This window comes from Periplaneta americana, chromosome 9, assembly GCF_040183065.1.
Source record: "Periplaneta americana isolate PAMFEO1 chromosome 9, P.americana_PAMFEO1_priV1, whole genome shotgun sequence".
NCBI lineage: Eukaryota > Metazoa > Arthropoda > Insecta > Blattodea > Blattidae > Periplaneta > Periplaneta americana.
Window position 1 is genome coordinate 2,566,159 of NC_091125.1, and position 72,089 is coordinate 2,638,247.

Here is a 72,089-nt window from a genome sequence, read left to right on the forward strand (position 1 = left end):
AACAACGAGCACCAGCCAAAGAGAATTAAAAAGGAAGCACAGATTTAGTACTGTTATTATTTTATTATTATTATTATTTCTATTATTATTTTTATAATGTATTATTATTATTATTATTACTATTACTATTTTACTTTTTGTTCGTTGAGTGGAAGAGAAGACCTACGGCAGGTATGCTCAAAATTGTAAAAGCGCCGATTACACGGATGATGCTGCACTGCATAACACACACAGCGTACGGACTGGGCTCCGCAACTATATTGCAGCACCGACCGTGGCATAGCTCTCACTGTCTTACAAATTCGGATAAGAAACTGAATTTGAAAAAGGAAAGAGTATACACTGCAATATTCAGTTATTACATTATTTATTATATTTTATACAGTTATGATACTATTATATCATAAATAATGTTATTTTCATATTCCACATTCAACATGTGTATTCTTTTCTGCAAGTAATCGGAAATCTATTTCCAACTAATTTACTGCAATGCACAAAAGATTCTCATCTGTTAATCGGGATCTACGTTTGGATTTTTGGATTTAGCAACCTTCATTCTCGAAAATAATTGTTTGCACACATATTTCGAGTGACAGCGAATAAGCTCATCTTGGGATATTGCGTTTTGTTCATTTTTTAACACTTCTATGCTTGGAAAGTCATATTCTCTGCATTTAGTTCAGAATAATTCTGCGTTACTTTGTAGATCAATTAACTCGTCCTGGAACTGCACTCTCACAGATTGTACTAAATTTACTATGAAATATTAACAAAAAGATTAATATCACTTTCCGTACGTCTAAAATCATTAAATCTATGTTCTGTGAATTCACATTTGTGCTGTTCCAGTACAGAGATGTAATTAACTATATTTTGTTCAGGCACCATACATCTCTTTAGAAGTTCACCATCCGTGAAGGCTTTTTAGTGCCTTAGCTAATTCCCAACATACTACATAACTTGCTCCTAAACAAAGACTCTGAACTGTTCGACTCTCTTCAATGTTTGGCCTATCATGAAGTGCTTTCAATTTTTGAAACTTTATTGCACGTTGGACCCCTGAAAAATTATTTTATCATAACATATATTTCTATTGGAATAAAATCACCACAATAACAATAGTTGTAGTAGTAATAACAATAACAATAATAATAATAATAATAATAATGTTGATATATGAATAGGCCTACATATTACAGAAAACAGCTTCCCTGTCACTTCGGCATGTTCTGGATGGCAGAGCGTATAATGTTTTATGTTGCTCAGTAGTATTCCTGACAATACCTTACAACATAGTAAACACTTTACGTTTTCACAACAAAAATAGTCCTACTCCCACACTGTACGGAATGATCGTTTGCTTACAGAAGGTTTTGTCTTGTCATTGTCCCGCACTGTTCGTGCGTTCACTAAGTACTTGAGCTGCCTTCCGCAGTCATCCGTCGAGCTTCGAACGAGGAACAGCACGCTCTACATTCGAAGGTTGCGATTACAGAACGTAATCGGGAGTCAGAGAATGAGCATACCTGGCCTACGGCATTAACACTGCTAGCTAAAATAAATTATTATTATTATTATTATTATTATTATTATTATTATTATTATTATTATTATTATTATTATTTATTGTTGTTATTGGGCACTATAAATTTGTTTTACGCATAATCGAACGGCTCTTAGTCACATTCTTTGTTTTATTCCACAGATCACGAAAATTAGAAAGTAATATTGAACAATGAAACAATAAAATTTAATTTTTAAATAACACAATTCTTTAAATCAAGTAATACCTTATATTATGTATTATGTTATTCAACATCCATCTTGTCGCACTTGTTACATCAGTAATGAAGATATTTAATGAAGCTTAGTAAATATGTGATTGTTTATAAATAACAGAGATTTTGTGATGCGACTCAAATTTATTCAAAAGCAGACAATCTGTATCAGTCACATCGTTTAATAAAAATAACCCAAATCTACATGATCTCTTCCCTTAACATTTTTACCATAATGTAGGCTATTTAAGAGATGCTTAATAACAGACAATGATTGACGTTAGATATATTTATGGTAAGGTGGAAGTACATTCTATTATTCCACATTCAACGATCTTATCAAGAAATATCGAGGATGGAGAAAGCAAAATACGTGCTGAAATTATTCCAAAATTAAAAGAATCAATGGAAAAATTGTCATTTCTTTATAAAATTAATATCTTTTAATCTTATCTAGAATATACACCTTGGTTTCTTTCATATATTTAAAAAAAAGAGACAATTACTCATTGCACTCATTGTAGAGACTGAAAAAAATTGATATTTTTCAAGTAAGGCATATAGTCCGAAACCGGTATCAACACCCGTGTTCTAAAATGAAAACAATTTTGAAAATTTTTCTTTCAATATACCCATTTGGTATGGGAGCCAGTGGTACTAATATTAAGGAAGAGCCTCTAAGCTTTATAATATACTACTACTTGAATACATATATATAGTTACTTACTTCTTCCAACAGGTTCGTCTCCGCTTTTGTGCGGTGAAGATGAATCTAGAAAAGGAAAAATAAAAACTATTAAAATTAATGTTAAAAACATAGTACTGCGTCGGTAATTGCCAGCAGTACTTATTGATTTATCACTAATGCTAATAAGAACAAACCAAGGAAACAATGTAGGCTACTGCCATGTTCGTCTGACAAACTGTCGAGAAATCCTTAGATGTACGCATATAACATATACATCCAGGATGAATAATAAATGCCTTCTTCGAAGACCAGGTCGTAATAGGCCACATCAAAGCATTCATAAATAAGATAGGAAGCAATACTCTATTTTGCTATTTTCCCCAATTGTCTATAGGATCAAATATTATTTCCGTGTGAAACGCTTTTGTATTGAAGCTTTCAGTTCAGACTGTGACTCCGACTTGTCCATATCAAACATCCCGCACTTCCAAATTACACTTTCTTGCTCCAAGCATGACGCACACAGTTTTACTAGGATTCAGTCCACATCAGAAGCTGATTAAAGTGAGCTATATCTTGAACTTTTCCTATTGTTGGTTTGGAATATATTATTTAATTAAAAAACACATAATGCATAGTATATTGTTTCTACTTTGATAATAGAGACGTAAGTAGTTTAACAAACAGCCATGTCTTCACTCATGTAAAATTGAACAAGCACGTTTAACCATATGTTTGAAAAAGGCATTCCCTGTCAAAACTGGATATGGTATTGAACATTTTTTTAAACAAAAATGAATGATAAAATTGATCTATTATTATTATTTGCGGTTTGTTTAAGAAATAATTCATAAACACACTCTAAATCTGAAAATTTTTAGCAGCACGAAGAGGTTTTTCGGAGCTTGCGTAACTTCCAAAACCTTCTCATGTAAAGACGCAAACTTGCATACATATCAGCTTATGGCTCCCCACCACAGAGAGTGCATGACCTGTTATATCCTCTTCGAGGAGATTCGATTTTGTAAGTTGTAAGTATTATTATTATTATTATTATTATTATTATTATTATTATTATTATTATTATTATTATTAAGAAACTAGTGAAGGGCTTTGTGTGGAGTGTGGTATTGTATGGGGCAGAAACATGGACATTACGATTAAGAAACAAATAGAAGCATTTGTTTGAAATTTGAATATCTACAAGAATGAAGAGTGTGAAGTGTGTAGACAGAATAAGAAATGAAGTTGTGTTGGAAAAAGTGGGTGAAGACAGACTGATACTGATACTGATCAGAAAGAGAAAAAGGAATTGGTTGAATCACTGGATGAAAAAAAAAACTGGCTACTGAAGGAAGGAATGGGGAATGGGAAACGGGAAAAGAGTTCGGGGCAAATGAAGATTTCAGATGATAGACGATATTAAAATATATGGATCATTATGCGAAGGCTAAGAGGAAGGGAGAAAATACGAAAGATTGTGGAATGCTGGGATTGCAGTGAAAGACCTGCCCGGAGTCAGAACATGTATGTATGCATGTATGTATGTATGTATGTATGTATGTATGTATGTATCTATATATATATATGTATATAAGTATGTATGCATGCAGGTATGCATGTATGTATGTACGTATGTATGTATTTATGTATGTAGCCTACGTATATACCATTATCATTGTCAGTTTTATTGTTATTACCGTAAACTGGGGTTACTTTGAACACAGAGAAAACTTTGACCATTTTTTTCAGAAAATCACATTTAGGCTTCTACATGCTGCACTTGTTATAGATGGAGGTAAATTTGGTATGAGAATGATTTTATGATAATTTACCTCCATCTATAACAAATGCAACATGTAGAAACCTAAATATGATTTTCTGAAAAAAAAAATGGTCAGAGTTTCCTCTGTGTTCAAAGTAACCCCAGTTTACGGTACTTACAAATGGCTTTCAAGGAATCCGCAGCTGCATTGCCGCCCTCATATAAGCCAGCCATCTGTCCCTATCCTGTGCAATGTTAATCAAGTCTCCAACATCACAATACATTTTCATATTATCCTCTCATCTGTGACTCGGATTCCCAAAAGGTGTTTTCCCCTCCGGTCTCACAACTAACACTCTATATGCATTTCTGGATTCGCCCATACGTGCTACATGCCATACCCATCTCAAACGTCTGGATTTAATGTTCCTAATTATGTCAGGTGAAGAATTCAATGCGTGCAGTTCTGCGTTGTGTAACTTTCTCCATTCTCCTGTAACTTCACCCCTCTTAGCCCCAAATATTTTCCTAATAACCTTATTCCCAAACACCCTTAATCTCTGTTTCTCTCTCTAAGTGAGAGTTCAAGTCTCACAACCATACAGAACAACCGGTAATATAACTCGTCTATAAATTCTAGCCTTCAGATTTTTTAACCGCAGACTAGATGACAAAAGCTGCTCAACCGAATAATAACAAGCACTTCCAACATTTCTTCTGCGTTTTATTTCCCCTCGAGTGTCATTTATATTTTTTACTGTTCATTCAAGATATTTGAAATTTTCCTCCTCTTCAGAATATAAATTTCCAAGCTTTATTTTCCATTTTGTACAATATTCTGGTCACGAAACATAATCATATCCTTTGTCTTTCATGGATATACTTCCAAACCAATCGCTTTACTTGCTTCAAGTAAACATTTTCTTGTTTTCCCTAATCCCTTGTGGATTTTCTCTTAACATATTCACGTCTTTCCAATAGACAAGAAGCTGATGGTTACCCTTCCACTCCAAATTCAAAAAATGTCTAATGACAAGAAACAATTTTTTTTGGAAAAGTGCTGGTGCCCTCAATTAATGCCATAGTGTTTTCTCGTCAAAACATCTCACGAACAAGAAGATATATGCCTAATAGTAAACAAAAAGAAACGTCAGTCACAGCAACAAAAAGTGTCATGCAATCATAGAAAATTAAATTATCAAATCGTAAGAAATGTCATATTTTGACTCTCATAGACATTAATCAAATACATGAAACATACTGCATAAAGACTTTTATGCCATCCTAGCATTATAAACAGATTGTTACTACGTCGAAAATTGTGCGTAACTGGCTTATTGTGGCACGCGTGCCGATAAAAGCAATGTCGTAGGCTATACGCTATAATGTAATATCGGAATGTTTGGTGTCTTGGTTATGCATTCTACACGGGAAGTAACAAGAAATTAAATGCAGGACAGAAGGTAACGTATCTTTTATGTCCAATCTTTAACAATTTTGTATCACTTTGGAATATCACATAAAACGGATCTGTGGTTCAGGGATTTTTAGTACCTTATTTTACGACGCTTTATCAACATGTGCGGTGCCTCGCACTGAAAGCTAGCTAGTATTTGCTCATATTCGGTTAAAGAAAAAAAAAAACGGAAAAAATATCAACGAGGTAATTTGCCTCTACCGGGAATCGAAACTGGGCCATATGATTTCGCGGTCAGACACGCTAACCCTTACTCCTCGGTTGTGGACGAGAATCTATATTAACAATATAAAGGATCATTTATAACGTAACCTACATTACTTTTTACTCAAAGTCAATGCCAAGCACAAATAATCGATAAGAACATATGAATACAATTTGTCATTTGTGGATTCCGAATTGAACTTCTTTAATAATTTTTTCCCACAATTCATAATGATAGAATGCCTTAAAGTGTTGTATCAAACTCTTAGATAATCTTATTATGAAACTCATGAAAATTGCAGCGCTCTTTATCGTTCGTGCGACAAAAAAATATTCATCATGCCATAAACATCAATATTATCCGATAGTTGCATAAATAACAATTATAATTTATTGTTCAATATAAGAATCTTCAAATTCAGTATTGTAAAAAGTTTGTTATTATTATTATTATTATTATTATTATTATTGTTATTATTATTATTATTATTATTATTATTATTATTATTATTATTATTATTATTATTATTATATTATTATTATTATTAATATTTTTCAATTATAAATTGCTTAAAATTTATAAGTCAGACTATCTCTAAGTACTTCTGTTCAAATAAAATTGAAGAAAAAGGAAATTCATTCCTCTATATACTGTATTGCTGTAACCTGCACAAACTACAAATGATGTTAATGACTCTAAAGACGACAGCAAAGGGATATAGTGCATTGTAAAGAAAAACAGGGGAACAGGACGAAGGCCTTGAAAATTTGGTTGAAAACGAGGCAATAGTGATTTCAGACAAAACAGTGTCATATTTCAAATTTCTGTCTCCAGATAAAATTGAATAACTCATAAATAACGAGCACCAGGCAAATGAGAATTAAAAAGGTGGCACAGTTTATTAATGTTACCACCACCACCACCACCACCGTCTTTTTGCTGGATCAGTAGAAGAGAAGACTTTACGTCCAGCTAAAATAAATGATCATTATTATTATTATTATTATTATTATTATTATTATTATTATTATTATTATTATTATCAGTAGTAGTAGTAGTAGTAGTAGTAGTAGTAGTATTATACTATTTTTATTATTTTATTATTATTATATTATTATTAATATTATTATTATTATTGGTACCTATAAATGTGGTTTGAGGTGTAATCGATCGGCTTTTGATAGGATTCTTTGTTTTATTTCACAGAGCACGAAAATTAGAAAGTAAAATTGAACAATTTAACAAGAAAATTTATTTTTTAAATAACACAATAAGTTTAAATGAAATAATACTTTATGCTATTTATGATGTTATTCAGTATCCATCTTGTCGAACTTATTACATCAGTAATGAAAGTATTTAATGAAGCTTAGTAAATAATATGTGATTGCAATAAAATAACAGAGATTTTGTCATGCGTCTCAAATTTATTCAAAAGCAGAGGCAGGGGCAGAGAAGGCCTGGCGGTCATATATCTACCAGGTTAAATAATTAAACACTAACGGTCTTATTAATAAAGACTCTATATGCAGACGTTTAACTGTCTGATACAATGAGCAGCGCCACCGGCGTGGCTCAGTCGGTTAACGCGCTTGCCTGCCGGTCTGAAGTTGCGTTCGGGCGCGGATTCGATCCCCGCTTGGGCCGATTACCTGGTTGGGTTTTTTCCGATCTTTTCCCCAAACGTAATGTGAATACAAGGTAGTCTATGGCGAATCCTCGGCCTCATCTCGCCAAATATCATCTCGACATCACCAATCTCATCGACGCTAAATAACCTAGTAGTTGATACAGCGTCGTTAAATAACCAACTAAAATAAAAAAAAACAATGAGTAGCTCGTTTATAAGTCGTGTGTAAATTCCTTACTAATATTCACTACATACGTCGTGTATAACAGTATAGCTGTTACACAGCTACGTCATTACTTCATTACGAAAGTAATAGAACATCTGAGGTTCTCTATTGAATCCGGTAGAGCGCTCTAGTGTGCCGTGTTAAGTATCGATAGTACAACTAGCTCTGATCGATTACCACACTATATTTTGGTCAAAGAGTACAAGCTACAGCAATATTATTCCTATTATTCTGTGTTCTTTGGTTTGTTCTTCTGTGGTTACAAGGCAACCATCATCATTAAATGACTGTCGACACGAACAGCTGTTAGAGGGGCGGCCAATTTTTCTCTATATACAACGCTTAATCAAGGGGTTTTCGTGTATATAACTACTGAAAAGGAATTCCCATTGTATACTTACAGCATGTTTATACACCCATCGCTTATGCAAGGGTTATTAGTAACGTTTTCTGTCTCAATTCTGCATACGCCTAGTTTAGAAACTACACACGGTTTATTAGTAAGACCGTAATACTAATACAAAAACACTAATACTAATACAATCTATAACTTATCTGTCACATTATTTAATAAAAATAAACCAAATCTACACGTTCTCTTCCCTTAACATTTTTACCATAATGTAGGCTATATTAAGAGATGCTTAATAACAGACAATGATTCACGTTAGAGATATTTATGGTAAGGTGGATATACATTCTATTATTCCACATTCAACGATCTTATCAAGAAATATCGAGGATGGAGAAAGCAAAACACGTGCTGAAATTATTCCAAAATTAAAAGAATCAATGGAAAAATTGTCATTTCTTTATAAAATTAATATTTTTTAATCTTATCTAGAATTTACACCTTGGTTTCTTTCATATATTTAAAAAATGAGACAATTACTCATTGTATCCATTGTGGAGACTGAAAAAAAAATTGATATTTTTCAAGTAAGGCATATAATCCGAAACCAGTATCAACACCCGTGTTCTAAAATGAAAATAATTTTGAAATTTTTTCTTTCAATAGACCCATTTGGTATGGGAGCCAGTGGTACTAATATTAAGGAAGAGCCTCTAAGCTTTATAATATAATACTGCTTGAATACATATATAGTTACTTACATCTTCGAGTAAGTTTGTTTCTCCTTTTGATCGATGTAATTTAACCTAGAAAAGGAAAAAAAACTATTAAAATTAATGTTAAAAACATAGTACTGCGTCGGTAATTACCAGCAGTACTTATTGATTTATCACTAATGCTAATAAGAACAAACCAAGGAAACAATGTACGCTACTGCCATGTTCGTCTGACAAACTGTCAAGAAATCCTTACATCTACGCATATAACATATACATCCAGGATGAATACTAAATGCCGTCTTCGAAGACTAGGTCGTAATAGGCCACATCAAAGCATTCATAAATAAGATAGGAAGGTCTTTTCCACTCCGATCTCACAACTAACACTCTGTATGCATTTGTGGATTCGCCCATACGTGCTACATGACCTGCCCATCTCACACGACTAGATTTAATGTTGCTATTTAAGTCAGGTGAAAATACAATGCGTGCAGTTCTGCGTTGTAACTTCCTGTATTCTCCTGCAACTTCATCCCTCTTAGCCTCAAATATTTTCCTAAACCCTTATTCCCAAACACCCTTAATCTCTGTTTCTCTCTCTAAGCGAGAGTCCAAGTCTGACAATCATACAGAACAGCTGGTAACATAACTGGTTTATAAATACGATGTAAGAGTAATGGAAAGGAGAAAAATTCTTTCCGGCGCCGGGATTTGAACCCAGGTTTTCAGCTCTACGTGCTGATGCTTTATCCAATAAACCACACCGGATACCACACCGACGTCGGAGAGAATCGTCTCAGATTAAGCTCCAACTCTTGGGTTCCCTCTAGTGGCCGCCCTCTGCACTACGTCATAAAGTCTATGAACGTAGGACCGAAGTCCACACATGTGTTGAGGTGCACTCGTTATGAGTGACTAGTTGGCCGGGATCCGACGGAATAAGCGCCGTCTTAAATCACGAAGTGATTTACGCATATCATATATATTATTTTAATGTACCGAAGTGCATATGATATTTCCATGCAGATATTCTGCGTCATCATTCGATGTAAAAGTAATGGAACGGAGAAAAGTTCACCTCAACACATGTGTGGACTTCGGTCCTACGTTCATAGACTCTATGACGTAGTGCAGAGGACGGCTACTAGAGGAAACCCAAAAGTTGGCGCTTAATCTGACGCGGTGGTATCCGGTGTGGCTTAGTGGATCAAGCATCAGCACGTAGAGCTGAAAACCCGGGTTCAAATCCCGACGCCGGAGAGAATTTTTCTCCTTTCCATTAATCTTACATCGCATGATGACGCAGAATATCTGCATGGAAATATCATATGTACTTCGGTACATTAAAATAATACATATGGTTTATAAATGCTAACTTTCAGATTTTTTAGACTCAGACGAGATGACAAAAGCTGCTGAACCGAATAATAACAAACATTTCCTATAATTTATTCTGTGTTTTATTTCCTCTCGAGTGTCATTTAAATTTGTTATTTTCTCTAAGATATTTGAAATTTTCCACCTTTTTCGGAGAATAAATCTCCAAGTTTTATATTTCCATTTCGTGCAATATTCTGGTCACGATACGTATTCATTCCCCTTGTCTTTTCGGGATTTACTTCCACACCTATCGCTTTACTTGCTTCAAGTAAAATTTCCGTGTTTTTCGTAATATTTTGTGGATTTTCTCTTAACATATTCACGTCATTCGAATGGACAAGAAGCTGATGTTACCCGTTCAATTCCAAATCCTGTATGTTATTCTGAACTTTCCTCTTGGAATATTCTAGAGCGAAGGAATATAACGCTTCTATTGCACTCAGATGAATTCTAATCTGCCTTTTTCGTGGCGCACATCGATTTGTTTAGATAGAACTTAATCATCCTTTATCACAAGCTCCAGTTGATTGCAGTAGCGGGGTTTTGAGCAAGTAATCTCAACTAGTTTTATTGATCACTGATATGACTCTGCTTAAAGCTGTGTATTTGGCCTTTGTGGAGGTAATTTTTCGAAGTATTACGAAATCCACGATTTCGTTATTTATACCGTATGTGAAGTAGTAGTTCGTTACAATTTATGACATCGATAGAAATAACCCCATACAACTAAAAATTATTCATGCAGTTTTTTTATAAGGCAAATATATGTCTTAAAATTGCACCTCTTGTTGTAATGATTACGGCATTAAATGTATCCTTTTTCAAATATATCTCCAAAGAGGTTTGCCCTTGAAATCATTACTCATCATCAATATCATCAACAGTATGGCTTTGGCCTTTGGCTCTTCCGGCTTCAAGTATTGTGCTTACATGAAATATTATAGTAATATGGCCTATTATAATTGTACTGAGTTTTTATAAAATGTTAAAATTTACAGTTCAAAAGACTGAAATATTATTCAATATTAATTAAATTGATCTCTCCATCGTTTACATGGACGTCCTTGGTCTCTTCTGCCCTTCTGCCGCAGGTGAATTCTAAATGATTCTCCCAAACTATACGCATATTCCACGTCAATTCATGTATATATGAAAAATTTACTTACCCCCTGATCACTGGACGTGGACGCTCGCTGGTCAGCGTATTCTGTCGCTTTCTGATGTCGCAAATTGGGGGATTGCTGCAAAACGAAGTGAAGAATATCAGGCATTGTACAAAAACATGAAAAACGTCTTCAGGCCAAACAATTTTCCTGACCGAAATATAAGTACTCATTGTGGTAAAGTGGAATGTAGACTTCAGCGTTCTCAAAAAATATCTAATGACCAGAAAAAAGGTTTTATTGGGAAAGTGCTGGTGCATTCAATTAATGCCATAGTGTTTTCTCGTCAAAACATCTTACGAACAAGATGATATATGCCAATAGTAAACAAAAAGAAACCTCAGTCTCAGCAACGAAACGTGTCATGCAAATTGAAGCAAACACATCACAGAAAATGAAATCATCAAATAGCAAGAAGTCTCACATCATGACTCTCATAGACATTGATCAAATACATAAAACATACTGCATAAAGACTTTCAAGCCATCCTAGCATTATAAACAGATTGTTACTACGTCGAAAGTTGTGCGTAATTGCCTTTATGTGGCACGCGTGCCGATAAAAGCAATGTCGTATTTGTAATGATGTAATACCGGAACGCTTGCTATCTTCGTTTTCCATTCTACGCGCAAAGTAACAGGAAATGAATTGCAGGACAGAAAGTAACGTATCATTTATTTTCAATCTTTAACACTTTTGTATCAATTTTGTAATATCACATAACACAGTTGTGTGGGTTCAACAATTTTTTAATAGCTTATTTTACGATATTTTATCAACATCTCAGGTTATTTAGCGTCTAAATGAAAAGATGATAATGCCGGTAAAATGAGTGCGGAGTCTCGCACCCAAAGTTACCCAGCATTTGCTCATATTCGGTTGAGGGAAAACACCGGAAAATAAACTCAACGAAGTAACTTGCCTCGACCGGAAGTCGAAACCGGGCCACCTGATTTCGCGGCCAGACACGCTAACCGTTACTCCGCGGTTGTGGACGAGAATCTACATTAACAAAATAAAGGAACATTTGTGACGTAACCTTCAAGGTCGTCCATTACTCTTTGCTGCATGTAAAAGCGAGGTGTAACTAATCGATAACAATATATTATTTCAATTTGTCAGCTATGGATCCCGAATAGAATATCTTTCATAAATTTTTCCCACAATTTATAATGCTAAAATGCCATAAAGTGTTGTATCAACTCGTAGATAATCTTATTATGAAATTCATGAATATTGTAGCACTCATTATCGTTCGTGCGACAAACATTCATCATGCCATAAACATCAAGATTACCCACTTGTTGCATAAATAACTATTATATTTTATTGTTCAATATAAGAATCTTCAAATTGAGTAACGTAAAGTGTTTGTTATTGTTATTTATATTTTTCAATTACAATTTGCTTAAAATTTATAACTCAGACTATCTCTAAATATTTCGTTTCAAATAAAATTGAAAAAAAAAGGAAAATCATTCCGCTATAATTATATTGCAGTAACCAATACAAACTACAAATGATATTAATAACCCTAAACACGACAGCAAAGGCATATATTGTATTGTAAAGAAAAACATTGGAACTGGACGAAGGGCTTGAAAATTTGGTTGAAAGCGATGCAAAAGTGATTTCCGACGAAAAAGTATCATATTTCAAATTTCTGTCTCCAAATAAAATTGAATAATTCATAAATAACGAGCACCAGCCAAAGAGAATTAAAAAGGAGGCACAGATTTATTACAGTTATTATTTTATTATTATTATTATTATTATTATTATTTTATAATGTATTATTATTATTACTATTACTATTTTACTTTTTGTTCGTTGAATGGAAGAGAAGGCCTACGGCATTAACAATGCCAGCTAAAATAAATCATTATGATTATTATTATTATTATTATTATTATTATTATTATTACTATTACTATTATTATTATTATTATTATTATTATTATTATTATTATTATTATTATTATTATTATTATTATTATTATTATTTATTGTTGGTATTGGGCACTATAAATGTGTTTAAGCGTAATCGAACGGCTATTAATCAGATTCTTTTTTTTATTTCACAGTGCGCGAAAATTGGAAAGTAATATTGAACAATTAAACAAGAAAATTTAATTTTTAAATAACAGAATTCTTTAAATGAAGTAATACCTTTTGTTATTTATTATGTTATTCAACATCCATCTTGTCGCACTTGTTACATTAGTAATGAAGATATTTAATGAATCTTTGTAAATATGTGATTGTATATAAATAACAGAGATTTTGTGATGTGTGTCAAATTTATTCCAAAGCAGACAATCTATATCAGTCACATCGTTTAATAAAAATAAACCAAATATACATGTTCTCTTCCCTTAAAATTTTTACCATAACGTAGGCCAGTCTTGCGATGGTGACTAATAATTTCGAGCTAGAACTCTTTTATGCCAGCTGCGCGCGCGCGGAGCTCTTTTACCTGTAAACACTGCTAAAGGATGTACAGATCTTAAAATGCAGCGCATCATGACGGAACGGAAGCGCTTAAAGCTTTCAAGGAATATTTATGCTTCGAACATGGTGATGAAGTCCAGTGTTTGTTGTGTAAAAAAAATATCATTTGCAAAAAAAAGCAACATAAAACGGCATTATGAGACGCAACATGAAAAAAATAGCTTTATTCAGGAGAAGAGAGAAATAAATTGATGTCGTAATTGTCATCGAAGATAAATTAATTTACATTAAGATCAATAGTTTGTATCTAGATTCCTTTTATTTCTTTATTTTAAATGTATTGTTGATGTTTTATTTGTTGCTCGTTTCTGGATATTTACTTTTATTGGACTACGTGTATCTTTAATTTAGAAATAATATTTTATCTTTGATTGCACCTTAACTTATACTATTACTAAGCTCAAAAAGCTAATTCACTTTTATTCCAATAACTATTTTCAAGATTTTGAGCAAATATGAACTAAACTTTTTGAAAACTTTGATGCAAGAAACTTTTTTAGTAACGTCAATATAAAATATACTTAAAAATATAATTTCAAAACTATTAGACCTAATTGTATCAAATTTTGTACCGATGATATTATTATAGATCTGTTGATATAGTTTAAATTTCACAAATTTAGGCTGAAATTGTGGAAGTTTTCAAAGTCATACATATCCATACATATCCCCTTAAATTATTGACCCCAAAAATTACGATGTCTCTCAATATCTTAATTTAATCAATTTGTTTTTTCGTGTTACGTGCATCTCACAAATCACTCTAAGAAAACTCATTACGTAATTACGACTGGAGAGTGAGGACTACATTTTCATAATCACACAATCGATATACTCTATTTCAATCAATATTGCCATTAATATTTTTTCAATGAATACTCAAAAATACTTAGAGATCACACACGTCGAGCAGGTAGACCCTATTAGTTTCTCCTAACCAATGAAGTGAAGTATTTGCATAATAAATAAATGCTTTTAACAAGAAAATGGTTTACATACAATTAACTTTTCCTATTTCTCTTTTTGTTCCTAAAAAACCTTTCCCTTTGCGATTGGTTTATATATACACATGTATATTAAATAACTGAATAATATGCCCTATTACATAGTTGAAATTTAGTAGCCCAAGTTATTGTAATAATTGCTGGCTTTATTCGCTGCATGTGCATGTACATGCCGGATGTCTACTTTACGATGTTATATAGTGGCTGCGCTATGCGCTCGTGATCAAGGTCGTGCTCTTCTATGGTCATTGGGAGCTAATATCGTCTCACCCCTGATATAGGCTATATTAAGAGATGCTTAATCACAGACAATGGTTGACGTTAGAGATATTTATGGTAAGGTGGATGTACATTCTATTATTCCAAATTCAGCGATCTTATCATGAAATATCGAGGATGGAGAAAGCAAAATACTTGCTGAAATTATTCCAAAATTAAAAGAATCAATGGAATAATTGTCATTTTTTTATGAAATCAATGTTTTTTATCTTATCTAGAATTTCCACCTTGGTTCCTTTAATAAATTAAAAAAGAGACAATTGCTCGTTTTATCCATTGTGGAGATTAAACAAAATTAATATTTTTAAGTTAAGGCATATAGTTCGAAACCAGTATCAACACCTGTTCTCTAAAATGAAATCAATTCTTGAATTTTTTTTTTTTCAATATACAGTTTGACATGGGAGCCAGTGATACTAATATTAAGGAAGAGCTTTATAATATACTACTACTTGTATACACATATAGTTATTTACATTTTCCAAAAGATTAATGTCACCGAATTCACGATGGATGCGACTCTAGAAAAGGAAAAGAAACTATTAAAAATCATGTTAAAAACATAGTACTGCGTCGGTAATTGTCAGCAGTACCTTCTGATTTATTACTAATGCTAATAAGAACAAACCAAGGAAACAATGTACGCTACTGCCATGTTCGTCAGACAAACTGTGACTAAATCCTTAGATCTACGCATATAACATATACATGCAGTGTAAGTACTAAATGCCGTCTTCGAAGACCAGGTCGTAATAGGCCACATCAATGCATGCATAAATAAGATAGGAACAAATACTCTATTTTGCAATGTTCCCCAATTGTCTACAGGACCAAATATTATTTCTGTGTGAAACGCTTTTGTATTGAAGATTTCAGTTCAGACTGTGACTCCGATTTGTCCATATCAAACATCCCGCACTTCCAAATTACACTCTCTTACTCCAAGCATGACCCACACAGGTTTGATAGAAATTAATCCAACGCCGATTTTTTTGTTTTATTGGGTTATTTTACGACGCTGTATCAACATCTAGGTTATTTAGCGTCTGAATTATATGAAGGTGGTAATGCCGGTGAAATGAGTCATGGGTCCTGCACCGAAAGTTACCCAGCATTTGCTCGTATTGGGTTGAGAGAAAACCCCGGATAAAACCTCAACCAAGTAACTTGCCCCGACCGAGATTCGAACCCGGGCCACACGGTTTCTCACCCAGACGCGCTGACCGTTACTCTACAGGTGTGGACTCCAACGCTGAACAACGGGTGAATCGCGCACCACATTTTGAAAACCGGCGTCTGCAAGACGTATGCAATGTAAACATGACATGCTTACCTTACTTCAAAATGAGAAACAGCTACGTATCGTAATGTCAATTTAAACTGTGACATTGCACAGAGAACTCGCTGTGCAGTACTTGAAAACAAATCAACTACAGTTATTTTCTTCGCAGTTCTTGCGCTTAAACGAAGAATTCCGATTCTTTCAGGGACAGATAGATACATGTCGCACACATCACATTGTTGTCGTATTTTTGACATTTAATTCCAAATACTACGCGCTTTGGGTCAAAAGTAACTAATACTCCATTTGACTTCTCGGTATTGCCTCCAATATCTCCATAACTATTCATCATAACATGACGGTTCTTATCTCGAATTTCATCGCCACCGATCGTTTGGTGTGCCTTAGGAAGTGATCCGTCGTTTGTCGGTACATCAAAGAAAGTTGTTATTCGTTGTGGACGGAATTTGCCACTAGTTTGTAGTTCGTAGCGGAACGCAGCGCTTAGTTTCACCAACAGGATGTCGAAACTGGAGTGGACGGAAGAAGAGTGTTATAAATCTTATTAATGCATATAAGCAGCAGGAAACTTTATGGAATCCCTAGTATCCTCTTACCACACACTAAAGTAAGAAAACATGTTTGGAAAGCTATTGGAAAGATGTTTAGCAGCAAGTTAGACGAGTCAAACACTTGCTCCATTTGAAAATTATTTTTGTTTATTTATTTCCAGTGGATACATATTTGTTGTTTATTGTAAGGAAAAGAAAATTGAGTCCCTAGTCCCTACTGACATCATTCCGGAGGGAAAGACAGAAGTTCATAAAAAAGATCTGGAATGGGGAGTTATGAAGTGTACGAGTCAACTTGGTTCGCGTATAAACATATGTCGTTGCTTTTGGACAAATTCACGCCCAGAAAAAACAAAGTTCCAACCTTGTGCACACAAAATAATTCATTGGAACTGAAAAATGCCTTTTCGTAAGCATGATGTGAATTCGACAAATACAGAGAAATCTTTCTTTTTAATATTTTAAGATAATTATTGTCAGTGAGGTATCCGTATATTGAAACTTTCCCCTGTATTGCAGTCGTAACTTAATAAAATCTTCCAGTTCCTCAATTATAGCTGTATATATTTCTGGAACAATCCTGGTATCAACTGTTTCGACACTTTCAATTAAGACATTAAACTTGTATACGAATCTCCTGTAGCGAGATTTCGAAGTGTTAATGCTAGCCTTTCCTGAATAGATATTGCTTCTCGCCAGCTTGGAAATTGTTGACCCTATTTTGCACAGTAATATTTCGAAGTCAGTTTCTGAAATGCGACAGAAGTTGTGAAACTGTCCCGATTCCATTCGACGTAAATCATGAAGCAAGTCAGTGCCTCTATACTGATTGCGACTTTCGTAGAGTGGCGTCTGACACCATCGCCTTTTGTTTTTTAACTTTCTCTTTGTTAAACTGCCTATAATAATAACGGCTGCACTTGCTATAATTATATTTTCGTCTACCATTATTGCGGATAATCAGCGAACGTGAATGTTTTCTGACCATTTGCGAATGATTTGTACGTTGCTCCAAACAGCGAACGAACAACGAAGTGTCGCTTCATCATTCGTTCGTTGTTCGTTCGCTAAGTGAGTACCCACCTTAACACGCTCCTGTCTTCGAAGACGACGTTTAGTAATCAGCCTGTATACATACAGAGTGTCCCAATTAACGTTTCACCTCCAATAGCAAGATAAATATTTCAAATATGCACAAACCGACAATTACAAGTTAAATAAAGTTACATCGAAGGACACATCTGATACATGAAAAGGGTTTTTGTACCTGATATAATTTTCAAGATATTAGAGTCATCTTTGTTTTTTTAAATGGGACCAACTATGTTTTGTATTACAAATGATGCGTTAGCTCTGTCTAATAACAACTGGCTATTTTATTGGCTTTTTGAATGTCATAGGTAAGAATACACATTACCAATGTCTGACCAAGATTCGAATACGAGGAGGATAATTCTGGTTAGATTTGTGCGTCAATTAAACCACAATCACAATGTAGGTCCTGTATATTTTAATACTAGTATGTGTTGCACATGGTGAAGTGAGACATAATAGTAGTGTACAATAAAAAATAAATAATTATTCACAAAAACAAAACACAAAATCTCCGGTGTGCAATCAGATTTCTCGCCGATGCCTAATCTTTATATTTTCCAGTACAGAACTGAAGAAATAAGGGTTGTATTGGGTAGTATACAGAATTATAGGTGTGTTCGATCTTCAATTAAATCAACATGATAAGGGTGCGACACACGTTATTTATCTTTGCTCTTACCGGTGACATTCAAACAGTCTGTAAATTAATCAGTTGTTATTAGATAGAGCTAATGGAACAACTGCAATACAAAAGTTAATTCGTTTCCTTTTAAAAATGACATTTATTTCTCATACATTGAATATTATTTCTTTTACAAAAAATATATTAAGGGAAGCTGTTGTCCCTCGTTTATTTTCAAACTTATGTGGTGTAATTTTTGTTTTAGCAGTTGATCACTTTAATTTCATCATTCAGCTGTTCTGTGAATGATTTAGTTTTTGTTGAAACAATGTGTTTTTTAATCTAAAACGTAAGTAATTTTCAAACTAATGAATTATTTTAATTCATTCTTTAGTTACATGATTAAAAACTTAGATTTTTATTTTTAAAACCTGGTATTTTCGCTACGTATCCATGTGGTTATTGGTTTATTTTCGGTACCTGAGACTTGAAAACTTGCTGAGATATATTCTACTAATTTCTGATGTACTTAGCGACGGTGTACCTGGGGAGAACTGTTTTCAGAAGGACTCGTTATATTTTAAATAATTTCGTAAATAAGTTACTCTTATGAGTAATCAAGAACAGTATTTAGTAATGGCTTTTGTGGGGTTTCAGCTTCGGAGGATTTGCCACGAAGCAAATGAAAATTCAAGAGGCAAACCCCGGCAAAACTAAATTATGTTCTTTCCAGAAAAATAAAACTCATAATCATAAAAACGAAAGGCACTTGTTCTAATAGATACGCCAGAGAAAACCGAGATAGAAGAAAGAAAAAAGATAGTTGTGTGAAAAGAGAAATATGACGGATAAAGTTCAGAAATGGAAGAAGTTGAAACCAATGCCATTTTAAGTGTAAATGACACTGAGTTGATTGCTCGAGCGAATTTAGAACAATCAAGAGAAGAAAATTTTGTTCTCATTTTTGTGGAAGGAAAGAGAGCCTAATTGTAATTTTTTGTTTGCAGAATTTGTAAAATGATTTGTGAAACAGAATTCGAAGTTCAGTATCTAAAGAAGACGAAATAGAAATATAAAAAATAAAGAAATTAAGCCTTCGAAGAGGTGGATCAATTCAAACATCTTGGAGCAACAGTAACAAATACAAATGATACTCGGGAGGAAATTAAATGCAGAATAACTATGGGCATTGTCTGTTAATGTTCGTTTGAGAAGCTTTTGTCATCAAGTCTGCTGTCAAAAAATCTGAAAGTAAGAATTTATAAAACAGTTCTATTACCGTCGTGTTCTAATGGTTGTGAAACTTAGAATCTCACTTTGACAGAACAGAGATTAAGGGTTTTTGAGAATAAGGTTCCTAGGAAAAACATTTGGGCTAAGATGAAGTTACAGGAGAATGAAAAAGTTACACAACGCAGAACGCACGTAATAATTCACATCACTTAATTAGGAACATTAATTCCAGACGTCTGAGAATGGCAGGACATGTAGCAAGTATGGGCGAATCGAGAAATGTATATACAGTGTTAGTGTGGAGGCCGGAGGACGAAAGACCTTTGGGCAGGCCGAGAGGTAGGTGACAGGATAATATTAAAATGAATTTGAGGTATGTGATGATAGGGACTGGATTAATCTTGCTCAGGATAGGGACCGATGGTGGGCTTACGTATGGAGGCAATGAATCTCCAGATTGCTTAAAAGCCATAAGTAAGTAAGGAAGTAAGTATCAAAAGAAGTTTACTAAATTTGATAATTTATTTTTTTTTTTACATGATGAGCAATCAGATATTTTTGACCTTCCTTCAGAGGATATTGTGATCAAACTTCCCCCTTGATAGATAAACGAAGACATACGAGTATAGCAGACATTCCAACATTCGGGGGGGGGGCAGAATGTAATATCTTACCATTGTTTTTAATTGGAGAATTAAGAGAAAGACTACCAGTAGCTAAGCGAGTAGAGCATCAAGTTAATATTAGTAAATTCATTATTCTGAAATTAAAGGATGAGTTAACTAAGCAAAATTATCAGGTCGAAATTTCGAATAGTTTTGCCACTTTAGGAAGTTCCGACGAAGTTGAGGAAGAGTTTGATTTTAATAGCGTTGGGAAAATATCAGAGATAATATCATAATTACAGCTGAGCAGAGCATAAGTTATTATGAAACGAAGAATAAGAAACCGTGGTTTGTTGAAGATTGTTACATGGTAGTAGAAAGAAGGAAACGGCCAAAATTGAAATTCTTACTGGATCCAGTTGAGGAAAATAGAGTTAATTATTTCAATGAAAGACGGAAAGTAAGTCGTCCAATTGGGAATAAAAAGAGAGGTTACTTGAAGAAAAAACTGAATGAGATAAAAACAAATAGCAAGAATAAAAACATTCGAGAATTATATAAGACTATAAAGAAATTTAAAAACGAATATCAGGCAAGGGTAAACATGATCAAGGATGAGAATGGTGACTTGCTTTTATACTCTCTTTCAATCCTGAAGAGATGGAAAAACTATTTTGGGCAAGTACTAAATGTACATACGCCAAACAGAAATGATTGGAACGAAATTAAAATATAAATTTGAGCCATTTATACCGGAACCCACACATTCTGAGGTCGAAATTGTGATATATATTATAAAAAAGTACAAGTCTCCAGGTATCGATCAAATTCCTGCATCATTAGTACAAGAGGGTGGAAGCGCTTTATCTAGCGAAATTTATAAACTTGTACTTGCTATTTGGGAAACGTAAATTGTACCAAAACAATGGGAGGAGTCCATAATTGTACCTATTTTTAAGAAGGGCACAAGACTAACCGTGGTAACGTTCGAGGAATATAATTTTTATTAACGTCGTGCAATATTTTGTCCAATGTTCTTTTGAGAAGATTAACTCCGTACGTAGATGAAATAATTGGGGATAATCAGTTCGGTTTGAGGCGTAATAGAACATTTTTTTTATTCAACAGATATTGGAGAAAAATGGGAGTATAAGTGTACAGTACATCAGTTATTCACAGATTTCAAAAGGGCGTATGACTCGGTTAAGAGAGACGATTTATACTGTGTGAACAGTATAGAGCAGAACACGTTTGACGGCAGGCCGGCTTTGCGCACAGAGGTGAGGGACTCAAGGTCATGCGAGTTGTAAAACCTGTTCTGCTCTATACTGTCCACCCAGTACAATATTCTTACTTAATTTGATATTCACAAGAAACTAGTTCGATTAATTAAAATATATCTCGCTGAAAATTACAGCCGAGTCCGTATAGGCCAGTTTCTATCTCATGCTTTTCCAATTCACTGCGGGCTAAAGCAAGGAGATGCACTATCACCTTTACTTTTTAATTTCGCTCTAGAATATGCCATTGGAAAAGTTCAGGACAACAGATAGGGTTTGAAATTGAACGGGTTACATCAGTTTCTTTCCTATGCGAATGCCGCGAATATGTTAGGAGAAAATCCACAAACGATTAGCGAAAACACGAAAATTTTACTTGAGCCAAGTAAAGCGATAGGTTTGGAAGTAAATCCCGAAAAGACAGAGTATGTGATTATGTCTCGTGACCAGAATATTGTACGAAATGAGAATATAAATTTTCGACATTTATCCCTCGAAGACGTGGAAAAATTCAAATATCTTGGAGCAACAGTAACAAATATAAATTATACTCGGGAGGAAATTAAACGCGGAATCAATATGGAAAATGCCTATTAATATTCGGTTAAGAAGCTTTTGTTATCCAGTCTGCTGTCAAAAAGTCTGAAAGTTAAAATTTATGAAACAATTATATTACCAGCTGTTCTGTATGGTTGTGAAACTTGGACTCTCACTTTGAGAGAGAAACAGAGATTAAGGGTGTTTGAGAATAAGGTTCGTAGGAAATCATTTGAGGCCAAGAGGGATGGAGTTACAGGAGAATGGATAAAGTTACAAAACGCAAAACTGCACGCTTTGTATTCTTCGCCTGACTTAAGTAGGAACATTAAAGCCAGACGTTTGAAATGGGCAGGCATGTAGCACAAATGGGCGAATCCAGTAATGAATGTAGACTGTTAGTTGGGAGATGGGAGGGATAAAGACCTTCGGGGAAGCGGAAACGTAGATAGGAGGATAATATTAAAATGAATTTGAGGGTGGTGGGATACGATGGTAGAGAGTGGATTAATATTGTACAGGATAGGAACGGTTGGAGGGCTTATGTGAGGGCGGCAATGATCTGCGGGTTCCTTAATAGTAATATTATTATTATTATCATTATCATCATTATTATTATTATTATTTTTATTATTATTATTATTATTATTATTATTATTATTATTATTATTACTAAGGTCTCTGTGTACTTAACTTCGTTGTAGAAAAAAGACTGGACATTATATTTGCCCTGAAACAGTAATATTTTAGATTAATAATCTATACCTAATTATTATAATCTGTAGCAAGCTTTCATGAATATTCCAACATAAATGCAAGGATAAATATGTTCTTTGGGTACCTTCCTTTAAATAATATTAAATCACTACGAAATAATTTAATTCAAACATTCATCCTTTGACAGTTTAGTCTAAAAGCAGAACTCCATTTTTTCTTATTGATTATTTTTTGTACGAGTATCTGATAGTCAATTTGCACATTTGATGGAGTTCAATAATTCATTCGTTAATTCTGTATGGTATTGAATTGATTAAAACTGTTTAAAATAAGTATATTATCTTTTAATATAATTGCAATGAATTGTTATTTAATAATTTTTTCTATAACAAAGGAACATAACGCACTCACATGACTTCTCGTCAGCTTTCTTGTCTGGCATACACCGATTTGTTTAGATGAAACTTCCTCATCCTTTATCACAAGCTTCAACTGATTGCAGTAGCAGGGTTTTGACCATGTAATCTTAAACTAGTTATATTGATCACTTGTAATTGGTATGGCTTAGCTTAAAACTGTACATTTGGCATTTGTGGGTTTATTTTATTCGAAGTATTATGAAATCCACGATCTTGTTATTTATCCCATATGTGAAGTAGTAGTTCGTTACAGTTTATGAAATGGATAGAAAGAACCCCATACAACTAAAAAATATTCATGCACTTTTTTATAAAGCAAATATGTTTATCGCAAAATTATACCTCTTGTTATAATGATCATAGCTTCAAATTTATATTTTTAAAATATATCTCCAAAGTAGTTATCTCTTGAAATATTTAGTAAAATATTAATAAGTGAATAAGTTGTGTACACTTTACTTATTTACAGTGTCCAATTCGACACCAGCACTAAGAAAAGAAAACTATATTGGTTATGAAATATGGAAATCTCTTAGACAAAAATAGACGCAGGTGAATTCTAAACACCCGTCCCTACCTGTAAGCAACTTCCATTTTAATTCATATATACGAGAAAATTACTCACCCAGTGACTATCACGTGACTTAAGGGTCTCATAACTGCTTATTTGTTCTCGTGTAGCTCCATTCTCAGAGTAACTTGATCCCTGCAAAACGAAGTGATTTGAAGAATATCAGGCATTGTACAAAAACATGAAATCGTCTTTAGGCCAAACAATTTTCCAGAACGAAATATAAGTACACATTGTGATAGGGTGGAATGTAGACTTCAGTGTTCTCAAAAATGTCTGATGACCAGAAAAAGTTTTATTGGAAAAGTGCTGGTGCCTCCAATTAATGCCATAGTGTTTTCTCGTCAAAACATCTTACGAACAAGAATATATATGTCTAATAGTAAAAGAAAAGAAACGTCAGTACCAGCAACGAAAATGCCTTGCAAATTGAAGCAAACACATCATAGAAAATTAAATTATCAAATCGTAAGAAATGTCACATTATGACTCTCATAGACATTAATCAAATACATAAAACATACTGTATAAATACTTTTATGCCATCTTAGCATTGTAAACAGATTGTTACTACGTCGAAAATCGTGCGTAATTGGCTTATTATGGCACGCGTGCCGATAAAAGCAATGACGTATTTGCAATGACGTAATACCGGAACTCTTGCTGTCTTGGTTTCTCTTCTACGCGCGGCCTAACAAGAAATGGAATGCAGGACAGAAGGTAACGTATCATTTATTTTCAATCTTTAACAATTTTTGTATCACTTTTGTAATATCACATAAAACAGTTCTGTGGTGCAGAGAAACTATATTAACAAAATAAAGGAACAGTTGTTACATAACCTGCAAGGTCAGCCATTACTCTTTACTCAATGTCAATGCCAGGCGCAAGTCATCGATCAGAATGTATTATGAATATAATTTGTCAGTTATTGATCCTGAATTGAATTTCTTTCATTATTTCTTTCCTACAATGTATAATGCTAAGATGCCATAAATTGTTGTATTAACTTGTGGATAATCTTATTATGACACTCATGAAAATTGTAGCACTCGTTATCGATCATGCGACAAACATTCATCATGCAATAAACATCAGTTATCCACTTGTTGCATAAATAACTATTATACTTCATTGTTTAATATAAAGATCTCCAAATTGAGTAACGTAAAAGAGTTTTGATATTATTATTAATATTTTTTAATTACATCACTACGTACTTCTATTCAAATAAAATCGAAGAATTAGGAAATATATTTCTCTATACATAGCTCTAACCAACACAAATTACAAATGATATTAATAATCCTAAAAATGACAGCAAATGAATAGATTGTAAAGAAAAGACAGTGGAACAGGACGAAGGGTTTGAAAATTCGGATGTAAACGAGGGAAAAGTGATTTCTGACGAAACAGGTATTTTGTTCTCCTGAAAAATTATGTTTTATGAGTTACACTACTTATCTATATCATGTGCATTATACTGGCTCATTCGAAATCAGTTACTTAATAGGTCTTATACAGTTTTGTAGCGCATTTCCAATCTTATAGTCCTGTTGCTCTAATTTCCTGCAGTCAATCACGTTGCAGGTCGGCTACATTTAAACGTGTGCGTCTTATGATTCGCTGATGAAGACGTTATGCATATCCTAAGGCTCGATAAATACTTAATATAATCGCCCACCATTTTAGCTCTTTCGTTGGCGTTCGCAGAAACCACAGGAGGTCGTCATTTGCCGTTCAATTATTTGCTCAATTACAGTGCGTTTGATTTATTATCATAGGAGCTACGACATGATAATGTTTAACGGTACGGCAAATAGATTCCTCGTCTAGTAGCTCGGCAATGAAAGAACAAAAATAGCGAACGATACTACCTACCTAGACTTTATAGAGCCTTCATTTCTTAAGACGTAAGCAAAGAGGAGGAGTCACGCAGGGAATAACAGCTTCGTGTCTATAGCTATGCATAAGAAGTATTCTCCCTTTCTACACATATACTCACTATTGTCATCTATTATTCACAACTTCCTTATAACGTAGGCCTATATTCAAGTATTCGTTCAGTATATATAATGTTTCGGAATATGTATGATGAGACTTTGTGTTAAATTTTAACATACCTTGTTAACATATCCCACACAGTACAACATTAGCAACTTTCGACATAATTAACCTATACACAAACATACCCATAAAAGATACACCACAGATACTAGAACAAATGCTCAAAAACAACACACCACAAGAACAAATGCAAGAAATCATCCACACCACAGACATCATCACAAAACAAAACTACTTCACATACAATAACATATATTACACACAAACCGAAGGCCTACCCATGGGATCACCCATTTCCAGCATACTAGCAGAAATATTCTTACACCACGTAGAACAGACATACATACAAAACAAAGGCAATAACAAACACGGAGACAACATATATGGCACAGATACGTAGATGACATAGGCCTACTAATAATACTATACAAAGGAAACAAAAGACAGATCCAAAACCTACATCAACACATAAACAAAATACACCCAAAGCTACACTACACATTAGAAATTGAAAACAACAAACCCATAAATTTTCAAGTCATTACAATAACAAAAGTAGACAACAAACACACATTCAAAGTATATAGAAAACCCACAACAACAACAACACACATACATACACAACACATCCAACCACCCCACACAACACAAGCTGCATTCCGAACAATGGTACACAGACTAATCAACATACCAATGAACCAACAGGATTACAAAGAAGAACTAAACACAATCAAATACATAGCACAAGAAAACGGATACAACCCCAACATAATAGAGAACATAATACGTAAGACAAAACAAAACCTCAAAAAACAGAAGAATACAACACAAACACAAGAACACAAAAAAAATACATCATACTAACACACGAACACAAAATCGTACATAAAATTGCAACCTCATTCAAGAAATTAAATTACAACATCGCATACGGAACAAATAACACTCTACAAAAACATCTCAACACCAAACAAATACAACCACAAAGGCGTATACAAACTCAAATGCAACACCTGCAACAACTTCTACATAGGACAGACAGGCAGATCATTTCAAACACGTTACAAAGAACACATCACAGCCATAACAAAATTACAAAACACCTCCACATATGCAGAACACAACACAAATTCCAACCACACCTACAGAGACATCAACACAGACATGGAAATACTGCACATCTAATCAAAAAGAAAGAAACTCAACACACTAGAACAATATGAAATATACAGACACACGAAAACACACCCCAACGATATTCTCAACACACAACTCAATTTCAAAATACATACACTCTTTGACTCTACACTACGAACGCACACTCACAGGAAACAACAGGCGCCAACACCAACAACGACCAGTTCTGAAGATAACCCAAAATAGGTCGAAACATGTTCACAAGGTATGTTACAATTTAACACAAGAAAGTCTCATCATACATACTCCGAAGTGATACAGTGTTAAAAGTTGTGTAATCAAAATGTGTGTGTGTGTGTGTGTGTATATATATATATATATATATATATATATATATATATATATATATATATATATATATATATATATATATAATGTATTGGATAGGTATACTATATTGTAAATGAAGGTGGCAGTTTCGAGCCGAAAACATTTATCTCTTAATATGTGCAAATATAATTTTTAAAGAACTCGGAGGTTCATTGCCGCCCTCACATAAGCTCGCTATCGGTCCCTAGCCTGAGCAAGGTTAAACCAGTCTCTACAATCATATCCCACCTCCCTCAAATTTATTTTAATATTATCCTCCCATCTATGTCTCGGTCTCCCCAAAGGTCTCTTCCACTCCGGCCTCTCTCTTAACACACTACATGCATTTATGGATTCGCCCATACGAGCTACATGCCCTGCCCGTGCTTAACTTCATAGCAGAAAAAACCGCGGAAAACGATATTAGTCATGAAGCCTAAATATTTCAAATTATGATGATGATGATGATGATGATGATGATGATGATGATGATGATGATGGTGATAGTGATGGTGATGATGATGATGACGACGACGACGAAAATATGGATTAAAGACCACCGATGAGATATCGTATAAAGTTGGAACATTGACTGAATTAAAGAATTATCAAAGTATTGTAAAACACGATGTGAATATTGTGCGCGCACATATAAAATTATTTACTGAAGGTCTATGGGTCGTTTGCAATATGAATGATGAGAAGTGTTCTCTTTCTTGTAGCATTTATTTTTATATCTAAAGACAGTAAGTCCTAGAGAAACTTGATTAATTACGAAGCTACTTGCCTATTTCATCAAACAAAATTCAATTACCGATAATGAAGGAAGGTATGTAGTTCGAAACTGGTATTAATATCTCTGTCCTGAAATTAAATTTAATTTTGAAAATAAATAAACAAATAAACACGTATCATAAGAAATACACTGCACACAATATACTACACTGTTGAATAATTTTAAAGGAAAAACTTTTCCTGAGCCGGGTATCGATCCCGGGACCATTCGCTTAGCGCGCGAACGCTCTACCGACTGAGCTACCCCAGGAACTATACACGACACCGTCACAATTTTTCCTTTTACATCCACACAACTCAAATGAGCTGACAAGATGCCAGAACTCAACTATGAGTGCACACAAAATACTGTGTGACTTAATTTGTGGCACTCACAGTTGAGTTCTGGCGTCTTGTCAGCTCATTTGAGTTCTGTGGATATAAAAGGAAAAATTGTGACGGTGTCGTGTATAGTTCCTGGGGTAGCTCAGTCGGTAGCGCGTTAGCGCGCTAAGCGAAGAGTCCCGGGATCGATACCCGGCTCCGGAACAATTTTTCCTTGAAATTATTCAAACCTGCTTTACAGGGAGCTCCTACCTGAAAGCCAGATTTGTATATTACTACACTGTTACTTATGTACATCCATGAGTTACTTACATTTGGTTCTTTCCTGAAGTAGATTCTACCGTCTGCATTGGCTTCCTGTAACAAGAAAATAAACCAGAAAAATTATAACAAAATATGTATCGGTCAGACAAAAGAAATTTCAGAACCAGGTAGAGTGAACATGTAGATTTTCATAACAATCGAAAAAAAAAATTTGCAACCCGTTTAATCTTAGAGGGCCGCGAACTGACTAACTTTAATAACACACTTAAAATTTTGAAAGTAATAGCTAGGGCTAGGATTTTGATGACGTATAAATCATGAAAAAATGACCTAAAACAATGCATTTATGACCTAAAAATCTTTCAAAAATGCCCTTAAAATACCGTAAAAATTGTTCTTACATAATTGGCTTAGTAGGAAAAGAGGTTTTGTACTACTTAATATTTAAACTAGTAATTAAAATTAAATTCTAATGGCCGGGTTGTCGAAGTATTGTTAGAAGACTTAACGACTGTTAAACCTTCAACAGTTTGTTAAATACAGTTTTTCCATTTGTTCAACACCAGTTTGGCTTAACAGATTCTTAACCGTCTGTTAACTTTAAATGTAGGATTTCAGGCCGTTAACTCATTTAACAAACAGTTAAACATGGCGGATAACACCACAGCTGTTCAGACAAAAGTTGTGAAAGTAACATGTTATGTTTCTCTTTGAGGAATGTTTAGAGTAAGGGACGGTTTCACCAAGCTTCAGTAAATCAGTCCAAATGAAACATTAACTAGTACTGAACATTGAATTATTTACACGGTCCGTAGACTTCAAGCCTAGCATCTATATGTGCCTCGTCGCGCTGATTACGTCATGGTACCCAGATGGAGTAGTCAGTAGCGTGTTGGTTTGCCATCCCAGGGGCCCGTGTTCGGTTCTCGGCGATAACTTTTTTTTAACGTAATTAATTTTTATACATGTTACCTTTCTTCATTTTTATAATTTTGTGTAGTGGAACTTATTATTTCGCAACTTTGGCTCCACTAGGAGAATTTAAGAAACTCTTGGGAGATCAATTTTCTTCCCGAAATAAAACAAAGATAAACAAACAAATTAAAGAAAAATAAAAGAAATACACATGTGGATCTAATACATTGTCCACATGCCATCGGCGTTTATCACTGCCTGGCATTTTCGGGGCATTGAGTCCACCAGGTCGCGGAAATAGTTCTGGTCCTTAGCGAAATCTTCCCAGGTAACCAGAACTTGATCCCAGAACTGATCTGGATTTTGAGGTGGGATGTCTCTATATTTGTCAATCCTCTTTTTCATGCTTTTCCGTGAACCGTCTTTGAACGTTTATGACGGTGTGCACGGGGTGATTATCCTGCTGGAAAATTAAATTTCCATCGGAAAGAAAACGATTATAAATTCCAAGAATCCAGCTCTTTCGCTTCTGTTTTAAGCCAGTGCAAACATATCTCATCGCTAGCTATAATATAGCTGTAATAAATGAAAGTTAATATATCAATTAAGTTTTGTTATGTTTGAATGCACATTATGTATTAATTTACTAATATTTCTTAGGTACCGGTATGTAGTTATAATAATCACTTTCATGTCTTAAAATAAAACTCAGTTGTATGTTACCTAGTTGAAATAGGCCACTTGTTCCAATTCACTAGCTACTATTAACTCTAGATTCTATGTTACTAGCTCTTCAACTATAGCCGATGTCAATAGTGCTTCAAAATACGCAGTGAGTAAACAATAAAATGTTCCAGCAGCAATTGCTTCTTTAGGACGAAATTACATATAATTTATGCATGAACCTAAATTAGAGAATTTTATATGATACGGAATTCTCCTCGGGGTTTTCTGTACAGTTGACTACACACACATTCGTGTAATTATTGTCACCTGGTGGTCATAATGCTGAGATTTTTCTAAACAGAAATTCATATTTAGCATTATAAAATGTAACCATACATAATAATTATTATTATTCAATAGCAGTCAATGCAACTTTCATTTATCAATTCTCTGTACTGTATGAATGAATCATGGCTACTGTAATAGGTTACGATTTTACACATGTTTCATGACTTACTCCATAGTACAGAATTTAAATAATAATATCAGCCAATAAGAAGTTGTCTTATATATGCAAAATCATTACCAACTGCTGTTGAGTAGTTAGAATAGTATTAACGACAGTTAAAGTTAAGTGTTGGTTATTTTAAACAAAATTATGTTGGAAAAATGGAAAACATCTTAACAAAACGTTAAAAATAAACCAGCTGTTAATTTAACATTTGTTAAGCCAAATTAAACATTACTTGGAAAAACTGGCCATAAGAGTAGTACCAACATTTAAGTTTATTTAATTTTACATAATTTTTTCTAAGTGGTACACTTTAATTAATTATTTTACCTTATGTAATTTCCATGTAGCTCACCACAAGGCCACTCTTACCCAGAATTAGCAGGAATAGAGGAGTCTATATTGGAGGGGTGGTTGGAGTGTACTACGTTAAAATGGCAATATTTGTGTAGAAAAACGATTAAAATATTAAACAAAATAATGGGTATTAGCCATCGACGTAGCTTGGTCGGTTAAGGCGCTTGCCTGCCGATCCGGAGTTGCACTCGGTCGCGGGTTCGACTCCCGCTTGGGCTGATTACCTGGTTGGGTTTTTTCCGAGGTTTTTCCCAACTGTAAAACAAAGGTCAGGTAATCTATGGCGAATCATCGGCCTCATCTCGTCAAATATAATATCGCTATCACCAATTCCATCGACACTAAATAACCTCGTAGTTGATATAGCGTCGTTAAATAACCAAGTAAAAAAATAATGGATATTAATGGACAAAATATGTAGACAAATATTAAAGGAAATAAAAACATTATTTTATATTAATAATGGAGATTTATGGCCAAAATTAAATGAAAATTCCTCAAAAATGTCCGAATAAAACAAAAGCTGCTCTTATGAGTTGAAACAGGCAAAAAATGCAAAAAAAAAATGCCCTAACAAATATGTCTTAAAACACTCAGTTTATCACATAACATATAAATACTAAAGCAGCTATGTTTCTGGCTTACTAGAAAAAAAGATGCAATGTCATCAAAATCCTAGCCCTAGTAATAGCAGTAAAATTATAATCACCGCTGAAAAGTGTCATATTGCTAAATACTATAATAAGAAACTGTATTGCTTAATGAACTTATTCTGAACCAGTTTTACGATTGCATCACATGTGCAGAATAGCAAGCAGTTCCTCCCGGCAAAGTCAGTTGCGTGTCAGAAGATATATTTCTGTAAACTTCATTCAGTACGTGGGTAACGTTCCAGTCTTCACCATCCTTCTTTGGAGAATGTAATATGTAAGTAACAGTGCAACAGATAATTCCGCATAAAAGATATATCACTTCAAATTTAAATTTTAAATAGAAATTAATTTTCCAACTTCCTCACGTTACTGCCACGTCGTCAGCACAGTGCACATTATTTTACATAGAATTTGTCACAACATATCGAATTCCAAAACATGTAATCTATTGGAACACGTTTCCAATAAATTACTCAAAATTAAGTAAATTGTACAAAAGCCTTGATTTTAACTACATACAGCAGGCGTGTCAAAACCCTGCACATTGTGCACTAGATGCGTGCAACGTGCAGTTCCTATTCCCCTACCTGGAGGGAGTGAATCGGCTTGGAGGGGTACGCGACAGGGCTGTACAGTACCTATAGTAGCAGATCAGCTTTTGTTTCAGTAACACAGATCAGTACTGGTGCTCGTTGAGCTGTGATTGTGAATACGTTATGGAAAATAAAGTGAGGAGTCCACAGATATCACGAAGAAGAGAAATCACGAATCATATAACATAACTGTTATGATGTTTTCCTCAGCCAATAGTAATTATTTTAAAATGAAAGGCTTTCATCATATCATGTGGACCTAATAGTGATATGAGAATTTAAATCATATTAGTAAAGTTCTCAAAATATGATATTCGCCAGCTCTTATTTCTTAATTAGTACTCTCACGGCAAGACAAACATGAAAATGATGTTGTTTTCGAGTCTGTACTAACACAGCCATAAATGGTTAGACGACTTACAACTTTTATTTGATAAGCTGATAAGTGATGAGGATATAGTGAGTAATACATGTGAGGCTCTTGAGGTTGTAAAGGAAGGAAGAAAGCAACTATTTGTAAGGCGGAAAAATTTTCTGGAAAAATAATACATAATGGCGAATTTTCCATCTCACGTTACTATATTTTCTAATATACTTACGTTAATAAATCTTTAAACCTGACATAAAGAAAATGACCTCGCTTCACAGCTTGTGAAGTACTCTTTTAACTCAATTCAGTAACGCTCCCAACTTGCTAATACTTGCTCTCAACGTTTTCCAAATAAACTATATATAAATTTAAATTCAAGCTTAATTTATCCAATTTATTAATAATAATGTGAATTTATATTAATATACAGCAAGGAAATGATTCCGTCCCGCGCCGTGGCGTCGCGGTCTAAGGCATCCTGCCTAGGACTCGGGTTACGGAATGCGCGCTGGTTCGAATCCTCATGGGGAAAGAAATTTTCTCATGAAATTTCGGCCAGTGTATGGGACCGGTGCCCACCCAGCATCGTGATGCACTTGGGGAGCTACGATAGGTAGCGAAATCCGGTTACGCAAACCAGCTATAACGGCTGGGGGGCTCATCGTGCTAACCACACGGTACCTCCATTCTGGTTGGATGATCGTCCACCTCTGCTTCGGCATGTGGCCGTGAGGCCAGCAGTGTAAAAGCCTGACAATGTCCTATTGCATGTAACTGGGAGTAAAATAGTTTCTTTCTTAGCATTTGTGCACCAATAGTCCCAATAATGCTTGAGGAACAATGAAGAGTATTACTTTGAAATAATCAGTACCTACTATGTAAAATGAAATATTGTGTTCGTTTTTTGTTGTTTCGAAATTACTGTAATATTTATATTTTCTTCAAATACTGAATACAAATCATGTAAATAAATGATTCTTTACAAACGACTGCATTGTGAATTGTAACTGAGTAAGTCTATTCTTTCTTGTGTTACAATTATTGTCAAATATAGACACTGACAATAATTGTGTTTTTTCCTTCTCCTAAATATGTTCATAATGTCCAAATGTCAATTTAATTGAACACTAGAAGCGCAGAATAGATTCTTGTACATCACTCCCGCTAAGAACTGGTAAGAGCAACACGTGAATGGCGCAATCTGCACAGACCGGCGTTCCGCGCACATACACTGCACTTTCAGTGTCTGATTTTTAACATGCCTGACATACAGAGTGGAATTGAAATAACCCTGCATATTTTCAAATCGAACAGATCATGATTTCTCTAATAAAAAAAGTGTGCAATATATTGGAAAGTTCATAGATTTCTCAGAAAAAATGTTTTTTTTATTTTCCCAAATGTTTAATACCCTCTTATTCGTTAACTATTGCGATAGGATAGTGACTTTTCTCCATATCGATAGAAAATCTAATAAAAAATCATATATCCCCCTGGTGTATTTCAATATTGTGGACGCTTTTCCTGTAAATTTAATTTAAACCACTAATTTTCAGCCACTGAACGCTGCGAACAGATTGTAACGTCGTAGTGAGAAAGTCTCGCGTACAGAGACAGACCTGAGTTCTTTGACCTTTTACATCTTTATTACTAGAAAAAAAATTACTCTGTTAGTGGCGATGTTGCCGGACTGCTGAAACTTCAAACTTAATTTTGTAATTAACCGTGCATTTTATTGCTAAACGAATATGTCTTCTATTCCTTCAAAGGTACTTATCGTCCCTGTCAATCTACAGGGTTATTTCACTTCTACCCTGTATTATTGATATTAACCACCGTAATTGGGTGACCCCAATTTTGCATGCTGTGTGTTTTAAACAAATCTTTGATATAATATTTTCAAACTGTTTTTAAAATTTATAACTGAATTTTATTTCAAATAGGTCATAAAATTGTAAATGCTGATGTGATATCATATGATATATATTATTTTAATGTACCGAAGTACATATCGTCGTTTAAGAAACAATACCGCGTAACTGACATGTTTGGTCAAAACTGTTTTTTTGCACAGATGGTGCCTCCACTGTCACTGCATGCATTGACAAGCTCGGGAATTTAATTACATGTATGGTCTGCGTGCGAAGGAGGGGGGTACAATACCGCGTATCTGAAGTCACGAGAAGTCTGTTGGAAATACCGCGTATCTGACTGACAACAGATAGGCTGTTATGTCTACTCCCTGCGCGCCCTCAGTACGGAAGCTGGTTCTCGTTACTGCCTTGTGAAATTGTATCAACAGTGTGTAATATTCTGAGAAGATTAAAGAAGTGTTCAGTTTCAATTATTTAAAAGGTAAATATAATAGAATTATTTCACTAATTGAATGTTAATTGAGCTGAATTCCCGCAGAATATTACTGCAATTTCATTCACTGAAATATAGTACATTTATTATTTTATTATTATATAGGCCTACAGATACAAGAAAAGAAGAGGATAATGAATCAGACGACAGTCAGTTCAGCGAGAACGAAATCCTATCTGTGCTATGTTCTGCATTCAAGACGGGAGAAACTTCTGTGAACATTAACGAAGGTATGGCATAAGAAATATCACAGTTATTAAACGTTTATTTTTCTTCCGTTACGGAATCATAACAACAAACTTAATTTAAGTACTTTATGTAAATAATCATGAATGGGCCGCTAAAATAATTTACGCTACATTCAGTGGTGCTGAGCTTGTTCCTTCCATTTCCTCCGGTAGGAGGAAGATCTAAATTGATGATAATATTTACTACACATATTTTTAATCCATTTATATCACATTTATAAACACTAGTAATCTCATCTTATTCGTAGGTGTACTGCCTGATAATTCAAATGCAAAAGAAAACCGTCCTTCTGAAAATGGCTGCTGCAGATCAGGCATTGTCCGTCCAGTGTTAACGGTAAGGTTATGATCGTATTATGCAGTCTGGTATGATTTAAAGCACACTATTAAAATAATACCGCTAGAAATAGGATAGAGAAACTGAAGACAATACCCCGTCAATGAAGGATCTACACCAAATTTCGGATGCGTCTTCAGATGTAGACGACCCCGAAGAATTCGTGAGTGCTACTTATTCTACATCTTTACATTCGTCAGAAAAAGGTAAAGAGAAGAATCTACAAGTGTTTCATGGAAATTTGACAGAAAAGAAAAAGTAGTTCAAAGCCACAAAAGGGTAAGTGGAAGAAAATGGAAAATAGAAAACTTAGAATGGAAGAGGAAGCTTATCTTAGCTACAAGAGGTGGAAAGATGGCAAAGTGACACATGATACGGAAAGAGATGCAAGGAATTTGGGGCCAGAGTGTAGTTATAAAATGTGCCAAAATTCGAAAGTAAGGGGCTCTAATTTAATTTCTAATGAGAGAAGACACATCTTTCAGGCATTCTGGAAAACTATGACTTGGGAACAGAAGACCCTTTACGTATCAAATCTTTCAGTTGGATTTCACTCCTACGAAAAGACCTGGTAGTACAAGTTCTGAATCGAGAAGAAAGGGAACATTTGTCTACAACCTAAAAGTTGCTGAGAAAAAAAATTCAGGTTTGCAAAAAGATGTTCCTGTGTACATTGGGAATTAAAGAATGAACTGTGCGATATAGGTTAGCTAATAGTACTGATGGCGTCCCTTCAGTATGAAAAAAAAAAATCTCGTGCAAAAGCACAGAAAAAAAGAGCATTAGTAGCCTACCTAAATTACCGTGACATTATTGTATATAGAACCAATTGTGCCATAGTTTTTATTATAGTATTCCACACTAGGGTTACTCAAGGACTACTTTTTGTGATTTCAGCATAGACCTATAATTATTTCTTTATTATGTTTAACAAATATTGTGCCTGAAAAATTATCATCATTATTACATTTTTATATGATTTTCTTTTCATTATTCGCAAGTCAGTCAAGTCCATTGTCAATAATAATAATAATAATAATAATAATAATAATAATAATAATAATAATAATATTGTTATTATTCATTATTTTATTATAAAATTATATTTGTTAGCAACATTTTTAGTAACAATTCTACTTATCTATTCAAATACGTAGTGTAAAAATAAAGTACCTGGTATCAGATTATTATTATTATTATTATTATTATTATTATTATTATTATTATTATTATTATTATATTTTTATTATTATTGTTCTTATTATTATAACAATAAGCATTGAACTGTGTCTTCTTTTTCCTTTCCCAGTTTCAGCATTTGACTGACTAAGAATGTAGCAATCATTGTCTGGAACGTAATCTAGTGCTGATTCAAGCTACAGCCTACCGACCTTGACCTCAAGTCAGATGGTAGGACAACAATTCAGATAACACATTGACATATACAAGAGCACGAATAATATTTCCAGAAGGCAGTTTACACGCAAAGAAAACGCTTGTCGGCATGTGTCCTGAAGCTGCTAAAGTTGTCTCACAATACCGCGTAACTAACAAAATGTAGTCAACGGCAGAATTCCAATACCGCGTAAGTGACATGGCCAAATGTCTACGGCCGTGATCATCCATTTTCACTTAGTTACAAATTAGTTATGCTATTTCATAGCCATACACCAATTTTCAAGACTATTGCGTTATATTTATGGTTTTTATTCGGTTTTTTCCTTCTCCTGTAAAATTTACATTTTGTCAGTTACGTGGTATTGGTTCTTAAGCGACGATATGATGTTTTCTTGCAGATATTCTGTGTCATCGTATGATGAAAGAGTAGTGGAACGGAGAAAAATATTCTATCCGGCACTGGGATTTGAACCCGGGTTTTCAGCTATACTTGCTGATGCTTTATCCACTAAGCCACACCGGATTCCCATCCCGGTGTCGGATCGAATCCTCTCAGTTTAAGTTCCACCTCTTGAGTTCCCTCTGGTGGCCGCCCTCTTCACTACGTCATAGATGTCTATGAACGTAGGACTAATGTCCACATATGTGCGGAGGTGCACTCGTTATGAGTTAATGGTTGGCCGGGATCCGACGGAATAAGCGCCGTCTTAAATCACGAAGTGATTTACGCATATGATATATATATATACATATATATATATATATATGTATATATATAATTTTAATGTACCGAAGTACATATATATGATCTTTCCTTGCAGATATTCTGTGTCATCGTACGACGAAAGAGTAGTGGAACGGAGAAAAATTCTCTCCGGCACCGGGATTTAAACCCGGGTTTTCAGCTCTAGGTGCTGATGCTTTATCCACTAAACCAACGTCTCTCAAACTTTTTTGAAGGGGACCACTTTTTAAAGTCAGAACAGTTCCGCAGACCACCTTACTCTTGTTCACTCCGAAAGCAAATTTATCATTTTTATAGTATTTTAATACCAGTTTATTTGTATTTTAAAGTAGAATTAATTAATTAATTAATTACAATACTTTTGTAATTATATTTTTTGTAGCCAATCACAAGTAACTTATAACAAATTCTGTGCAGTATTGATTCCTCCCTTGCCTGATAGCAATCAGTTGTTTGAAATCCTTCTTATGTGGTACACGCTAGTAGTTGTCCATGACTCAGTTAAATAGTGCCCATTATAAATAATGGAAATCTGCCTTCGACCCGGATTTTTTTATAAGAAAGTAACATGATGATACGCTTAATTTAGGCAGTGCTAATAGTTCGGAAGCTGTGTGTGAAGAAATATATTAATTACAGTGCCATTATAGAAATATCTAGTCCTAGTGGTAGCTATTGAATGTATGTATGTATGTATGTATGTATGTATGTATGTATGTATGTATGTATGTATGTATGTATGTATGTATGTATGTATGTATGTATGTATTTATTTATTTACACTGCAAGTGGGCAAGCACCCGGTGGCAGTGGTATATACAATATTAAATACTTTCGTAAATATGACAAGAGTTATTTGGAACTTGGATTTACTTTCTTGTGGCAATGAGAGTGAGTGCGTTGTTTGTTACGAAGTGCTTTCAAACGAGTGTATGAGACCCGAGAAATTTAAACGGCACTTAGAGACGAAACACGCAATTGTAGAAAGAAAACCTGTCGGATTTTAAAATAGGCGGAGTCTAAAATTTCTTATCGTCATCTGGAAAAACAAATAAAAAAATTAATACATAAACATGATCGATTTTCAACAAGTAAAGATGCAATTTGACACGTTCTATTATTGGTGTACGACGTACAGTACGTGCCCATTTCAATGTGCAGACTCAGTGTCGGTACTTTGGTCCTCTGTTATGAATTCGGGTGGTCCCTGGCTGGGTTACAGGCTCGGTGCCAGATATGCAGGAAAAGATGGCGAGAATCGCCACGTTCATAGTGCTTTAAATCCCTCTTTTGTTGCTGAGAGTATAGTGGGAAGTGGGTAGAAGGATAGAGTAAGAAATTTCATAAAATATTAGTACTGGGAGAGAAAGTGAAAGGCGATTGCCATGTGCCATTTCCTAACTCTGAGATTTTCTGCTATAGTGTGATACGCAATTCGTTTGAATTTTATTTTTTCTTCTGTCTTTTTCGAAGGACCACAAGGGCAGAACTCGAGGACCACAGGTGGTCCGCGGACCATAGTTTGAGAAACGCTGCCGCTAAGCCACACCGGATTCCCATCCCGGTGTCGGATCGAATCCTCTCGTTAAGCATTACTTCCGGCAAGATGGTAATTCACATATCCCATTTTGTATACAAGTACTGTACTCCAACCAAGAGAAAGTCTCCAGAGAATGAGACGGGGTGATGCTGTGAATGAATTTGTATGTCATAAGATGACATAAGGTCACACACGTGGGTACTCGTATCTCTATTGGCTAACTCTCACAGCACAAACAATAACATTGTTACACACATATTTACACTACCCCAGTTACAAAATTAGGTCACTCTTAATCTCCTGATCTTTTAATCCCTCCATACAGGAAATAACATATGCAGGAGAGCGCATGGTTCTGAAACTGACGTTATAACGGTAATATTATCTATCTACTTCGCTCCAATAGATGACGCAATAGTAAACACATTCCTTTCACGGTTGATCTCCTGGTTGGAGAACAGTACAGTGCCAATTTTAAATATTATATATTATAATTCCTGTAAATTACTCAAACATTAACCATTGTCCGAGTAAATTGAAACACGAACTAAATGGTAGCACCGATTTTGGCTACCTTGAGTAGAAAGTTAAAAGACGTTATAAACCAAGCAGTGTGCCATTAGACAACAATAACAAAAACAACATATATCAGTGCCTAATTGCTCAAAGTTGCAGGCTTCTAATCAAGGGGTGCCTTTTGGTGAAAACCTGGTTGAAAAGATATTAATAATTTCAAATCTGCAACATGTTCAACGCACAAACATTCTGATAATGATAACCTAGGGATTACTAGAGTTAGTCTAGGCCTATATACAGGAATATAGGAAAGAGAGGATGTGGGAAAATGGGAACCCATGATGCGCTCCTGGTTGCTACTCTCTTTCCAGCTAAAGATTGATGCAAATGTAAATAAATGCACGTGGCGTAATGGTTCCTGATTGGCTATTGGACGCATAACGTCTCCAAACTCATACTTGTCATCTTCTTCCTCACATTAATATAGTTCCTTCTAAAATAATAAAATGTATAATATACATGGAATACGAGTGAATTAAACATGCTTATAAGAACACTTTCTTACGATTTAAACAACATGTTTATATTAGTAGTTTCAGACATTGCGTGTTAAATCATTGTAACGTTTATTATGGCAACACGCATGCGTAATAGGCATTAAATCCCTCCCAAGGTGACTTGCAGCTTCACAGAGCACATCAGCACAACTGGTATAACACAGTGCGAGATTCAGTGTTGCTAACCTCAAATAAATTTCTGTAGAATTAAAGAAATTCTCCACTCTTCAAAGACTAACATTCAATCACGAATCTACAGAAAAAGAAAATCCACTATTCCCAGTAGAGAAATAATAAATATTAACCCTCTGTGAGCATTTTACAGGTTAGTTCAATGAATGCGTTGAAATGGCTGCCCTGCGTGCTCACTTGCTGAAAATAATGCGCCCTGGTGGCTGCTTTGGTAGCTAGCTTGCGATTGCGGAGTAATACATTTCGGTTTTGTTTACGTCTACTTCAATCTTTAGTTGGAAATAGTTTAGTGGAGTTAAAGTTCATCCAAGTGGGAAAACAGTCTGCTGGTTGAGTAAAGCTTGCATCACAGCAGATTATATTATTATCAGGCGCGTTGAGTTTTGTTTACCTCTGCGTTAGTGTACAATCCGGATCGTGATCATAGGTACAGTATTCTTCCGTCTCTCCCTACGATACGAACTCAGGCCATCATAGTGTATTTTAAATATTGTATAGTGAATAGTTTTTTCCAACTAATTGCAAGTATGTACTATATGGATATTCACTGTAACGCTAACGACTTCAATGCCGCTGAGGGACATGAAAACTTGTAATGTATGTATGCTATTTCATTTTCCACCTTCACTAGATTGTAATATTAACAGTAGAATATAACACAGCACATTGACGTCGTTGTTTACATTCACAGTATGTCTCTCTACTATGCTCAAGGAACTCTATAGTCAAATTGTACGCACATTGGTTGCTAAAGTGTACCGGATCCTAAGTCTGATTATTATTGTTAATCATAGCGCATTTAAGTACAATTTGAAATACCTATGCAATTTTATCATTTCCTTTGAATTGGAGTCACTTGGAAAGATTAGTCTCGATTTGTACAGAGAAACAAAACATCACGATGAAAAACCTCTGTGCCAAAAAAAAAAAAAAAAAAAAAGACGGATTTCCATATTAGGGGGAACAAAATTACATTTCTTAAAGGGAAGTACAGTATAATTGATACAGTCAAAATTAAAACTGACCAAGTGCAAAAAAACAAAGTTGAGGAAGCTAACAAGCTGACCCATATATCTAAATGTGAGAAAATAAGAATTAATTCAACTTTATTATAGTAAACTCTATGCCAATAAGTTATACTTGTAACATTTTCAGGTCATTATTCACATGAAACTGAATAATATAGTTTTTTTTTTTTAGTTTTCTCAAAACTTTCCTTTTTGCACTTGGTCAGTTTTCATTTTGACTGTATCAATTATAATAAAAAATTAATATCAACATCTCTTTCTTCTAAAAGGTAAATCTATTTTTAATTGAAGAGTCCACTGCAAGAATGATGGATGTCATTTGGAATACATTTTGCAGGAGAAGCAATTGAAAGTTTGAAATGCTTAGTGCTCAAAGCTTAACTGAGATATTCCGACCATTACTGGACAATGACTATCAGTGTTAATGCCATATAACTCTCTATGTACATTCTATATGTCTTAAGCTATGCATTGACAGTCTAGGTTTATTTTCGATAAGAAACTGACATCCATCATTCTTGCCGTGGACTCTTCAATTCTTTTAACAAGAAAATGGTTTACATACAAATTAACTTTTCCTATTTCTCTTTTTGTTCCTAAAAACCCTTCTCTCTGCGATTTGTTTATATAATTATGTAAGTTAGATGTATATTAACTGAATAATTAGCCCTATTATATAGCCAGAAATTTAGTAAAACAAGTTATTGTAATAATTCCTGCCTTTATTCCAGGGCTGGGCATCGGGAGCGGAACCAGTCTCTAAACGGGGACGCTTAATATTCATCCGTCACTCAATCAACGCTGCGCGGTTTTCGGCGTGGAAGAAAGGCGATGAAGAGAAATCATAGAGCTCCCCGTGAGAGAGTAGAATCCGCTCTTGGTGCCCAGCCCTGCTTTATTCGCTACATGTGCATGTACTTCCCTGATGTCTACTTTACGACGCTATGTACTGGATGCGCTATGCACTCGTGATCAAGGTCGATGTTTTCTACAATGATTGGGAGCTAACATCGTCTTATCCTTGCCCTAGAGGATTTCTATGAAAACTGCTGTCACATACCTTTTCACATAACATAATTCAATTATCGAAAATGGACGCGAGTAACAAAGTCCATCTGACGGAAATATGACATGTGCCTATGAATGATTATGAATTAAGAGAGGTGGATAAAAATAGTACATTATGCAACGAGCCTATAATGATAGTAATTAAGACGCAAGTATGGATGTTTATGAAACGAGCGCAAGCTCGTTTCATAACATTCATATGAACGTCTTAATTACCATTATAGGCAAGTTTCATACGACTTTTTATGCTCGACCATATTTCTAACTTGAAATTATTCAGATGTATACATTTTATTTGTATCTGACAAGATCGGAAGTGACCTTGTTCTAGGTCGCGAATTGTGAGATTTGCGCAGACGCGAAATTATTGATTTTTCCCGAGGAACAATAATATCACTGACCTTGATGTAATCCCGTTAAACTAGATATAACCTTGATTATTGAATTCTACATTGAAAAACGAGATGACAAATTTAATTTATTTGAATATTATTTAGAATTAACGCTAATTATTATAGTAACAGAACATAACCTTCTGCGACAGTATTGCATTTCGAGCCTCCGTGACTTTTAGCTAATTCTCTTTCGATTGCATATCCGAGAATAATCGATACTTGCGGTTTTATAACGGTACAAAGCTGACATGTCATTGGCTGAACACCTGTACTTTAATGAGTAGTGCACTTTAATGACATGCATTAAAGGACTGCTACCTGGTGTATAATTAGTACATTTAGGCATGGTGGAGCATAAAGAGACAATTACTCGTATCCATTGTGGAGATTGAACATAATTAATATTTTTAAAGTAAGGCATATAGTCCGAAACCGGTATCAACACTTGTGTTCTAAAATGAAATCAATTCTCGAATTTTGTTCAATAAACACATTAGATATGGGATCAAGTGGTACTAATATTAAGGATGAGCATCTGAGTAATATAATATATTATAAACATATAGTTACTTACTAGTTTGAAGATATTTGTGTGGGCTTCCACGCGGTGCAACATGTGCTAGAAAAGGAAAATAAAATATTAAAAATCATGTTAAAAACATAGTACTGCGTCGGTAATTGTCAGCAGTACCTTCTGATTTATTACTAATGCCAATGACAGCAAACCAAGGAAACAATGTAGGCTGCTGACATGTTCGTCAGAATAACTGCCACGAAATCCTTAGAATTACACATATAACGTATACATACAGGATGAATACTAAATGCCGTCTTCGAAGACCAGGGCGTAATAGACCACATCAAAACATGCATACATAAGATAGGAACCAATACTCTATCTTGCAAGGTTTCCCAATTGTCTTTTGGGCCAAATATTATTTCCGTGTTAAACGCTTTTGTATGCAAGATTTCAGTTCAGAGTGTGACTCCGACTTGTCCATATCAAACATCCCGCACTTCCAAATTACACTTCCTTACTCCAAGCATGACGCACACAGGTTTGCTAGGATTTAGTCCAAGACCGTACAACGGGCGACTCGCGCACCACACTTTGAAAACCGGCGCCTGTTTGACGTAGGCAATGTAAACATCACGTGCTCACCTTACTTCAAAATGACAAACAGATACGTATTGTAATGCCAGTTTAAACTGTCACATTGGACAGAGAACTCACTGTACAGTTAGGTCCGAAAGTATTGTCAACCCCTTTGTTTGTATGTTGATTTGCATCCATTTTGAACATATCATAGCAGATGTGTGACGTTTCAGCTTGTTGGGTGATCCAGACCTTCATTATTACGGAACATGTGATGCGGCGCCAAGTCCTGTGTGAAATTTTCCGCAGCAAAGGCGTGTGATTTCCCTTTGGGGAATAATTAAGCAGCATGTCTCGAAACATGGATACCAGACAATTCAAGATTTGAACCAAACTGTTAGAGAGGCATTCAGGGAAATCACAACGAATTTTCCTGCGGAAAATTTCGCACAGGACATGGCGCCTCATCATTTTGTGCAGCGACAATGATGGTGCCCATGCTGATGTTCTGGATCACTAAACAAGCTGGAACGTAAAGCATCAACCATTGCAACATAATAAAAATGGATGCACAGCAACATACAAATAAGTTGGTGGGGGTGACGAGACTTACGCACCTTACTGTACAGTACTTCAAACAAACCAACTAGCCTACTGTTATTTTCTTCGCAGTTCTTGCGATTAAACGAAGAATTCCGATCATTTCAGAGACAGACAGGTAATGCGAGTTTAAACAGTGATACATTGCACAGAGAACTCACTGTACAGTACTTGAAAACAAACCAACTACAGTTATTTTCTTCGCAGTTCTTACTCTTAAACGAAGAATTCCGATCATATCAGGGACAGACAGGTACACGTCGCACACATCACATAGTTATTGTGTTTTTGACATTTAACTCCAAATACTACAGGCTGTGGGACGAATGTAACTAACACTCCATTTGATTTTGAGTATTGCCTCTAATATTTCCGTAGCTAATCATCATAAAATGACGGATATTATCTCGAATTTCAGCAACACAATATCCTCTAACACACTCCTGTCTTCCAAGACGACATTTAGTAATCAGCCTGTATATACACAGTGTGTCCCATTTAACTTTTCATTTCCAATAGCGTGTGAAATATTTCAAATATGCACAAACCGACAATTAAAAGTTAAATTAACTTACATCTGATACATGTAAAGCAGAGGACTGCATCGGACGTTTTCGCTCGAGCGCCAAGTAGTTCATAGCATAATCCGATAGGTACCGCACATGCATGATGGGTAAAATTGTCGCGAGCGATAAATCCTCGAACGACATAAGCCGAGCGTTAGACATCCGTTCTTGTTACAGTGATGAACTGTGTAGTAACATCATAGATGTTTATCATTTCGAAACTTTGCAGTGTTTAACTAACCTCTCCATAGCACAATTACAGAACTTGCTTTAAAATGTAATATAAATATTGTAGGTAAACTTTTTTTTTTTTTTTTCCCACACGGGAGTGTTTTTTTTTTTTGCCACATCTGATAGATGTTATTGTATGAAAATGTAATTATTATAAACGAAGAACACAATCACGATAATTCAAGAATCGTATCAAGTTTTCTAGCAACAACAATAATCTCTAATAATAAGGTATCAATCGTTGCGTCTGTACATTTGTCCCGCATGATTATTCGTTTTATTATATTTTCTGTGATGTTATCTCTGTACTAATATTGTTATTAATCTACTGCTATATCCATAATATTTTGTAAAACGTTTCTACATTGTCGCAGTATATAGGCGGAACACTATAGGCCTATATGCACCTATCATATTATATAATATGTGGTACTTCAAATATTGAATAATTATTAATTGACAATAATAACTATATATCGGAGTTTTTCGTACTATTTTATTTACAACTTCATGTTACTGTTTTGGTACGTTCCATTAAACGTTTGTCATAAACGCAGAAAATAAAGCCTTATTTTTACCGTGTGAGCAAAACATATGTGTATCTTATAAGTCGCCTTCCATACAAGATAATGCATGTCGGTGAGGTGACCTTGTATTGTGCTTCTATTCATTACGAGCGTATCACGACCGATCTTATCTCACTCGAGGGTGCGACATTCGACCGAGTTCAAGCGAGCGATTTAACTCCAATGCAGCACTGTGATGTAAAGTAATTTTTGTACCTGATATAATTTTCAAGATATTAGAGTCATCTTTCTTCTTTTAAATGGGAACCAACTATGTTTTGTATTGCAAATGATACGTTAGCTCTGTGTAATAAGATATGGCTGCTTTATTGGCTGTTTGAATGTCACCGATAAGAGTAAACATTAACAATGTCTGACCAAGATTCCAATATGAGGAGGACAAATCTGGTTACATTTGTGCGTCAATTAAATCACAATTTCTAGTTACTGTACATTTTAATACTACGTATGTGTTGCACATGTTGAAGTGAGACATAAAAGTAGTGTAGAATAAAAAATAAACAATTATTCTCAAAAAACAAAACAAAATCTCTGATGTACAATGACATTTCTCGCCGATGGCTAATCTTTCACTTGTCCAGTACAGAACTGAAGAAATAACGGTTGTACTGAGTAGTGTACAGTATTATAGTGTGTTCGGTCTTCAATTAAGTCGACATGATAAGGTTGCGTCAGACATTGTTTATGTTTACTCTACTAGGTGACAATCAAACAGTCTGTAAAGTAATCAGTTGTTATTAGACAGAGTTAATGGAACATTTGCAATACTTACATAATTATTTACTGGCTTTTAAGGAACCTGGTGGTTCATTACCGCCCTCACATAAGCCCGCCTTTGGTCCGTACCCTGAGCAAGATTAATACATTCTCTATCATCATATCCCACCCCCTCAAATCTATTTTAATATTATCCTCCCATCTACTTCTCGGCCTCCTAAAGGTCTTTTTCCCTCCGGCCTCCCAACTAACACTCTATATGCATTTCTGGATTCAACCATACGTGCTACATGCCATGCCCATCTCAGATGTCTGGATTTAATGTTCCTAATTATGTCAGGTGAAGAATACAATGCGTGCAGTTCTGTGTTGTGTAACTTTCTCCATTCTCCTGTAACTTCATCTCTCTTAGCCCCAAATATTTTTCTAAGCACCTTAATTTCAAACACCCTCAACCTATGTTCCTCTCTCAAAGTGAGAGTTCAAGTTTCACAACCATAAAGAACAACCGGTAATATAACTGTTTTATAAATTCGAACTTTCAGATTTTTTGACACCAGACTGGATGATAAAAGCTTCTCAACCGAATAATAACAGGCATTTCTCATATTTATTCTCTGTTCAATTTCCTCCCGAGTATCATTTGTATTTGTTACTGTTGCTCCCAGAAATTTGAACTTCTCTACCTCTTCAAAAGATAAATTTCTAATTTTTATATTTCCATTTCGTACAATATTCTCGTCACGAGACATAATCATATACTTTGTCATTGTTTTCTACAATGATTGGGAGCTAACATCGTCTTATCCTTATCCTAGAGGATTTCTATGAAATCTGCTGTCACATACCTTTTCACAAAACATAATTCAATTATCAAAAATGGACGCGAATAACAAAGTCCATCTGACGGAAATATGACATGTGCCTATGAATGATTATGAATTAAGAGAGGTGGATAAAAATAGTACATTATGCAACGAGCCTATAATGATAGTAATTAAGACGCAAGTATGGATGTTTATGAAACGAGCGCAAGCTCGTTTCGTAATATTCATACGAGCGTCTTAATTACCATTATAGGCAAGTTTCATACGACTTTTCATGCTCGACCATATTTTTAACTTGAAATTATTCAGATGTATACATTTTATTTGTATCTGACAGGATCGGAAGTGACCTTGTTCTAGGTCGTGAATTGTGAGATGTGCGCAGACGCGAAATTATTGATTTTTTCCGAAGAACAATAATGTCACTGACCTTGATGTAATTCCGTTAAACTTGATATAACCTTGATTATTGAATTCGACATTGAAAAACGAGATGACAAATTGAATTTACTTGAATATTATTTACAATTTACGCTAATTATTATAGTAACAGAACATAACCTTCTGCGACTGTATTGCATTTCCAGCCTCCGTGACTTTTCGCTAATTCTCTTTCGACTGCATATCCGAGAATAATCGATACTTGCGGTTTTATAACGGTACAAAGCTGACTATTCATTGGCTGAACACCTGTAAGCTGACTTGTCATTGGCTGAGTAGTGTACTTTAATGACATGCATTAAAGGACCGCTACCAGGTGTATAATTAGTACATTTCGGCATGGTCGAGCATAAAGAGACAATTACTCGTATCCAGTGTGCAGATTGAACAAAATTAATATTTTTAAAGTAAGGCATATAGTCCGAAACCGGTATCAACACTTGTGTTCTAAAATGAAATCAATTCTCGAATTTTGTTCAATAAACACATTAGATATGGGATCCAGTGGTACTAATATTAAGGAAGAGCATCTGAGTAATATAATATATTATACACATATAGTTACCTCAGGGGTGAAGACGTTTGTCTGAGCCCACACACGGTGCAACTTGCGCTGGAAAAGGTAAAAAGAAACTATTAAAAAATCATGTTAAAAACATAGTACTGCGTCGGTAATTGTCAGCAGTACCTTCTGATTTATTACTAATGCCAATGACAGCAAACCAAAGGAACAATGTAGCCTGCTGACATGTTCGTCAGAATAACTGCCACGAAATCTTAGATGTACACATATAACATATACATACAGGATGAATACTAAATGCCGTCTTCGAAGACCAGGGCGTAATAGACCACATCAAAACATGCATAAATAAGGTAGGAACCAATACTCTATCTTGCAATGTTTCCCGATTGTCTTTTGGGCCAAATATTATTTCCGTGTTAAACGCTTTTGTATGCAAGGTTTCAGTTCAGACTGTGACTCCGACTTGTCCATATCAAACATCCCGCACTTCCAAATTACACTTTCTTGCTCCAAGCATGACGCACACAGGTTTGCTAGGCCGTACAACGGGCCACTCGCGCACCACACTTTGAAAACCGGCGCCAGTTTGACGTAGGCAATGTAAACATCACGTGCTTACTTTACTTCAAAATGACAAACACATACGTATTGTAATGCCAGTTTAAACTGTCACAGTGGACAGAGAACTCACTGTACAGTTAGGTCCGAAAGTATTGTCAACCCCTTTGTTTGTATGTTGATTTGCATCCATTTTGAACATATCATAGCAGATGTGTGACGTTCCAGCTTGTTGGGTGATCCAGACCTTCATTATTACGGAACATGTGATGCGGCGCCAAGTCCTGTGTGAAGTTTTCAGCAGCAAAGGCGTGTGATTTCCCTTTGGGGAATAATTAAGCAGCATGTCTCGAAACATGGATACCAGACAATTCAAGATTTGAAGCAAGCTGTTAGGGAGGCATTCAGGGAAATCACAACGAATTTTCCTCCGGAAAATTTCGCACAGGACATGGCGCCTCATCATTTTGTGCAGCGACAATGATGGTGCCCATACTGATGTTCTGGATCACTAAACAAGCTGGAACGTAAAGCATCAACCATTGCAACATAATAAAAATGGATGCACAGCAACATACAAATAAGTTGGTGGGGGTGACGAGACTTACGCACCTTACTGTACAGTACTTCAAACAAACCAACTAGCCTACTGTTATTTTCTTCGCAGTTCTTGCGATTAAACGAAGAATTCCGATCATTTCAGAGACAGACAAGTAATGCGAGCTTAAACAGTGTTATTGTACAGAGAACTCACTGTATAGTACTTTAAAACAAACCAACTAGACTACTGTTATTTTCTTCGCAGTTCTTACGCCTAAACGAAGAATTCGGATCATATCAGGGACAGACAGGTACACGTCGCACACATCACATAGTTATTGTGTTTTTTGACATTTAACTCCAAATACTACAGGCTGTGGGACGAAAGTAACTAATACTCCATTTGATTTTGAGTATTGCCCCTAATATGTCCGTAACTAATCATCATAAAATGACGGTTCTTATCTCGAATTTCAGCAACACAATATCCTCTAACACACTCCTGTCTTCCAAGACGACGTTTAGTAATCAGCCTGTATATACACAGTGTGTCCCATTTAATTTTTTACCTCCAATAGCGTGTGAAATATTTCAAATACGCACAAACCGACAATTAAAAGTTAAATTAACTTACATCTGATACATGTAAAGCAGAGGTCTGCATAGGACGTTTTCGCTCGAGGGCCAAGTAGTTCATAGCATAATCCGATAGGTAGCGCACATGCATGATGGGTAAAATTGTCGCGAGCGATAAATCCTCGAATGACATAAGCCGAGCGTTAGGCCTCCGTGCTTGTTACAGTGATGAACTGTGTAGTAACATCATAGATGTTTATCATTTCGAAACTTTGCAGTGTTTAACTAACCTCTCCATAGCACTACTACAGAACTTGCTTTAAAATGTAATATAAATATTGTAGGTAAACGTTATTTTTTTTTTCTTTTCCCCCACACGGGAGTGATTTTGTTTTTGCCTCTTCTGATAGATGTTATTGTATGTAAATGTAATTATTATAAACGAAGAACACAATCACGATAATGCAAGAACTGTATCAAGTTTTCTAGCAACAACAATAATCTCTAATTAATAAGGTATCAATCGTTGCGTCTGTACATTTGTCCCGCATGATTATTCGTTTTATTATATTTTCTGTGACGTTATCTCTGTACTAATATTGTTATTAATCTACTGCTATATCAATAATATTTTGTAAAACGTTTCTACATTGTCGCAGTATATAGGCGGAACACTATAGGCCTATATGCACCTAACATATTATATAATATGTGGTACATCAAATATTGAATAATTATGAATTGGCAATAATAACTGTATATCGGAATTTTTCGTACTATTTTATTTACAACTTCACGTTACTGTTTTGGTACGTTCCATTAAACGTTTCTCATAAACGCAGAAAATAAAGCCTTATTTTTGCCGTGTGAGCAAAACATATGTGCATCTTATCTGTCGCCTTCCATACAAGATAACACATGTCGGTGAGATGACCTTGTACTGTGCTTCTATTCATTACGAGCGTATCACGACCGATCTTATCTCATTCGAGGGTGCGACATTCGACCGAGTTCAAGCGAGCGATTTAACTCCAATGCAGCACTGTGATGTAAAGTAATTTTTGTACCTGATATAATTTTCAAGATATTAGAGTCATCTTTCTTTTTTTAATTGGGAACCAACTATGTTTTGTATTGCAAATGATACGTTATCTCTGTGTAATAAGATATGGCTGCTTTATTGGCTGTTTGAATGTCACCGGTAAGAGTAAACATTAACAATGTCTGACCAAGATTCGAATAAGAGGAGGACAAATCTGGTTACATTTGTGCGTCAATTAAATCGCAATTTGTAGGTACATTTTAATACTACGTACGTGTTACACATGTTGAAGTAAGACATAAAAGTAGTGTAGAATAAAAAATAAACAATTATTCTCAAAAAACAAAACAAAATCTCCGGTGTGCAATGACATTTCTCGCCGATGGCTAATCTTTCACTTGTCCAGTACAGAACTGAAGAAATAAGGGTTGTACTGAGTAGTGTAGCCTACAGTATTATAGTGTGTTCGGTCTTCAATTAAGTCAACATGATGAGGTTGCGTCAGACATTGTTTATGTTTACTCTACTAGGTGACATTCAAACAGTCTGTAAATTAATCAGTTGTTATTAGACAGAGTTAATGGAACATTTGCAATACTTACATAATTACTTACTGGCTTTTAAGGAACCTGGAGGTTCATTACCGCCCTCACATAAGCCCGCCTTTGGTCCGTACCCTGAGCAAGATTAATACATTCTCTATCATCATATCCCTCCTCCCTCAAATCTATTTTAATATTCTCCTCCCACCTACTTCTCGGCCTCCCTAAAGGTCTTTCTCCCTCCGGCCTCCCAACTAACACTCTATATGCATTTCTGGATTCACCCATACGTGCTACATGGCATGCCCATCTCAGATGTCTGGATTTAATGTTCCTAATTATGTCAGGTGAAGAATATAATGCGTGTAGTTCTGTGTTGTGTAACTTTCTCCATTCTCCTGTAACTTTATCTCTCTTAGCCCCAAATATTTTTCTAAGCACCTTATTCTCAAACACACCCTTAACCTATGTTCCTCTCTCAAAGTGAGAGACCAAGTTTCAGAACCATAAAGAACAACCGGTAATATAACTGTTTTATAAATTCTAACTTTCAGATTTTTTGACAGCAGACTGGATGATAAAAGCTTCTTAACCGTATAATAACAGGCATTTCCCATATTTATTCTCTGTTTAATTTCCTCCCGAGTATCATTTGTATTTGTTACTGTTGCTCCCAGATATTTGAACTTCTCCATCTCTTCAAAAGATAAATTTCTAATTTTTATATTTCCATTTCGTACAATATTCTCGTCACGAGACATAATCATATACTTTGTCTTTTCGGGATTTGCAATACAAATGATAACAGCCATTATTTAAAAGGAAACCAACTAAGCCTAATATTCTGAAAATTATTTCATATACAAAAAAACATTACGTATATTAGATGTCCCCTTGGATTTAATTTAACTTGTAATTGTCGGTTTCTGGATATCTGAAATATTTCACACGCTATCGCAGGTGACGGCGTTAAGTGGGGCATCCTGTATATATCTTCATATTTGTGCATTGAACTTATTGGACATATGAAATTATTAACACTTCTTTAGCCAAGTATTTACAGAAACAAAGGATAATGGTGGACTAAATGTAATATTTCACTGGTTTTATTAATTCTATTAGTAACGATTGTACTTTAGTGGCCTGGTTAGTATAGGCGAATTATGACACTATAAATATATGTCTAATTCCTTTAAGGGGAGAGGATGTTATTTTTTTTAACTTTTTTTTTCTATTTGGTGTAAATTATTAATTGTATGTATGTAGAGAGCTCATATCTGTGGCAACTCAATGAAATAAAAATATTTTGAAAAAAAAAATATTTGGGGGCCCAAATTTTTAAAAAATATATGCCCAATGCAGGATTGTCCTAAAACCGATATATCTAAACCGTTTTTAAAGATAGATTCAAAATGTTTTTGCAATGTATTTGCAAAAGTATGTTCTACAAACTGTCTGTAACAGAATTTTGATATTAGTCCCTAGGTTTGTAAAATAAACAATTAAAATTTAGTAACAATTTTCTGATTTCCTTTCTTGCAAACAAACGGACGTATTTTTAAAATGAAATCAATTAACAAAATTCTGTTACAGACAAAAGTTTCCTAATAGTCTAAAGAATGTGTGTTCTAAATTTCATGCATGTATCTTTAATAGTTCAGAAATTATAATCATTTTGTCTGGTAATGTAGCAAAAAAATTTAAGTTACTGGAAACGGACAAAAGCGGGCGTGTGATTTAAAAATACATAGCGCAGGAAGTTTAAAATTGACGTCTCAACGTCCGATAAGGGCACAAATACCCACAAAATGTTATGCAATGCATTCCACACATATCAAAGGGTATTTTAAAGAAAAAAATCAATTTTTTGAAAATTTAATTTACCGGAAAGAACAATAAAAGTGGGCGAGTGATTTAATAATGCATAACGCAGGAAGTTTAAAATTGGCGATCCACAAATATCACAGAGTATTTTAAAGAATTATTTTTCTTAAATTAAGTCATTTTTCATCAAAAATACCATCATCTCCCCTTAAATAACAGCCTGATACTGAAGCGGTACCTTCTGATAAATACCCGGCTGAGAGGATAGTAATAATTTCAAATCTAGAACTTGTTCAATGAATAAAAATTGATAAAAGTAATCTAGGTCTTATAAAGACTAATCTATATAGTGGAATACACAACAGAGGGGGAGGGGGCGGAAAGATGGGAACCCATGATGCGCTCCTCAAAGATAAATCAAATTAAAATGATAGAATAGTCACTGTCGGGCTTCATGTTCATAGCAACCAACCGTGAGGAATTCTATTACGAATATGGTTTTAGATGTGAGTTTTTTCAGAAGTCCTGAAATTCACTATATTCATCATTTCTTAGTCGGTTCTTTACGTTTAGAACTACATCGATCGAAAAAAGGAAATCTACCCTAAAAAGTAGTACCAATCATAGATTCAAAGTGAGTCTGTTTAGGGATTTCAACAAAATTTGGTTACATCAGTTACATCTAGTAGAATAAGCGTCAGTTCTACAAAGTGCTGAGGAATGGAAAATGCTTCAAACAATTCTAAACAGAGATCAAAGGGATGTATTGGAATAAACAGACAGAGAAACAGGAAGAAGGGATTGAAAATTCGGGATGAAGGCGTGGCAAAAGTCATCTTCGACAAAAAGGAGTCACATATTATGTGAAATTCCTGTCCACAGATACAGTATATAAATGTAAAATTGAATAATATTATAAAAATAATCAACATCCATAAGATAAGCAAGAAGAAAATTTGAACTACAATTGTCGTAACTATTATTTTAAACTTTTATTAAATTACTATTATTATTATTATTATTATTATTATTATTATTATTATTATTATTATTATTATTATTATTATTATTATTATTATTAAATGTTAATTATTCTCTTAGTAATGTCATAATTACTAGGAGAGATAGTATTATAGATCTTGGTGTCTTACTTAATTCTGGGCTACATCATATAGGAATGGGATGGGTGTGGGATAGAAGTGATAATAACTGGAGGAATATAGGGTCTAATGTGAAGATGCGTTTAATTGATATCGAGAGGCAAGAGATTGAGCTCCAATGTTCGGAAAAGTCCTCACTACATTTACAATCAGATCTCATGCTTAACTGGGGGAGGTGTGACTGCATAAATTCTTGTAACAAAGGCAGTAGAGCAGGTTTAGCGTGGCTAAGATTGGGGGTTATGAAGGTTAATAAAATTGTCAACGAAGAAGGAGAGCGCCTTTGTCCCCTTTGCAGAGAAAAGGACTCCTACAGGCATATTTTAATACAGTGTGTCGAATTGCAACAAGTACGGAGAAAATATCTACCACCCTCGATGCTAAATCAGAATAGGAGTTCGCTTGCATGTCTTGACCTCATGGGGAATAGAGAATACGAACAAAAGACTGGATTGTTTCTCTTGAAGGTGAGACAGATTAGAAGTGCAGCTGTGGAAGTTTGTGATACGAACTGACGAAGGGATAATGGTATCTACCCAATTATATACTTTTATGTCTGTTTTAGGTCAGGATGTATTATATAATGTGTTTTGTTGTACCATTTTCATTTTAATATGTGTGTTCTTTACAGAGTGGTTGGATAAAATCATAGGTGAGGGGAGTGAAACCTGCAAAGTAGGACTTGTTTTAGGTACAAAGCACGGACAGTCAGAAGACCCGTGCACTGGATTTTAGAGAAAATTACGATAATATAACATCTGTATGTACAATATTACTCAATAAATCCATCCATCCATCCATCAATCCAAATCTAAATCCTAATCTAAATCCTAATCCAACTATCTGTCTGTCTGTCTGTCTGTCTGTCTATCCATCCATCCATCCATCCATCTATCTATCTATCTATCTATCTATCTATCTATCTATCTATCTATCTATCTATCTATCTATCTATCTATCTATCTATCTATCTATCTATCTATCTATCTATCTATCTATCTATCTATCTATCTATCTATCTATCTATCTATCTATCTATCTATCTATCTATCTATCTATCTATCTATCTATCTATCTATCTATCTATCTATCTATCTATCTATCTATCTATCTATCTATCTATCTATCTATCTATCTATCTATCTATCTATCTATCTATCTATCTATCTATCTATCTATCTATCTATCTATCTATCTATCTATCTATCTATCTATCTATCTATCTATCTATCTATCTATCTATCTATCTATCTATCTATCTATCTATCTATCTATCTATCTATCTATCTATCTATCTATCTATCTATCTATCTATCTATCTATCTATCTATCTATCTATCTATCTATCTATCTATCTATCTATCTATCTATCTATCTATCTATCTATCTATCTATCTATCTATCTATCTATCTATCTATCTATCTATCTATCTATCTATCTATCTATCTATCTATCTATCTATCTATCTATCTATCTATCTATCTATCTATCTATCTATCTATCTATCTATCTATCTATCTATCTATCTATCTATCTATCTATCTATCTATCTATCTATCTATCTATCTATCTATCTATCTATCTATCTATCTATCTATCTATCTATCTATCTATCTATCTATCTATCTATCTATCTATCTATCTATCTATCTATCTATCTATCTATCTATCTATCTATCTATCTATCTATCTATCTATCTATCTATCTATCTATCTATCTATCTATCTATCTATCTATCTATCTATCTATCTATCTATCTATCTATCTATCTATCTATCTATCTATCTATCTATCTATCTATCTATCTATCTATCTATCTATCTATCTATCTATCTATCTATCTATCTATCTATCTATCTATCTATCTATCTATCTATCTATCTATCTATCTATCTATCTATCTATCTATCTATCTATCTATCTATCTATCTATCTATCTATCTATCTATCTATCTATCTATCTATCTATCTATCTATCTATCTATCTATCTATCTATCTATCTATCTATCTATCTATCTATCTATCTATCTATCTATCTATCTATCTATCTATCTATCTATCTATCTATCTATCTATCTATCTATCTATCTATCTATCTATCTATCTATCTATCTATCTATCTATCTATCTATCTATCTATCTATCTATCTATCTATCTATCTATCTATCTATCTATCTATCTATCTATCTATCTATCTATCTATCTATCTATCTATCTATCTATCTATCTATCTATCTATCTATCTATCTATCTATCTATCTATCTATCTATCTATCTATCTATCTATCTATCTATCTATCTATCTATCTATCTATCTATCTATCTATCTATCTATCTATCTATCTATCTATCTATCTATCTATCTATCTATCTATCTATCTATCTATCTATCTATCTATCTATCTATCTATCTATCTATCTATCTATCTATCTATCTATCTATCTATCTATCTATCTATCTATCTATCTATCTATCTATCTATCTATCTATCTATCTATCTATCTATCTATCTATCTATCTATCTATCTATCTATCTATCTATCTATCTATCTATCTATCTATCTATCTATCTATCTATCTATCTATCTATCTATCTATCTATCTATCTATCTATCTATCTATCTATCTATCTATCTATCTATCTATCTATCTATCTATCTATCTATCTATCTATCTATCTATCTATCTATCTATCTATCTATCTATCTATCTATCTATCTATCTATCTATCTATCTATCTATCTATCTATCTATCTATCTATCTATCTATCTATCTATCTATCTATCTATCTATCTATCTATCTATCTATCTATCTATCTATCTATCTATCTATCTATCTATCTATCTATCTATCTATCTATCTATCTATCTATCTATCTATCTATCTATCTATCTATCTATCTATCTATCTATCTATCTATCTATCTATCTATCTATCTATCTATCTATCTATCTATCTATCTATCTATCTATCTATCTATCTATCTATCTATCTATCTATCTATCTATCTATCTATCTATCTATCTATCTATCTATCTATCTATCTATCTATCTATCTATCTATCTATCTATCTATCTATCTATCTATCTATCTATCTATCTATCTATCTATCTATCTATCTATCTATCTATCTATCTATCTATCTATCTATCTATCTATCTATCTATCTATCTATCTATCTATCTATCTATCTATCTATCTATCTATCTATCTATCTATCTATCTATCTATCTATCTATCTATCTATCTATCTATCTATCTATCTATCTATCTATCTATCTATCTATCTATCTATCTATCTATCTATCTATCTATCTATCTATCTATCTATCTATCTATCTATCTATCTATCTATCTATCTATCTATCTATCTATCTATCTATCTATCTATCTATCTATCTATCTATCTATCTATCTATCTATCTATCTATCTATCTATCTATCTATCTATCTATCTATCTATCTATCTATCTATCTATCTATCTATCTATCTATCTATCTATCTATCTATCTATCTATCTATCTATCTATCTATCTATCTATCTATCTATCTATCTATCTATCTATCTATCTATCTATCTATCTATCTATCTATCTATCTATCTATCTATCTATCTATCTATCTATCCATCCATCCATCCATCCATCCGTCCGTCCGTCTGTCTATGTATCTATGTACCTACCTACCTACCTGTCTATCTGTCTGTCTGTCTGTCTATCTATTTGAGCATGTAATCTTAAACTAGTTATATTGATCACTTGTAACTGATATGACTTAGCTTAAAACTGTACATTTGGCTTTGACAGGGTTAGTTTCTTCAAAATATTATGAATTCATGATATTTTTCTTCATCGCATACCATGAAGTAGTAGTTCATTACAGTTTATGACATGGATAGAAAGAAACGCATACAACTAAAAAATATGCATGCAGTTTTTTTCATAAAGGAAATATGTTTATCGTTAAATTATACCTCCTGTTATAATGATTATGGCTTTAAATTTACCTTTATTAAAATATATCTCATAAGAGGTTATCAAATAATATTTCTGCCTTGAAATCTTTAGTAAAATATTAGTAAATGATTAAGTTGTATATACTTTACTTATGTATACCGTCCAGTTCCACAACACCACTAAGCAAGTGAGCAAACACAATAATTGCTTATCACATGTGCAAATATCTTAGAGAAAAAAATACGCTGGTGAATTCAAAATCCCCTTCCCTACCTGTACGGGCTATTCCGTATGAAATCGATCAGTAAAAAACCTCGCATTTTTTATACTCTAATTTTTTCCCTATTTATACAAGATGGTGAGGGGACTGCATTTTCAAAAATATACTATCGAAAGTCAAACTGTTTTCGTATTATTGAGCGACAAATTTAGCGTATTTTATAAAAACAAGCCTCTTTCAGCGCTCCGAACTCTGGAACCGTTTACTGCAGAACATTGAACGAGAGCTTATTTTGAAGCTGACATCTTGTAGGTTACGTTAAGAAGTAATCCTTATTTTTATTGTACACAGAGAGACAGATAATCTCATTTTACTTGCTTTTAGGATTTTTGGCCATTTGTAAAAATTAAAATATATATATATATATATATATATATATATATATATATATATATATATATTCAGAAAAAGCCTTGCATTATTAAGAAGGATTCGGCATTGTTTGCTTAGTGGTACGGCAATAAGTTTCGAGGGTATTAAATAGATTATTTTCACACGCCTAGACTTGAACGGCGCTTATACCGCACACACTGGCTGAGAGTTGAAGATAAGCGAGTGTTGGGCGTCATTTTACTCCTGTGTTTATGAAAAGCTGTGATAAAGCTAGCTCAGCCATGCGCTTACTAGACAACACATCACGTGTTTGTCTCCTGGCCTTGCTTGTCTCTGGCTAGCTCCCGCCTCACAGCCAGCTGGTTACTTCACGCGCGTACTATTTATTTTCTTTATTTGATATTTTCAATACATTCTTATCAACATACCATCAGTAAAAAATATGTGTTTATTTGTACTTTCAATGCGGAATCTAACTATATATTTTTAAAATATTTTTTTCCTGGCCAAAGGCGTCTTAATGAGGAAAAAATCTAAATTTCTCCATTTCCATAAAAAGTAAGAAAATCTGTTTGTGTGTCAATATAAACTCTAATTTCTCAGCATCAAAATAAACCATGATTTTGATCATTGGATGAAAGGGTTTCGGAGCTACAACAGTTTGAATTTGCTAATTTTATGAAAATACGATAAATTTAAATATTTTAAATTTAAACACTTTGCACAAAGCATTGTATCACAGTTCTCTACGTACAAAAAAGTTTCATTTATTTAGAAATTGTAAGGTCAATTTTCTCTATATTTCGGTCGATTTGAGATGGAATAGCTCGTACGCAACTTCCACTCTAATTCATATACATGGAAGAGTCACTCACCCCATATCCACTTCCTGTTACTGTTCCATACACTCTGAAATGTCGCCTTGTCGCTTCACGTTCGGCATCAGCTGCTTCCTGCGAAACGAAATGAATGAAAGAATAACAGTCATTTACAAAAATAAGAAATCGTCTTCAGGCCTAAACAATTTTACAGAACGAAAGGTAAGTACACATTGTGGGAGAATGGAATGTGGACTTCAGTGTTTTCAAAAATGTCTGATGACCAGAAAAAGTTTTATTGGAAAAGTGCTGGTACCTTCAATTAATGGCACAGTGTTTTTTCCTCAAAACATCTTACGAACAAGAAGATATATGCCTAATAGTAAAGAAAAAGAAACGTCACTTTCAGCAACGAAACGTGTCATGCAAATTGAAGCAAACACGTCACAGAAAATGAAATCATCAAATAGCAAGAAGTCTCACATGATGACTCTCATAGACATTAATCAGATACATAAAACATACTGCATAAAGACTTTCAAGCCATCCTACCACTATAAACAGGTTGTTATTACTTGGAAAATCGTGCGTAATTGGCTTGTTATGGCACAAGTGTCGACAAAAAGCAATGACGTATTTGTAATGATGTAATACCGGAACGCTTGCTATCTTGGTTATGCATTATACGCGCGAAGTAGCAAGAAATGAAATGCAGGACAGAAGGCAACGTATCGTTTATTTCCAATCTTTAACAATTATTGTGTATCACTTTTGTAATATCACATAAAACAGTTCTGTGAATCAGAGGAAGCACATTAACAAAATAAATAAACTGTTGTAACTTAACCCGCAACATTATATTATACTGTATTGTATTAATTATCCATTAACAACTGAGCTTATAACTAGACAAGAATATTTGACTGCTATAAAATAATTGAAGCCTAAAAAATCTTGTGGCCCAGATGATTTACCTCCATATGTATTGAAAGTTTGTTTCGAAGTACTTATGTATCCTTTATGTTTGTTGTATAACTTAATTTTAAAACGAAAAACTTTTCCGAAAATGTGGAAATTAACAAAGGTGTTTAAATCTGGTGATAATAGTAAAATTGAAAATTATAGACCCATTGCAATAGTGTGTGCCCCGTCCAAGGTATTTGAATAGATTATATATACACGAATTTTTCAACATGTTTATAGTGCAACTGATATAAATCAGCATGGATTTTACACCCATAGGTCTACCACAACAAATCTAATTAATTTTACACAAAAGGCATTTAATACATTACATAATCGCAGAAATTTAGACGTGATTTACCTTGACTTTTCCAAAGCGTTTGATAAAATTGACCATAAAATTTTAATTAATAAACTTTCAAGTTTTGGTTTATCTTTTTCATACTTACAGTTAATAACGTCATATCTTACAAACAGGCAGCAGTATGTTTCATTCAATCAAGTAAAATCAAAACCATTCACAGTAACTTCAGGCGTACCCCAAGGATACAACCTTGGTCCCTTGCTCTTTTTACTTTATATCAATGACTTGCCTAAACAGATTTTGCACACTAAATATTTACTATATGCTGATGATGTTAAATTGTATAAAGTCATTGACAAACAACAAGACGTTTTTGATCTACAGCTTGATTTGGACAGACTATATAGATGGAGAATCGATAATTTTCTTCTGTTAAATCTTAATAAATGTTGCTTTATGACATATTCTAAAAATAAGACAGTTGCTCAAAATTCGTATGAAATTAATGGTGTGAAGTTATCTAGAGTACAATCATTTAAGGATTTGGGTGTATTTTATTTTACACACAACTTATGTTTTAAAATGCACTTAAATCACGTGGTAATTGATGCATATAGAAAATCAGGATTTATAATCAGAAATACAAAAGAATTAAAAAATGTAAATACTACTGATACTCTATATAAAACTCTAGTTAGGAGTAAGCTAGAGTATGCGTCTGTAATATGGTCACCTCAGTTCCAGTCCCATCAGATGCAAATAGAAAGGATACAGAAAAGATTTTTACGTTATTTATATTAAAAAAGACATCACGCGTCGTCTTCTGACAAGCAAATTTCATATAATCAGTTACTTTTTGAATTTAATTATAAAACTTTAAAATCTCGACGATTAATAAATAGCCAAATTTTACTCTATAAGGCTGTTAACGGTATATTGAATAACTGTGATTTTCTTAAATTCCTTCAGTTCAATGTAAAAAGAACAGAATTAAGTCATATGATGTATCTGGCTTTGGAGCACAACAGTGCTACAGCAGTTGAAGAACATATGAAATATAATATTAACTCAGTTTCGAAAAAAAAGTGATGTATCTGATTTAGCAACTACACACCTCATTTATGACACTGTTTAATTAATATTTAGAATTATATTATACTAATAATATAAAATATATGTATATTTTCTTTTTAAACTTATTGTATTAATCTATATTTTAATAAGCCTAGTGTAAAGTTAATATTTGAGGAGAAAAATTATTCTGTAGGACAAATTAATAAATCGATAATATTCTAGTGTAAAGTGTTCCACTTACTGGTCTACGAAACAGCCGACCGTAGCATTCACTTAGAAACCGCAATCCCTGGAAAAGTAAACAATTTAACATTATGAGTACAGGAAATCTTAGAAAGTACATGTTCTCCGAATAGGTGCACTAGTCTCCAAACATATCTGACCTATAATTTTGTGATAGTGTAAGGAAACTTTCTAACCACGGGATAAATCAAAACCAGAGGTGTAACTAACTGACAAACTTTTAAATGGTTCCGTTAGTTCTCAATAGGGAACACTATTATTAGGACAGTTAAAGATAAGTTAGGTAAAATGCTGATGTACATTAGGTATTAAATATTTTCACAAATAACAATACCAGCGGTTTCTCGCTGAATCTAGTACTGTTTACAATCAATAGAGAGGAATGAAATTTTGAATTCTATAATATTGGTGTTCAGTTGTATTACATAATAATAATAATAATAATAATAATAATAATAATAATAATAATAATAATAATGATTATATCTCTTGTACTTAGAATTTTATTCACAAATCTTCGACATAAAAGGTGAATCAGCATGGTAAATAGAAAATTTTAACAATTACAGAATGGTATGTACTGTCAAATATAGCCTAGTAATAAATTTCAATGTCGCAATTCGAATTGCCCTCGCGTTATTGTTTAAAATAATATTCAGTTATATTACATAATAATAATAATAATAATAATAATAATAATAATAATAATAATAATAATAATAATAATAATAATAATAATAATAATAATAATAATGATTACATCTCTTGTACTTAGTATTTTATTCACAAATCTTCAAAATAAAAGGAGAATTTTCGCTATTAGATAAAATGGTAAACAGAAAATTTTAACAATTACAGAATGATGTGTACTGTCAAATATAGTAATGAATTTCAATGTCGCAATTCGAATTGCCTACACGTTATTATTTAAAATAATATTCAGTTATATTACAGAATATATCTCCTGTACTTAGTATTTTATTCACAAATCTTCAAAATAAAAGGTGAATTTTCGCTATTAGATAAAATGGTAAAGAGAAAATTTTAACAATTACAGAATGATGTACTTACTTACTTATTGGCGTTTAAGGAACACGGAGGTTAATTGCCGCCCTCACATAAGCCCGCCATTGATCCCTATCCTGAGCAAGATTAATCCAGTCTCTACCATCATATCCCACCTCCCTTAAATCCATTTTAATATTATCTTCCCATCTACGTCTCGGCCTCCCCAAAGATCTCTTCCCACCGGCCTCCCAACTAACACTCTATATGCATTTCTGGATTCGCCCATACGTGCTACATGCCCTGCCCATCTCAAGCGTCTGGATTTAATGTTCCTAATTATGTCAGGTGAAGAATACAATGCGTGCAGCTCTGCGTTGTGTAACTTTCTCCATTCTCCTATCACTTCATCCCTCTTAGCCCCAAATATTTTCCTAAGAACCTTATACTTAATATTTTATTCACAAATCTTCAAAATAAAAGGTGAATTTTCGCTATTAGATAAAACGGTAAATAGAAAATTTTAACAATTACAGAATGATGTGTACTGTCGAATATAGTAATAAATTTCAATGTCGCAATTCGAATTGCCCACGCGTTACTATTTAAAATAATATTCAGTTATATTACATAATATATATCTTGTAATTCGTATTTTATTCACAAATCTTCAAAATAAAAGGTGAACTTTCGCTGTTAGATAAAATGAAAACCCACAGGTATTTAATAGCAATAGTGATATCTTTACCGTAATATCTTCTACATGCCTCTCTTCTTTACCCTTATGGAAATAATGGCATACGCTATTGTGCGGCCGAAAAAATTAGATCAACGTAGAATATCCCAACCCTATACAGAATCGAACTCTTAACTTGAACGCTATCGCTCGTCCATCAACGTTTCCATTGAAGTAACGGATAGACATTCATTATTTCTAGAAAAAGAGATCTAAATTTCTTGTACTTACTTTCATTTTTCTGCTTTTGTCGTACTGATGTCGTAACCATGGTATGCACGATAATGGAGAATACTGACTACCAGAAACATATTGTAGCTGCAATATGTTTGTCGCTAGGCAACTATAATGAGTAAAATCACTATTCTGTTAAGCAAAATTTTAGTTTCTTCCTATCTATCACATTCATTCATTCATAGTGTCCTGTACAAGAGTGGGTCTTTGACTACAAACCCAGCATCCTCCAATATTTTCTATTTCCACCTTCCTGAAGGTATATATAAAAAAATAAGTATCCAGTATTTTATTAACTGACAGTATGCATCAAAACGAGAAAACAATGTCTAACAAATATCAGTCCCACAACACATACTTTCTGAGATCTGAACACTTGTTCGTAGGAGGAGCTCAATGTGGCGACCATTCATGGCAATGCATTGCTCTGCCCTTCGGCGAAAGGAATCACGCACTCTTTGAAATTGACCTGCTTGTTCTTGTATGTGATGACACGCATTCCCGGGTCCTGTAGTGGCGTAGACCAATTCCTTTGTGTTTTCCCATTTTCAAAATTCTATGGCAGCGGTCGTCAACTCAGTGCACTCTCGGGCTACCGTCTCTAACCAGCAGGTCTCTTACAGCACCAGCGTGAATTCGTGGCTGCTAGTGGGTACGCTCTCTACCTCTTCCTGCTGCACGACGGGGCAGTTGCTCCGCTTATCCTTTACCCATTTCAGCGAGTGGTGACGACCATGCTCTAAAAAGGTACGGTGTGTTTACGGCGATCATCGCCGGGCGCACATCGCAAGAGATTGTCGCCGGAGTTGCTAGCAATTGAAATGAATGCGCACGGTTTCTTTACAGCGAAGATTGCCAGCGCTGTTCGTTGGACGCGACGCAGATCGCTGGAGGTTGCTTCTGAATCAAATTCAGGACGCACATCGCCGCATTCGTGTTCAATAATCGATATATAGACAAGGTCATGTTGTAATATCGAATATATAATCTGTACACGTTAAACACGTCTGTACGTTTTGGCTGCAAAACAAATCAAGACGTTTTGTAATTTTTCGCGGTCTGAAGACGAAATTATAATTGAATATGTGGCACAACAAAATGCTCTTTTTAATATGAGCATGTGAATTAATAAACAAATTAAACAATAAACCCTTACATTACATATTATATTTGTATCACGCCCGAGCCCCAGAGAATTTCGTTCAGTGTTGGGTAAGGGGGAAATTCTCTCTTCTGTAAGTTTTCCACCAGCTCCCTTGCACTAGATTTCGGCTGCGATAACCTCAATAATAATCTTTTGGCTGCAGTGCGTTATTACACAAATCTGAATGGCAGCATTGCCCTCGAGTCATATAGCCATCACTCGCTTATCAACAAACAATTTGTATATATACGAGTACATAGGTAGATCTTGTTGCATTATATGCACATATACATTTTAAAATTTATTTTACATGTCTTTTAACTATCTATTTTTATGTAGTTATTTATTTAGCTATCTTGTACCAAAAATAAAAACATGTTTTTAATTACTTTTAATTTGCACAGTCTTCGTACCTAAGTACTTACGCGGTATACTGAAATATAGCTGTTTTTTTTTTGTAGAGATGTAGTTGATCGTATATACAAGGCATAATAAAAGCCCAAACGAACCAAACCTAACCTGTCACATGTTCGTACATGTAAAGTGTATCAGCGGATTACGAAGGGAACTACCTCAGCGCTAGTTTAGCCAATTTTTTTTAATTATTGTTTGGAATACACCATGTAATGTAATACAGTATAATAATAATAATAATAATAATAATAATAATAATAATAATAATAATAATAATAATCAGTTCATAATCTGAGTTACTGCCAATCTTTTAACTGGAGTTACGGGATCTTGACAAAATTTGTAGCTAATTTAACATAGTCATTTTCAATTAAACTCAAAACATAATCAAACTGGTCAGGTGAGAGTCTGAAATATTTCTTAAATTTTGTAGCGTTTTTATAAAGATGTCTCATTATCAATGTGTTAAAACAGAATTCTGTAAACCTATTCCTGAATATTTCATTAGTCTGTAGCTTGTTCCTTTTATAATACGCATGCGAGATTTTGATATCGTCATCTCCCTCTTCTAGAATAAATAGTAGCTTCATTATCTTGGATTTATTCTTTATAATTTTTAGGTTATGTCCGCAGCCTACATTAATTTACTTGACCATATGAAGTAGATGAAGGAATAAACAAATGAGAATCTACAGCGATGTGCGTCAATAAAGAAACCACTTCTCGGCGATCATCGCCAGCGTTTATAATCGCCGGCGATGTGCGTCCGACGATGATCGCCATACACAAACCGTACCTTAAGGCAGTGGCCGGCAGAAGCTGCAGTTATGACGTAAGAGCCAGTCAGGCCTCAAGAGCTTGGAAGAGCGAGCAGTTGAGTCGTATTACTGTTAACACGCACCAGCGCAGTGGCGTCAGTGCAGCAATGATACGACAGTTCTTGGAGATAAATTGATGAAATCACATTCCTGTATTTTGCTAGGGAATAACTACTCTGCGGTCATGATGGCAACATTCTTGGCAAATTCCCCGTCATTAAAAGAACGCATGTTCTTTGCAATGGCTAGTGAAATCCTATATCTTAAGCCTTCAGCTTACCATTGATTCACTGACAGTGTGTTCCCTAGCTTCACTTAATTTATCTTTCAATTGCTGCACTAGTACTTGTCGATATTCTCCCCCATATTTGTCGTAATCATTTGTGTGGCATAAAGAATAATGGCGTTGTATATTGAATTTCTTTACATGCTGAAACAGCTTGCCACAAATCAAACACTTAACCATTCCTCCATACTCCATAACACAGTTTGATCTCGACAAAGCATTTAGCTTGGGCAGGATAGTAACACAAAGTGATGGTGTGTTTCAAAAGTTGAAATATACTTTGCATACTACTCACGAAGTTAGGGCCTATATAGTTCAATCTGTATATTGTGTAGGAAAATATCTGTTAAAAACACTTGAACTGTTTTCAAGTTTCCGAGTAGACAAAGTGTTGTAGTACTGCTTAAATTATTTATTTCTATATTTGTATATTTATAGCAGTTTCGGAGCCTCATTTACATAATGCGAACGCTTCTGCAGCTGGCTGTATTATGAATTTCATATTATTATAAGTATATTAAATTTGATTACAAACCAAAATATTTTGTTACATTGATTTATCACGGTTGTACAGTTTTGTTTTCGTACAAATGTATTGTAATTGTGCTATATGGCTTCTTTCTGTTTGTTGTTATCTATATTGTCTGCAAAACAAAAGTACTAATACCAATTTCTTAATATTGCAGTTGCGTTTTAAATGTTAATAACGTTTGTCCTTAATTCTACGCCGAGGTCGTCTTTCGTTAGATCCGTCCGAGTTCCTATTGTGAAGAATATGAGTAATTGTGTTTTCCTCTGATCGCGCTACCAACGCTATGCAGAGTAGACCATTGGTGGGGCTGCCACCTCAAAGCTTTAGGTCCAACTTCTGTATGTACTAGCCCCATCCAGAGGGCTGCCACTCGCCAATCTATTTAAATTAGTTGTCGTTGTGGACTTCACTCATGTTTCCCCGAGCATGGCCTCTTATCATCCCAGAGAAAGGACCCCCTTTTCCCATCAGTTCTCCGACCCAAATCGCCGAAGGGATTTTATACCACAACCTTGATTTGGGTTACTCGGATTAACAGGTCCACCTCGAGCAGGTTGGGAAAGGAGTTGACATGCAGAGGCTAAGTGTTCACTATGGGAACTGTATTACGCATGCATGCCTTTGGACCCTACTACATTATGACGAAGATTTATTGCAACTGGCTGCCCATAAATTAAATTAAATATGTAAAGATTATAATCTCAAAATTTCGATAAATAAAACAAAGGTGATGGCTTTTAGTGGAAAAAACCCTCTACGCGCAAAAATAATCATTGATGACCAAATGATTGAACAAGTATCCCACTATAAATATTTAGGGTGTGATATTAGCTATGGATATGATAAGGATATTGAATATAAAATCAATCAGTTCCAAGCTACTTGTGGCACAATAAATAGAACGTTGAATAATAAAGCCTAGAAACAAACAAAATTAAAATTCTATGAAACAATGGCAGTTCCTGCCCTCCTATATGGGAGTGAATCTTGGATTACCACTACTAAACATGAAAGTAAAATCCAGGCAGCTGAGATGAAGTTTTTAAGGAGAGTAAAGGGGTGTACTAGAATGGACCAGATAAGAAACGAGGATATCCGTGAAGAACTGCAAATCTACTCCATAAAAGAAAAGATAACTAACAATAAGGAACAATGGAAAGAACATATAGAAAGAATGGCAGAGAGTAGATTACCAAAGAGAATACAAAACTACTTCCCAAGAGGAAGAAGAGATGTTGGACGTCCTCTGAAGAGATGGTCCTAGATCTATTAGTGAAGACGGAACAGGCAATTAATGCCTAAACCAGGAAGTGAAGAAGAAGAAGAAGAAGAAGAAGAAGAAGAAGAAGAAGATGTTAATAACGTAATAAAGAGTTAAGAAAGAATATTCACATACATTCCATAGTATTACAACTATATTGTACTAAATGGATGAACAAATCATTCATAAAGAAAGTGATATCCCAAAAAAGAGACTGAGTATGACATGATAAGTTGGAATTGATATTGATGGTACCTTTAGCCTTATGAAAGTAATTAATTAGCTAATCAAAATAATATTATAGTACACAGCTGACATTTTTACAACATATGGGCACGTATCTTTTGCTTATGATGTAACAGTAGATGCATTGTTAATTCATGTCCTTGGAAACAATTTCCAAGCGAATATTTTCAAAATTTTCGATACACTATCTTCGGTAATACGTATATACGGTATATTAAATTTACGAAAATATTCTGTAAGGCTACTAAATAAATAGGCCTACATCTGAAAATTTTACTTTTCTATAAAAAAAAGTTGAGAAAATATTTCTTTTTTGAATAAAAAATCAAAGTTGTGAAACATGAGCACTAAAATTAAAACTTTCATTCTTGTAATCCACTTATACTTCTCAGACAAATAAAAAAATTAACATGGATACAGTTTTAATAAGTTCTCTTCCCTTGATCTATTGAATCAGTGCTGGCCATCCCTGAATATAGCTCGACCAAGCGGCATATACCACCTCTTTCGTCTGTCTCTTTCCTTTCCGCTGTAAAGCGCTCAGGCTCTCCTGAGCTCTAAAGCGCGCGCTTGCTCCTATGGGCATCAATTGACATGACTGCTCTAAGGGATTTAGGTTTGGGGAACGAGCAGGCCAGGGGCGGCTCCTTTTTAAGGCCATTGGGACCCGGTCCCGGTCCCCATTTTTGAGAACGTAAATTACAATATGGTGCAGTATATTTCATATTGAAGTCATCTTTCTTAATGAATTTCCAATACAAAAAAAGTAGTATGCATTGACGGAAATCTGCAACAGAATGGACTGACTGGGCCCGTGAGAGTCCACCCTGTACGTAGTTCATTTTAGCACCAAAGGTTGGACTGTAACATGGCAGTTCTTCCCGTCCCTTTCCCCACCACCCTCGCACTCTAGCTTTACTTAGGGCGGGCCCTGCTGTTCAATTGTCTGTAATACTGTGTTAAAATTGAAGTTCTACAAGGACATCATTTTATTTTTACTTAAATTTTTATTGTACCTGAGTTTTTTAATGTACTTCACTCCCACCCCTTCTACTAATGAAGTTCAACCGTCCTCCACACAGATCCAAGACCTCATATATAGTCATAGTATGCTTACGGTTATAGTAAACAGTACGTTCCAAAAATATGATCGCGTTTTCCAGTGACAAAAGAGCTTTCAATATTGAATCATTTTCGCAAAGTTACTGTCGTCCATTTGCCTACGTCGTATCCCGGTTTCCCCCACCAGCTTTCATTCGCCTGCTAGTGGCTGGGCTGCCTTAACTCTTTTCTGAGATCATTAATTTCTGTTAGGAATTGGACGTCTACGTAATATTATACAACTGTTTAAAACAACTTAAATAAAAGGACCTCGTTAAGTAATTAACTATCACGTGATTTCCTCCCTCTCCACGACCCTACGACATAACCACTTGGACTTGGACGGACAGTAGATAGTATATGTCTTTTATCTTTTCGGATCGGGCAGAAGTGAAGATTGAACTTACAGTACGTAAGGTACTCTTTTATAGAGTAGGTACAGAATTATTTCAACATGAGTTACTAGTACGAAGAACGAAACTGGTAATTGGGATTAGGTATAATAGTCTATAGTGCGATAATATGCACATTAGAACTGAAGCCTGTATCGAAATGAACGGCCACCATTTTAAAAAATGTGTTTAAATATCCATATTATGATTATTTTTCAATTAACTTCAATCTTTATATTGTACGCTAATGTGCTGTAGACAGTATAATATACACTGCATAATGAATACGACCACATGGACAGCTCAGTTCGTGAGTAAAAACACTCATTGTTAATATTGTACTGTATTTTGATTAAACAAAAACCTAATGAAAATGATCAAACTCAAAAGCGCGATATTTCCTAGTTTACGTAAATGGATGAACTACTTTTCTTCCCTCCTATACCTAGTACAGTGATTTGTTTGTATATTACGCCAGTATCATCGAACTCCAGTCGTAGAAGTGGGTAGCAAACGTTGTTGATGCAAAGGTATAGGCAAGTTAATATTAAAAATGTGATATAAAATAAAAAGATGTCCCT

At 34.3% G+C, this 72,089-nt stretch overlaps 1 long non-coding RNA gene and 1 other non-coding gene across 2 annotated transcripts; both read right to left on the reverse strand.

Annotated features, from left to right (window-relative positions):
• Window positions 1–2,508: 2,508 nt before the first annotated feature.
• Window positions 2,509–24,223, reverse strand: LOC138705629 (uncharacterized). Its single transcript, XR_011333699.1, has 4 exons — window positions 24,169–24,223; window positions 11,390–11,464; window positions 8,886–8,930; window positions 2,509–2,553 (listed from the first exon to the last, which is right to left on the reverse strand). It is a non-coding gene; the product is annotated as an uncharacterized lncRNA (long non-coding RNA).
• A 4,436-nt stretch (window positions 24,224–28,659) lies between these two features.
• TRNAS-GCU (transfer RNA serine (anticodon GCU)) lies at window positions 28,660–28,733 on the reverse strand. Its single transcript has one exon. It is a non-coding gene; the product is annotated as a tRNA-Ser (tRNA).
• Between the last annotated feature and the right edge of the window lie 43,356 nt (window positions 28,734–72,089).